The sequence below is a fragment of the Pelodiscus sinensis genome, chromosome 15 (genome assembly GCF_052426305.1).
Source record: "Pelodiscus sinensis isolate ZL-2025 chromosome 15, ASM5242630v1, whole genome shotgun sequence".
Taxonomy (NCBI): domain Eukaryota; kingdom Metazoa; phylum Chordata; order Testudines; family Trionychidae; genus Pelodiscus; species Pelodiscus sinensis.
Genome location: NC_143066.1, coordinates 3,062,663 through 3,132,300, shown reverse-complemented (window position 1 = coordinate 3,132,300; position 69,638 = coordinate 3,062,663). Strand labels below are relative to the sequence as shown.

The 69,638-nt window shown below is 64.1% G+C and overlaps 1 long non-coding RNA gene across 2 annotated transcripts; it reads left to right on the top strand.

The window, feature by feature from the left end:
* The first annotated feature begins 31,258 nt into the window (after window positions 1-31,258).
* LOC142818559 (uncharacterized) lies at window positions 31,259-37,491 on the top strand. 2 transcript variants are annotated; one of them, XR_012896076.2, is made up of 3 exons: window positions 31,263-31,628; window positions 33,077-33,625; window positions 36,459-37,491. It is a non-coding gene; the product is annotated as an uncharacterized LOC142818559 (long non-coding RNA). The 2 variants fall into 2 exon arrangements; XR_012896077.2 differs by lacking the exon at window positions 36,459-37,491 and having other exon boundaries at window positions 31,259-31,628; window positions 33,077-33,593.
* The last annotated feature ends 32,147 nt before the right edge of the window (window positions 37,492-69,638 follow it).

The following is a 69,638-nucleotide window of genomic DNA, read 5'->3' as shown; positions in this document are numbered from 1 at the left end:
GATGCAGGCTCTAGCAGAGATGTTACAGCTGCTGGTTTAAAAGTCCTTGTTGCACATCCTAGGATCAGGATGGGTTCACAGGTCTTCCGGGCTCTTCGATCCCTGCAGTGCTGCCTCTGGGATGAAGTGCTGAGCTGAGAACAAGATGGAGTCCACCACATGGCCTCTTTATACCTCCTTCCTGGCCTCTTCTTGGCTACAGCAGATCACCTGGTCCCCGGCTTATTCCTGTGTCCCCTGCTGGTAGCCCTTAGGTGTGAGTCATCCTCATTCCTAAGGTGTGTCCTTGGCCCATCGAGTGCCATTGTCCCACAGGGCCTCGCTAATCAGCCTGTCCATAGGCCGGGCCCTGCCCAATGCTCAACCACATGCAGAGAAATATTCAGTATCTACACAGATTCCAGATTCCTACCCACACACAGACATTATACACTCACATGACTAGCGTACACAGGATCAGCAGACAGTGAGCTCCTACTCAATACCTCACATGGCCCCTTCTATACCATTTTTGGGGCCAACACCCCCACCTATGGGTGCAGCAGTGATCTGGCTGCTCCCCTCAAATCCAGTAACGTGACAGTGGGTCTGTCCGGAAAGCTCAGGGCTCCATGTCTTCTGAGTAGTCTCGAAGGGGCTGCAGGCAGCGCCTTGTTTTCTCCCTGCGGTCGGCGACAGTCACGCCACGGGAGGGGAGAAGAACAAGCCGATTTCTAGGTGTCCCCGGGAGCCCCTGGCCTGGGGCAGCGCTCCGGAGCTAGCGATCACATGGGGGTGCCCCACGGCCAGAAACAGCCACTAGTGACCCAACATGGGGAAACCCCACGCTCCCTACGCCTGAGAGGAGGCCTTCAGAGCACAGGCGCTGTCACCGGGGGTTGTCTCTTGGCAGGAGCTAATGCTGGGTGAGGTGTCAAGCACACACACACAATGCACACAAACACACATGCACGACACACGCACGCACATATGCACACACACGAGGCGCATGCATGATGCACACACGCACAATGTACGGAATCACTCACGTGCTCAACGCACACACGCACTGCACAGAATCACACATGCACAATGCGCACCCTCACCATACACTCTCACGCACACACATGCGTGACGTACACATGCACAATGCGCGTGCGCGCACGCACACGCACACACACACACACATGCACACACACACACACACGCACGCACACGCACACGCACACACAGCCTTTGGCACTAAACAGGCCTCAAAGCACAAGGGGACCCGCACAAAGAGGTTTTCAACCTGTCCTCCCAAACCACACTTGTTTTCGCCTTGAGGAGCCTCTGCGCGGGGCCGGCTCCCCTCTCCCTAGCAATGCGGCGGCTCCGCTGGCAGGGCTGCGGCTGGGAGTCGGCAGAGGGACTGTCCCCCCCGCGCCCCTCGCAGCCTGACTTCCCAGGGGAGCAGGGCCAGGGCGGGAGGGACGCGCCCCCAAGGAGCCGGCCAGAGGCTGGGCCTGGAAATCCAGGGGAGGCCAGGGGCTGCGCCTCGGTGCCCTGCCGTTGAGCAGCCCCAGCCTGGGGCCAGAGAGGAGCTGAGCTGGGACCCCCATGCAGCCGGCAGGATGGAGGGGCAGAGCGGGGGGGGGGGGAGTCCCTGACTCAGGCCTGTCCTGGCTCAGGGCGGGGGCTGCAGGGAAAGAGGGAACCTGCCTCTGCCAGGGTCTGCAGGGCACCAGAAACAGGCCCCCCCGCCCTGCCGGAGCATCTCCAGCCCATGCGAGCGGGGCCGCCCCCGCCTGTGGGAATGTCTCTCCCGCTGGTCAGTCTGGGAGGCAGCCCCCCCGCGCCACCCACCATGTGCACCTGCAGCGCACGGGGCGGGGCAGGAACAAAGGGAGCCCATCGCCCCGCCGGGCGCAGGGACGAGCCCTCCTTCCCGGCCCCCTCCCCCTCCTCCGTCCCCGCCCGCCCATCACTCACCAGGCTTTGATTAGGCTACAAAGAGGCCTTGGATGAGCCACGGTCAAGCTGCAGGGAGGGGGGCCGATGATGAAAGAGCTGTCAAATGGGATTAAACAGCAGCCGTCTCCCTTACCCAGGCAGGGTGGGGGGGCGGGATTGTCCGGCGGGAGCCATCCCGGGCCCAAACACCGCCAGGCACCCGCGCACGGCAGCCCCCCGCCCCGAACTTCCCAAGGGGCAAGCGAGAGAGAGAGCCCAGCACGGGCACAGCCCAGCCTGCACGGGGACAGCCCAGCCTGCACGGGGACAGCCCAGCCTGCACGGGGACAGCCAGGCCCAGCCTGCACGGGGACAGCCCAGCCTGCACGGGGACAGCCCAGCCTGCACGGGGACAGCCAGGCCCAGCCTGCACGGGGACAGCCCAGCCTGCACGGGGACAGCCAGGCCCAGCCTGCACGGGGACAGCCAGGCCCAGCCTGCACGGGGACAGCCCAGCCTGCACGGGGACAGCCCAGCATGCACGGGGACAGCCAGGCCCAGCCTGCACGGGGACAGCCCAGCCTGCACGGGGACAGCCAGGCCCAGCCTGCACGGGGACAGCCCAGCCCTGCACGGGCACAGCCCAGCCTGCACGGGGACAGCCAGGCCCAGCCTGCACGGGGACAGCCCAGCCTGCACGGGGACAGCCCAGCCTGCACGGGGACAGCCCAGCCTGCACGGGGACAGCCAGGCCCAGCCTGCACGGGGACAGCCCAGCCTGCACGGGGACAGCCCAGCCTGCACGGGGACAGCCAGGCCCAGCCTGCACGGGGACAGCCCAGCCTGCACGGGGACAGCCCAGCCCTGCACGGGGACAGCCCAGCCTGCACGGGGACAGCCCAGCCCTGCACGGGGACAGCCCAGCCTGCACGGGGACAGCCCAGCCTGCACGGGGACAGCCAGGCCCAGCCTGCACGGGGACAGCCCAGCCTGCACGGGGACAGCCAGGCCCAGCCTGCACGGGGACAGCCAGGCCCAGCCTGCACGGGCACAGCCCAGCCTGCATGGGGACAGCCAGGCCCAGCCTGCACGGGGACAGCCAGGCCCAGCCTGCACGGGGACAGCCAGGCCCAGCCTGCACGGGGACAGCCCAGCCCTGCACGGGCACAGCCCAGCCTGCACGGGGACAGCCAGGCCCAGCCTGCACAGGGACAGCCCAGCCCTGCACGGGCACAGCCCAGCCTGCACGGGGACAGCCAGGCCCAGCCTGCACGGAGACAGCCCAGCCTGCACGGGGACAGCCAGGCCCAGCCTACACGGGGACAGCCCAGCCTGCACGGGGACAGCCAGGCCCAGCCTGCACGGGGACAGCCCAGCCTGCACGGGGACAGCCCAGCCTGCACGGGGACAGCCCAGCCCTGCACGGGGACAGCCCAGCCTGCACGGGGACAGCCCAGCCTGCATGGGGACAGCCCAGCCCTGCACGGGCACAGCCCAGCCTGCACGGGGACAGCCAGGCCCAGCCTGCACGGGGACAGCCCAGCCTGCACGGGGACAGCCAGGCCCAGCCTGCACGGGGACAGCCAGGCCCAGCCTGCACGGGGACAGCCCAGCCTGCACGGGGACAGCCCAGCCCAGCCTGCACGGGGACAGCCCAGCCCAGCTTGCACGGGGACAGCCCAGCCCAGCCCTGCACGGGGACAGCCCAGCTTGCACGGGGACAGCCCAGCTTGCACGGGGAGAGCCCAGCTTGCACGGGGACAGCCCAGCCCAGCCCTGCACGGGGACAGCCCAGCTTGCACGGGGACAGCCCAGCCCTGCACGGGGACAGCCCAGCCCTGCACGGGGACAGCCCAGCCCAGCCTGCACGGGGACAGCCCAGCCCAGCTTGCACGGGGACAGCCCAGCCCAGCCCTGCACGGGGACAGCCCAGCTTGCACGGGGACAGCCCAGCCCAGCCTGCACGGGGACAGCCCAGCTTGCACGGGGACAGCCCAGCCTGCACGGGGACAGCCCAGCCCTGCACGGGGACAGCCCAGCCTGCACGGGGACAGCCCAGCCCTGCACGGGGACAGCCCAGCCTGCACGGGGACAGCCAGGCCCAGCCTGCACGGGGACAGCCCAGCCTGCACGGGGACAGCCAGGCCCAGCCTGCACGGGGACAGCCAGGCCCAGCCTGCACGGGGACAGCCCAGCCTGCACGGGGACAGCCCAGCCCAGCCTGCACGGGGACAGCCCAGCCCAGCTTGCACGGGGACAGCCCAGCCCAGCCCTGCACGGGGACAGCCCAGCTTGCACGGGGACAGCCCAGCTTGCACGGGGAGAGCCCAGCTTGCACGGGGACAGCCCAGCCCAGCCCTGCACGGGGACAGCCCAGCTTGCACGGGGACAGCCCAGCCCTGCACGGGGACAGCCCAGCCCTGCACGGGGACAGCCCAGCCCAGCCTGCACGGGGACAGCCCAGCCCAGCTTGCACGGGGACAGCCCAGCCCTGCACGGGGACAGCCCAGCTTGCACGGGGACAGCCCAGCCCAGCTTGCACGGGGACAGCCCAGCCCAGCCCTGCACGGGGACAGCCCAGCCCAGCTTGCACGGGGACAGCCCAGCCCAGCCCTGCACAGGGACAGCCCAGCTTGCACGGGGACAGCCCAGCCCAGCTTGCACGGGGACAGCCCAGCCCAGCCTGCACGGGGACAGCCCAGCCCAGCCTGCACGGGGACAGCCCAGCCCAGCCCTGCACGGGGACAGCCCAGCTTGCACGGGGACAGCCCAGCTTGCACGGGGACAGCCCAGCCCAGCCTGCACGGGGACAGCCCAGCCCAGCTTGCACGGGGACAGCCCAGCTTGCATGGGGACAACCCAGCCTGCACGGGGACAGCCCTTGCTTTTGTAGTCCCCCCCAAACATCCCCTAGCTCTGCGTGGGACGGGGAGGGAGAAGAACTCTGCAAGTTGAGCTGAGCTGCACAGGCCCAGCACAACAAACCCTCGTGCCTGACCCAGAGACCCACGGGGCTGGAGAGCTCTGCCGCTGGGGGCGCAGGGGAGGAAACGCAGAGCTCAGCCCGTTCCCGTTACTCCCCCGGAAGCACTCCCACCCAGGCCAGCCTTCCCGCGGCCGGCCCAGAGCCAGGAGGCAGGCAAGTAGCTCTCTCCTATTGGCAGGTAGGGATCTAAGGCCCCTGGAGGGTCTGGGCCGTACAGACTGTGACCGAGTCACTCGATCCCTGCTGAACGGCAGCCACCTCCGGAATGAAACAGGGCAGCTGGGTAACAGCCAATCTACACAGCAGCCGAGGCCACTCAGGGTACGTCTACACTAGCTCGTTAGTGCAAGGTAGGTAGGGTAATGAGGGCAAGTGGAGTTGCAAATGAAGCCTGGGATTTAAATATCCCGGGCTTCATTTGCATGTTCCCGGGCGCCGCCATTTTTAAGTCCCCCTTAGTCCGAACTCCATGCCCGCGGCTCCACGCGGCTCCACGCGGCTCCACGCGGCACGGAGTAGGTAGTTCGAATTAAAGATCCTAATTCGAACTACTGGTACTCCTCGTGGAATGGGGCGAGAGGAGAGACTCCTCTTGCCTCATTCCACAAGGAGTAATGGCAGTTACTCGTCTCTCCTCTCGTCTCTCCTCTCACCTCGCCTCCTCTTGCCTCTCGCCTCTCTCCTCTCGCCTTGTCTCTCCTCTCGCCTCTCCTCTTGCATCTCCTCTTCTCTCCTCTCGCCTCGCCTTGTCTCTCCTCTTCTCTCCTCTCGCGTCGTCTCTCCTCTCGCCTCGCCTCGTCTCCTCATCTCTCCTCTCGCCTCATCTCCCCTCTCCTCTCCTCTCCTCTCCTCTCCTCTCCTCCCGCCTTGTCTCTCCTCTCGTCATGTATCTCCTCTAGTCTTCTCTCTCCTCTCCTCTCGCCTCGCCTCATCTCTGCTTTTGTCTCTCCTCTCCTCATGCATCTCCTCATCTCTCCTCTCGCCTCGTCTCCCCTCTTCTCTCCTCTCCTCTCTCCTCATCTCTCCTCTCGCCTCATCTCCCCTCTCCTCTCCTCGTCTCTCCTCATGCATCTCCTCTCCTCTCCTCCCGCCTCCTCTCCTCTCGTCATGTATCTCCTCTAGTCTCCTCTCTCCTCTCCTCTCGCCTCGCCTCATCTCTGCTTTTGTCTCTCCTCTCCTCATGCATCTCCTCTCCCCTCCTCTCTTCTCTCCTCTCCTCACCTCTCCTCTCGCCTCGTCTCTCCTCTCACCTCGCCTCTCCTCTCTTCTCTCCTCATGCATCTCCTATCCTCTCCTCCTCTCGCCTCTCGTCTCTCCTCTCCTCACACATCTCCTCTCCTCTCCTCTCCCTTCTTGCCTCTCCTCTCCTCACATCTCACCTTTCCTCTCACCTCCTCTCCTCGCATCTCGCTTCCTCGCATCTCCTCTCCTCTTGCCTCACATCTCTCCTTGCCTCTCCTCCCTGGGAGTGGGGCGCCTCCAGGCCCTGGCAAGATGCACTGTTGTGTGGTTAAACCATCCAGCATTATTCTCTTTTCTCACACCTGGGCCCCTCAGGCTTCACTGAATCCCCTGCAGAGAACGGCTCCTTGGCGGCAGGGCCCTGCTCCGTGGAGCACATGCAGGCGAGTGCACATTTAATCCGTGCCCGCTCTGGGTCGAGGCGTTCGCAGTTAGCGGGGCCAATGGCCAGTGATTAGGGCATTTGCCCTACACCTAGGGGTGCTGTGATACAGACTGGCGGGCACCCAGCTACTTCAGAGAGGCACAAAATCCTCACCAAAGACAATTGAGAAATGCTGCCAAGGCTCGGCTGCTTCCTCGGTGTTCCTCAGGGGCCGCGAGCCGGCTAGGAGCTGTACTCCCGCCCCCCGCCCGCCAGCAGCCAGGGGACACTGACTTGGTGTCCTGGAGTGTGGTTATCTGCCCCTCCGCCCTGCGGTGCCCACAGTGCCTGGGGAAGGGCAGGACGGCGCTCGGCCGCAACGCTGTAAATCAGAGCGGCCTCGGGACTGCTCCAGCTTGGACACGGATCCCCCGGGACGCCCCGCGGGGCCTGCGGACAGCTGAGAGCAGCCAGAGCACGGCAGGGCCTAGCCGAGCTGTCTCCCCAGGCCTGAGCTCGGGGGCCCAGTGCGGCGCCATGGGATTCCCCCGGGGCTGGGCCCACCGGCTGTCTGGCCACTTGCCCCCACCGGTCGGTGTGAGTGGGCCGCAGCCCGGCAGAAACGAGGCCTGCTCTGGACCCGGACTCCAGCTTCATGCTCCCTGCCCAGCATGGCCAGGCCAGGCCCACGGACCAAGGAGGCGCTGCCAGCAGAGCTGCAGCCTTGGCTCACTGGGGAAGCCTGGTGGGGGGGTGGGATGGACCCTGGGACCTGCCCAGCTGGGCGGGTGGGTCGCAGTGCAAGAGGCACCTCTGCCCCGCTCCCAACCTGTCACAGCTGGGCAGGCTCTTGGCGAGATGCGGCTGCAGACAGCTCCAAATTCCCTGGCTTTGGGCGGCTTCCCTGCCCGCGGCCCCAGTGCCGACAGCAGGACCGGAGCTGGGGGGCAGGGCTGGCAGCTCCAGGTTTGCAGACGGGAGGGAGGAGGGGGGCTCTGAGGAACCCCAGCAAGGGAGCCATAGCTTTCCTGGCATGGGCTCCTCCCCGGCCCAGCCCATGGCCTCTGCGCCGAAATCGGGGGGTAAAACGTTGTCTGTGGGCCCCAGCGTCCTTCCCCAATGCCCCCCCCATGAAGAGAAAGTCACTTCCCCGGCCCAGCTCCCCGCCTCTGCCCCCCAGCGAGGCAGAAAGCCTGCGCACCCCACGCTCGCTGGCCGCGCCAGGTTCTCACAGCACCCGCCTTTCTGCCCCATTCGTCACGGCCCCGCTCACAAAGGCAGGGGAGAAAGGAACACGGCAGAGGAAAAGGAAGGAAGATAAAAAGCAGAGAGAAAAGAAAGAAAGAGGAGGGCCCCGGAGTGAAAGGGAGCAGGGCTGGCTCGGTGGTGGGGGATAATTAAATAAATAAACCACTCCGAGGTTGGGGGGGGAGACAGGCCAACCAAGGCTGAATTTTAAACACTTGCTGCACAATTGGCTCCTTTTTCTGAGGGAGGAAGCTGATGTCCCCACAAGCTCATGCATATTCATGAGCAATGCCCTGTCCCCGCCCACTCCATTGTCTTCGATTATCGATCATGGCCCCTTTTTTGCGGGGCATCTGTCAAGGCTGCTGAATGCCCGGGGTAATAAATGAGGCTGTGGAGGAAGGGGACAAAGCAGGAGGAGCTGGCCCCACAGTGGAGCACAGTGTGGGGGGGGGAGTATGTGACCCCCCCCCACCGGACACCTTTCAATCACCCCCCGCTGACAGGGCCGGCCCAGCTCTGAGCCAGCCGAGGCTGCGGCCTTGTGCGGCACCACAGGCCGGGCCCCGGGGGGCCAGTGGCCCAGGAGCTCTGGGGTCTCTGCAGCTTTGTGGCGCCCCAGTGGGACCTCTGTGCCGGGGCTGGGGCCCTCCAGCCACAGGGTCACACCCCAGCGTGCCTGAGGCGCTCAGCCCCGCAAAGCCGCCCCGGGAGCTGCCAAGCGCGGGACCAGCCCTGCCGCCGGGAAACCAGGCCCCCCTCAGGCCACCTCCCCAGCCTGGGCTGCTGGGCCACACCTCACCAGACTCCTCTGGAGCCCTGCGGAGGGCGGCCAGGGTCCCGTTCAGAACCGGACAGTCCAGTAGCGGAGCTCTCTGCCCGGAAACACACCGAGACAATGGAACCGAGACAGAGACAATGGACCCAAGACAATAGAACCGAGACAATGGACCCGAGACAGAGACAATGGACCCGAGACAATAGAACCGAGACAATGGAACCGAGACAGAGACAATGGACCCAAGACAATAGAACCGAGACAATGGAACCGAGACAGAGACAATGGAACCGAGACAATGGAACCGAGACAATGGAACCGAGACAGAGACAATGGACCCGAGACAATGGAACCGAGACAATGGAACCGAGACAGGGACAATGGACCCGAGACAATGGAACCGAGACAATGGAACCAAGACAATAGAACGGTCCGGTCTGTTCTAACTCAGATGGGATGTCAATTGTGATGTCATGGCAAGTGTGTCCAGTATGTTTGTTGAAACCATCTGGCAGCCCTAGCCCTGCGGAGGGTAGAGGGCCCGAGACGCAGCTCCCGGGGGCAGAAGGACAGAGCAGGAGACAGCCCCAGAGCCCAGCCCCTGACTCCAGGCCAGGCCTGCCCTGCGAGCTGCCTTGGGCCATTCCGAGCCGAGAGCTGGTGGCGCTCAGAGCCCCCAGGACAGCGGAGCCGGCCCCCAGGGACCCGACGGCTCTCTCCTCATGCAGAGGGAAGGGGCGCGGCTGGGCCAAGCAGACATCTCCCTAGTCAGTCGTTCCAGGTGAGCGCCGGCTGCCAGACGCCCTCCTGCAGGGCTGGGGCTGGTTTCTGGCCTTGTCGCAAGGGCAGGCAGCCCCACTCCCTAGTCCAAGCGGGGAGCTGGGCTCCCGTCTGCCACTGGCTCTGGGTGAGTCCCTGCCATGCTGCCGGCCCTCATCTGTACCGATGCCTCTCTTCGAGGCAGGACTCTCCGCTGCGGGGAGCTCAGACGGGCACTGATCCTGGCTGGGGCCTCCAGACGCTGCTGCCGTAGCTCCAGGAGGGGGCACCTGCCCTCCCCGCCGGGCACCAGCTGGCAGAGGCCGCAGGTGAGATGGAGCCAGGGCACAAACTATCAGGGACCCTTGTTTTCACCTGCGTGGTCGCCAGCTGTGCTTAAAATGCCACCGAGCCTGCCCCCGCCCTCTGGGGCGCCCCACCCCCACCCTGTGAGCCAGACCCTCTGGTCTCCCCCAGCCCAGGCCCAGAGCGGGGGTCACAGCCACTGAGCTCTGGGAAGGCCCAGTGCACAGCCCGGTGGGCCCAGAGCCCCCGCTTAATCCGTCTCACGTCGCAGCACAGAGCGAGCTCATCAAGGGTCCCCCCGTTTCCAGGGAAAGAGAGAGATGCGCAGCTGTTGCCCCCCTCCACGGAGCAATTATTCACACTGGGATCCTTCATAAACAAAAGGGATTTCCAAGCAGAAGGGTCGAATGGTCGCAAGTACTAGCAGACAGACCAAAGTAAGTTACTAAGCAAAATAAAAGAAACCCGCCAGCTCAGCCTAATGCACTAAGAGAAGTTGTTACAAATCGCAATTTCTCACCCTGGTTCTTATTGCAGGGAAAGTCCTTCTCGGGCCGGGTCCAGCAGCTCCCCGCCACCCCTGCGCTCCAGTCCTTCGGTTTCCAGGTGTTTCCATGTATCCTCCCAGGGCGGGGAGGCCGTCTGGAAAGCCCGCTGAAGACAATCGCTGTTTACTTCCCGCATATGGAATTTCCCTGGGGCAGGAAGCCTTTGTCCAATTCCCCACCCCATGGAAAAGTACCAAATTCAAGATGGATTCCTGCATCAGGTGACGGATCCCACGTCTCCGTAGCAAGTCGGCAGGAAGACGGCTCTCCCCACACTCGACAGTCTCTTGCTAATGAGCTTTGTCTGGCCTCTCCACTGTTGTTCCTGATGGGCTGGAAATAGGCTTGAACCTCGTGCTAATCCAGCCCCAGCCAGCGTGCGGATGCAGGCGCAGGAATGCTACATGCACACAAACAGACTGTACACGTGCAGGGCATGGCACACTGATCGGTGATGGATCTGCTTTATGCAGTGTTGCGTGCAACCCGCGTTCTGACTATGAACATGCCGAGGCACATTCCCCTGAAGAACGTAGGATGCAACGTCCCAAGGAGTGAGGGGGGAGGGACAGCCCAGAAGATGACAATTATCTCTGCCTCGTTTCTGAGCAAATGGTGCAGGAGCATGCCCAGTGCTCGGAGTGGGGCCCAGGGATTGTGTGTGGCAATTCTGAAGCTCCCTAGAGTACACAAGTCTGCCGGGCCCGCCAGAGGAGAAACGTGGCAGCAAGCGCCTCGCCCGCTAGCTCTGTGGCCAGCCCTGATCGCGGTGCCGCTGGGGAGAGATCCGTCCACAGCTCAGTTCCCCAGGGACCTCGCTTCCCCCGGGAGACGCTTCCAGGTTGGTGGGTGGGACAAGTCGGAATCGAGCAAGAGAAGGTGTGATGTAGTGGGGGGTAACTTGCTGGCTGCAGCACGGCCCAGCAGGGCAGGGGATGAGTCATTATGCAAAGGGGTCTCTCAACCTGTCTGACCAGCTACCCCCCAGGGAGAGGAACAAAGGAAGGTGGATGCCGCCCCTGGCTGGGGAGCAGGGCTGGAGGAGAGTTGGTTAGTCGCTGTCTGGGATCATGGAGGAAGCAGCCTAGGCAACAGGCTGGGATTTAGGAGCCAAGACTCCCGCATCTCAAGGGGGGCTGAGGCATCCTAGGCCTGCCCTGGAACCAGATTACATTTGTGCTGTGCTGTATCCTGGAGAAGCAATAAACTCCCCCTGTTCTACTGGCTGGGGGAGTCTGTTCGTGCCATTACGGGGTGCAGGAGGCGGAGAACCCCAACGCGCCTGCACAGAAGGACAGCAGGAAATCCCTCCAGTTCTCCTGCCCTCTAGAAGTGAATGGAAACCTCTTGGCAAGCACCGTGGGCAAAGCCTGTGGCTGTGGCGGCGTGGGGCTGGGGCCCGGAGCTGGCGATCCGCAGGGAGGGCTGGTGTCCCAAAGGGATGTTCCAGGCGCAGCCCTTGCTTCGTGTGTGGAGAGAGGGCGAGAGGCCAGGCCAGCTCCTCGGCTTGCACCTGGCCTTCCGCAAGGCTGGGCCACCTGTCAGCAGCGAAGGCCAGTTCCACGCCCAGCGAGGCGCCTTCCCCTTCCCCGGGGGATTCCTGCCAGGTCCTCTGAGCAAAGGCCCGTCTGGCGCATGCAGCTTTTCCCCCCGGGACGCTTGCTCCTCCGATCCGCCCCGCCCCCTCTCGGTAGCAGCCCTGGAGCCGGGCTCCGGAGGAGGCCAGGAGGAGTGGTGCAGTGCCCTGGGGCAGGGCACACTGGGCTGCGCTCGGAAAGGCAGCCCTGCTCCAGGGATAGGCTGCGGGAAACGGCTTTGCAGGTCAGCACTGACTCACCGGGCAGCTTCCACACTGACTACGGGTGGCTCCGGCCACCCCGCATGCAGCCAGGGGCCTCCCAGGGCCCTGCCAGCTGGAGTCACGGCTGCTCCCAGACCTGCGCGGCGTGAGGCCTTGCTCTGGCTGGGACGGAGGACTTCGCGGAGCCCTCCCAGCAGCCCCAGACTGTGGCCTGGGGGACCGGCCTGGGGGCTCGCAGGCTCTGCCCGGTGGGACCGTTCTTCAGCCCTGCGAGCCGCTGGCTCCCTCTCCCGCTTCACTCTGGGCACCTCCCCAGTGGCGCGAGCCCTCGGCGCCCAGCCCGGATCCCTGCGGGCTCCACAGCCGTCCCGTGGAGGGACCCCCCGCCCCTCAGCACCAGCCTGTCTGCCTCCAGCCCAGCTCCCTGCACCAGGCACCCGCGTTCCCAGGCAGCCCTCCCTTGACACCTCCTGCTCCCCGGTCAGCACATCGTCAGCTGCAGCCTTTGCGCTGGAACGTCCCCGTGGCCGGGCTGATGCCCATCATGTCAGGCCCAGGCGCCTGGCGAGGGCTGTCGGGCTGCTGGCTCGTCTGCCTGAAGCCCAGAGCCCACGCTGGACGGCAGAGCAGCCATCCCTGTGCCCCGTGGCTCCTTCCCTGAGCTGCATGGGTGTGCCCACCCCAGGGGCCTGGCGCCCATCCGCCCCGGGCTCGGCTCAGTGGGTGCAATGACGCCTCCCCCTTCAGGCGCGTCGGTTCTTCTCCAGAGGCTGCAGTCCAGAAGCCCACAAGCGGCACAGGGGGCCCGCTGCTGACCCCGGCTCCTGGCAGCACATCCTGGTGCTCTGTGACCCGGCTGGGCTCCTCCCAGGGTGCTGGGGGTGGAGCATGGCGATCGGTGCCCTGGCCTGCCCGCGGTGATGGGAAGCGGGCGCGGCCTGGAGTCAGTGGGGAGCCATTGAACGAGCTGGCAGGGACCTGGGCTGCAAGAGGACCGCACCTGCAAGACAGGTGATGCTGCTGGCCAGGAGCGGGTGGTGCCCCCCACGTGCCAGCTCCCGGGATCTCCAGGGGGCCATGTCCCCTGTGTCCTGGGTTTCTCGTTGACTAGCCACTGGCCCGCAGGTGTTGCCGCTTCTCCGTGGCAGCTGCCTCTGCGCCAGCCGGACACTGATCTGACAGGACAGCCGAGGGCTGGCAGGGGTGTGTGACGAGCCTCTGGAGCTGCTAACGCCACACACCAGGCCCATCTCCTTCGCTCTCTGGCAGCGGCCCGGCCCTCGCTCCCTGCACGTGCTGCTGCTTTTCAATCCTGGGTCGCCTGGGTCTCTGTCTCCCAGCCCTTTGCACTGACGTCCAGAGCCGGCAATTCCTGCAGGCCGTCCATGGAGCATCGCAACACGTAAGCTGGGCCCAGGTGCCGGCTTTCGGGGGAGCCCATCTCTGCTCTGCTCCCTTCCCAGCGTCACTCTGCTCCCTTCCCGGAGTCGCTCTGCTCCGGCGGCCCTGCTGGGTCCTTTCCCGGAGTCGCTCTGCTCCGGCGGCCCTGCTGGGTCCTTTCCCGGAGTCGCTCTGCTCCGGCGGCCCTGCTGGGTCCCGTCGGCCCAGCTCCGCCTGGCAGCCACACACGCTTTCAGGGCTGGGGCTGGATCTCTGCACCACTGAGCCACGTCCCACAAGTGATTCTGGCTCTGATTCGTGGCTTTGTGTCTCCTAAGTCACCTGTGCTCTCAGCCCCGCAGTGAAACCAGCCACTGCCGCTCCCTGGAGGGGAAATGGTCTCTGTGCAGCCCCACCCTGTCTGGGCTCCCAGGACTCAGCGGCTGCTCCCTGCTCTGGCGTTAGCCTGGCACCAGACTCGCTGCTCATGCTTCCCCCAGGGAGACAGTACAAGGGTGAGTGGCCATTTGCCATTTGCAGGGGACTGGCCCTTGTCCTGCAACGGGCTAATCCTACGCCCCAGCTAGAGCCCCAGGATCCGCACGCCGAGGGCCCGAGGTGACTCCTGGAACCCCGGGGAGCAGGGTCCCTCTCGCATGCTCTCAGCCCCGCGCAGGCGCGCACAAGGCCGCACCGGGACGCGAGGCGGGTGGGGCCCAGCCCAAACCCCCTAGAGTGGCGGCGTGCTATGAGGCAGATGTCAGACATGGCCCATGCAGAAGGCAGGGTCAGGCATCGCCTGGATCTGGATTCTGGCCCCACTCTGGATCTGGAGCTCCGCAAGCCTTGGGGCATCTGGGCTGAGGAGCCGGTCTAGCCCAGCTGTAGGGAAGGCCATTTCTGTAAGTGCAGAACCCAGCCCCACCCCGTCTGCAATCGGTTCACCGCTGCGCTGCCTCTGCATCCCGCTGCCCCACTGCAGGGCCCAGACCAGCCTCCCAGAGGAGCCGGGCCGAAGCAGGGCTCACCCTGCAAAGCCCCTGTCTCGTGCCATTTCAACAGGTCCGGCTGCAGGAGCGGAACCCCTGGGGATGAGGGCCGGGCTCTAGCTGCACAGAGCGCAGTGGTTGTCAGGTGCTCGCTGGACAGGCACTGCTGATGAGCCTGGATAGGACTGGTGACCTAGAGGCAAAAGGAGCCAGGGCCTGTTGTCCAGGCCAGAAATAGTGTCATGTAAGATGCAGATGGCAAGAGGGTGAAAACGCACCTCCTGAAGCTCCCGCTCCAGGAATCTAGGGGTCAGAGCGGACCACAAGCTAAACAGGAGTCAGCCGTGCGATGCTGTTGCAAAAAAAGCAACATGATTCCGGGCTGCATTAGCAGGAGTGTTGTGAGCAAGACACGAGGAGTCATTCTTCCGCTCTGCTCTGCACTGATTAGGCCTCAGCTGGAGTGTTGTGTCCAGTTCTGGGCACCGCATTTCAAGAAAGATGTGGAGAAATTGGAAAGGGTCCAGAGAAGAGCAACAAGAATGATGCAAGGTCTAGAGAACATGAGCTGTGAGGGAAGGCTGAAGGAACTGGGCTTGTTTCGTTTGGAAAGGAGAAGACTGAGAGGGGACACGAGAGCAGTTTTCAGGTGTCACAAGAAGGAGGGAGAAAACTTGTTCCCCTTGGCCTCTGAGGACAGGACAAGAAGCAATGGGCTTAAACTGCAGCCAGGGAGGTTTAGGTTGGACATTAGGGAAAAGTTCCTACCTGTCAGGGGGTTAAACACTGGAATAAATCGCCCAGGGAGGTTGTGGAATCTACATCTCTGGAGATATTGAAGAGCAGGTTAGATAGCTGTCTATCAGGGATGGTCCAGACAGGACTGGGTCCTGCCATGAGGGCAGGGGACTGGACTCGATGACTCTCGAGGTCCCTTCCAGTCCTAGGATTCTACGATTCTATGAAGCGGCGTCCAGAGCTCAGGGAGGAAGCTTTAGGGAATTGATCAGCACCGTGGACTGGCATGCGTGTGCTGGTGTGTGAGAGAGCATGTGTGTGTTGCTGCCCGGGAGAGTGCATGCGTGTGCTGCTGCCTGAGAGAGCACATGCGTGTGCTGGTGCATGAGAGCGCCTATATGTACTGCTGCCCGAGAGCACATGCGTGTGGGGCACGTGCCTGCATATCTGGCATGCTTGCACAGGCTGTGGAGTGGCTGCACAGATGTGCACGCTGGCTGCGCACATGGCACACTGGGTCCTGTGTGTGTCTGTGCATACCCTGGGCCTGCCGGGGAGTGAACACACACCCTCACAGAGCACCTGTGGGGCTGGATTCCAGCAGCGCGGCTCCTGGACAGGGGCTGTCAGTGAGCTGTCAGCCTCACTGCCGGCCTGCGCAGCTGGGGCCTATCGCCCCATCCCATCGCCCCGCTCAGCGTGGAAAGAAACGCCGGAGCCGCCCGGCGTGGCCCCGTGGCAGCCGTGAGGGGAAAGGGCTGGAGCTTCCTTCGCAGCCGAACACGGACGGGGCAGCGCCACAGACCCACTGGTGGGGCTGGTAGAGCTTCAGCTGCAACTCCGCAGTCCAGGGGTGGGGAGCTGCCCTGGCCCTCGGGAGAGGGGACCTGCACCAGGCCGCCAGCTCCAGCTTCCCCTGAAGGACAGCGACGGGCTCGGCCTGGACCGCACAGAGGATTGTGGGTCCCTTCTCCACGGGGCTAATCTCGCTGACCCAGCGGTCGAAACGCCAGCAGCTGCCGCTGGCCTCCGTGGCTAGCCTAGGGAGCGGGCTGCGCTAGGGCCCTGGCAGGGGACCCTGCCGGTCCTGTGAGACGCCTGGCTCCGGAGACACACCCAAGAGCAGCAGTGCCGAGAGCCCCCAACTGACCCACAACGGTGGCCAGCGATGTGCAGCTGCTGACAGACTCGCACAATCGCCACGAGCGGCACAAGCGCAAACCCACCCCAGAGCATCTCCCCAGCCGTGCGCAGGGCATGGGCCAGGGGGGCGTGGGGCCAGGGGGGCGTGGGGCCAGGGGGGCGTGGGGCCAGGGGGGCGTGGGGCCGGGGGGGGACCAGGGGAAGTGGGGCCCAGGTGGGGGGCAGGACTCACATACAGACCCGAGGACACTGAAGTGGCATGAACGACGCCGACGTCTCACCAGGCCACGTCTCCACAGGAGGGCAAAGGGACCTGCCTTCTCCCGCCCACGGCCAGGCAGTCAAATGCCTCGCCCGGGCTCAGCTGCAGGGCCCAACACAGAAGCACCCTCCCAGACTGACAGGCATGTGGTGCAGGCAAAGCTCGGCCAGAGGCCGGCCCGGGCCGGGGGATTTGCTCCGTGGCTGGCTGGGCCAGCAGAGCAAAGACCACGGAAGACGTGTTTGGGGCTCGGCCGACATTAGGGACGCAGGGCTGGGTCAGCAGCCCTTTGACACAGGACCTGCCCCCACCGCCAACTGCCTGACGGGAACGCGAGCACCGCTGAAACGAATGCACAGAGTGGGACCCGCCCAGCCCTTCACCTCCCACCAGCCCCCCGGCCGGGGCGCGGGTTCGAACCCAGGCCCGGGAGAGGACGAACGCTGGCGTGGCGTTGCCAGCCCGCCTCTAGGCAGGCCCAGGAAGCACGACCTGAGGTCCCGCTTCTATAGGGACAGTCTCAGGACACCAGGCGCTTGCTACCCCCACCCCAGTCCCCCTCTGTCAGCCTCGCTCTCAGGCAGCCGAGGCCCGGGGGTGCGCTGGAGCTGATCCCCTGGAATGGTCATCCCTGGGTCTGCCTAAGGAAGCAACGGACCCGCCACATGGTCCTTTGCAGGGATTTACTGCCACCTCTCAGTGCACTGGGGAAACACACCCGGCGAGGAGCGACAGAGACAGCTGGGCATGTCGCACGTGTGTGCACGTTCCCCGTGCAAGTCTTCAGGTCTGTGCACACCCAGCAGAGGAACAGCTCGGCATCCCTGTGCACGAGCATCTTCCTGGGTGCCAGCAGGCAAAGTCTCCAGCCGACAGGGGCCTGGCAGGCCAAGGAACAGGCAGCGTCAGAGGAGCCCGGCACGGAACGAGGAGCAGGCGGGTCACTCGGTGGCAGTTAGGCTGAAATACCTCGGAGGCTCTGAGTCTTCACTTCCTTGAGCATCCGGCACCCAGACGCCTGCTGGGGAGGCAGCAACAGCTCCTGTGCACAGTAACCCCCCCCAGCTCCATCTCGCCCTAGACACCCTAGAGCACAAGGCCATGAAACTTCCCTCCCTTGCCAAGGTGGGTTCCCCTCTCTCCCCTCCACGGCGCACACAGCGCCCGGCCGGGCCAGCCATTCCAGCCAAGATTTCCGGCCCCCACGTCTCGGCTGGAGAGGGGTCCGCAGGCCAATCCCGCCGAGACCCACACTCGGCCTGCGGGAGTCAGAGTCCACGGTGGCGACTCCGAGCAGGGCCGCGGGCATCCGAGCGGTCAGGGATTTCCCACCCGGCAGAGTGTTTGGGGGCAGAACGTGCCCATTCAGACTGTTGGCAGGGAAGGGCCATTTTCCACAAATCTCCCGTTTCCATGCTGCCAAGCTGCCCCTTGCCAACACTCGCCAAGCAAACCCTGGCACTCGAATCGGCGTCTCGCCCTTCGCCTCTCGCTCGTGTGGACTGACACGGCGACTTTGGCCTGACAGGGGCCACTCGCCGCCACGGCGCCTCCTGCTGGTCACGCAGGGAATCGGCTCCGTTCGCCCCAGAGCGCCCCCTTGTGGTCAGAGTCTCGCTCACTGCTACCTGAGTATGTTAATGGTTCCGCCACCTTCCATGGGGACCCACGTCCCTCCTAGGCCAGGGCGCCCTCCCCTCTGGGCACTGCCCTGCCGCACCGCCCCCACCCCCTGGGCCCACCTTGCCTCAGCAACCCACTGCCGGTCACCATCTAGCCCCTGCCTCGGGGCAACCTACCTCCTGAAATGGCCTGGCCTGCTGCTGCCCCCCTGCAGCCCTAGTACCCTCACCTTGCTTCAGGCCCTGACGCCTGGGAGCTCACCTGGCCAGAGCTGCCCCAGCCCTGCTCTAAGCCAGGAAGCCGCCAGCTTCCCGCAGTCAGATACCTCCTGCTCCACCTCTGGAGCAAGTGTGTCTAAGTCTCCCCTCCAGGAGCCTTATTTATACAGCCCCAGCTGGGCCCTAATTGGCTGTCCCTGCCCCAGCTGGGCCCTAATTGGCTGTCCCTGCCCCAGCTGCTCACTCCCCCAGGGCTGGCCTTGACCCTGCTTAGGCAGATGCCCTGCAATGTGACACTTCGAAATGACTGACCAGGAACGGTCCAGCTGGGCTGAGCTGCCTTGGTTTGGATTATTGATTCCTGTCCAGTCTGGAGATTGTCGCTTCTTTTGGTCCTAATTTGGGACAGGAAAGCCAATCCCTCCCCCCACCCCAGGCATTCCCCTGGCTCGTCCAGGTCTCAGCTCCTGGCTGGATGGTCGGTGGGGGGCCTCTAGCGAAGATGGGCTGCGTGACAGCAGCTGTTATTTCTCTGAACGCGTGGCCGAGGGCCCCCCGCGCACTCCGTAGCCACGGCAGCTCTTGGGCGGCGGGCTCTCCAGGGGATGGGGCAGAAGGGTGCGAACCGGAGCCCCGCTCTGGCCTTGTCCTGCACAGGCCCGACTGTGCTACAAAGGGACGGGTCTCCGCTCCTCCACAGGCTCTGAACTAGTCCGTATCAGCAGCCCCGCCGGCGGCCAAACGCCGCAGCCCTGGGGCTGTTCGACATTTCTTATCGTGTGTTACTGGGCGGTGGCTGCTGACCGGCCGCTCCCCGCTGCCAGGGTGGGCATGCGACTCAGGGAGCAGTTTCTACAGAACATCCCCTCTGGCAACCGGAAGCACGACGCACCCTCTGCCTTCCCGGCCGTGGTCAGAGGGGCCCGCTGCTTGTGGGGCGCACGCCTGGCTCTGCCCGCCAGCGGGGAAGGGGTGAGCAGCACGGCCCTTTGGCTGCTGAACTGTCCTTCGCCGGCGCCTGCTCCGCGCGCTCTGGTGCGCTCCAGGACTGTCCACGCCGCTGTCAGCCAAGGGGGAAGCACAGAGGCCTGAAGCTCTGTCCACGAGGGAGCAGTTCCTCCCCCATTGCCATGGCCACGTGGCAGAGGTTGGCTCCTCCCTACCTGCCTGTGGGAGGAGACAGCCATTCGGCGAGGGCCAGCGACTCCCAAGCTCCCGCTCTGCGCTTGCCCCGCAGCCCGCCCTGCCGAGGCCCGTGCCGTAAATAACATGGCGCTCCCTGTGCCGGGCACACCCTTGAGCGGCGCTGCCTGCGAGGCCGGGCACCATCGCCCTACCCCCCTCAGGCCAGCGCTCGGTTGCGATCGCAGCCCTTCTGGGAACACGGCCCCTCCGCCCACCTGCACACGCCGCTTGTCCTGCGATCGCCTGTGCCAAAGGGCCCGGCCGAGCTCGCCTCCTTCCCAGGCCCCGCCGGGCAGGCACTCGGGGCCTGGCGCCCTGTGCCCGACGGCAGCCCGGGCAGAAGGAGGTGACTGTGTTTATCGTCGCCAGCGATGCACTCATGGAGCGGAGGCCCTGCGCTCCTAGCACGGTGAACTCAGAACCCGACGCGACAGGCCTGGGGTTGGCAAACGGCTTCGTCACCCCGACTGGCTCTTCCCAGGCGCCGTCTCTGCTCACAGCTCTGGCGGGCGCATCCCTTTCCGGTGCCTACATCCTGTCTGGGGGGAGCAGGGAGCGGAGGTGGGTGGGCATTAGGACCCGGGGTGCCCCAAAAGTTCAGATGCCCTAGCTCAGGGCTACTCAACACGCGGCCGGTTTGTTGGTGGCGCGGGGCGGTTTGGGTTTACGCGCGGCCCGCAGGTCGGAGCCAAAACCAAAAAGTCGTCAATAGAACCGTCTTGTGTGGATCTGCGCGTCAGTAGTGACGTCCCTGGGCGGTCTTGCTCAGTACAAGGGCTGCCAGGTGTTGGGGATCGGGGGATGTTGCATCTCACTAATATCCGCAGAACTGAGGGTCTGTCTACACTAGCCCCCTAGTTCGAACTAGAGGGCTAGTGTAGACAGACCCTGACTTACACGGGGCCTGCGTGTTGTGCAGTCTCGCCTCAATCTCTGTATTCATGCCCGTCAGTGTGAAAGAAGCTATTTGCATAGATTTGCATATATATTTGCATGTACATGCAACCACACTTAAGTTGTGGCCCGTGGCATGTGCTGTGAGTACCATTGGGGCCCCTGGGGCTTCTAAAGTTGAGTAGCCCTGGCCTAGCAGCTGCATATGGCCAGCCCTGGTCCTGCTCCTCCGGGCAGTCTCTCTGCTCTCCTCCCCAGCCCCGGACAGGTCCAGCAGGCTGGGCCAACTCACAGGCTGACTGGTCCCCAGCAGCTAGCCCTTACAGCGGCAGGCTTCCCTCCTACACCACTCTGCCCCCCCAGACAATAGTCTCACACACACACACCAGCCAACTCCCCTCCGCGCAGTCCACACGCGGGTGTTAACACAGGCTCACTAGCCCACTTTACACGGGTACCTTTATTTCGAGTGGCGACAAGCCCAGCCCGCACACGTGGTCACGCCCCACCTCCCATGTGCACACGTACTCATCCCTGGCACCCACCCCAAACACGCACTTACCCACCCGCCCAGCTGCTGTGCATCACACACCTATGCACGTGCACACACGGATTCACTCTCCCCACCACATGGGGTCAGCCATTTTCCCTCCCTCCTCTACAGATCACACCGAGACCCCTCCACACACATCACTTCCCCCCACGCCCTGCCCTCCTGGCTTTGCACATGCACACGTGCCCCCTGGCATCCGCATGCACATGCACACATGGCCACCCAGGAATCTCGCATGCACACAGCCACCTGGTAATCTCGCACGCACGCACGCACGCACACATGCACACAGCCACCTAGGAATCTTGTACACATGCACACACGACCACCTAGTAATCTCGCTCACACGCATGCTCGGCCACCTAGTAATCTCATGCACATGCACATACAACCACCTAGTAATACCATATGCTTGTGCACACGGCCACCTACCAATTTCACGCACACACAGCCACCTAGTAATCTCGCACACATGGCCACCTGGTAATCTCATGTACATGTACACACAGCCACCTACTAATCTCTCACAGACGTGTACACACACACACCTAGTAATCTCATGCACACGTGCACACGGCCACCTAGTAATCTTGTGCACATGAACACACAACTACCTACTAATCTCGCGTGGGTGCACACGCACAAAGACACCTAGTAATCTCGCACGCACGTGCACACGGCCGTCTAGTAATATCTCCCGTGGAGCACGGTCAGCACTCGAGCACCATAGAGATGGGGCTACAGCTGACCCAGAGAGGCCCTGTCACCCAGAAACATGTGGCAACCGCTCCAGTGGCCTTGGACTTCTCGGAAGCAAGGGCCTGTCTGGCCGCACCGGCAGCTCTGCGTGTGGCCCTCCCCAGGAGCACATGAGCAAAGCCAGGAGGTGGAGAATTCAGTCCACCTGCTCCTGTGGAAAGCGCAGGCGCGGAGGTCTGCTCCGAAAGGCATGCTTCTAGCCCAGCGGGACAGAGCTGCTCCTGGGGCAAGGCAGCAGCTGAGAGCTGCGTGTGTCCTGCTGCCTCGGCGCAGGCCGCGCGGGGAGCGGGAAAAGCGAAGTGGGCGTTCGTCGTTCCAGGCTCAGCGCAGGGAAAGCAGGACTCCTGGGGCGGGCAGTTCAGCGGGGTCAGGGCTAACCCAAGCCCAGCGGATGGGAGCGGTGAGGGAAGCTGGAGGAAAATCAGAGTCAAGCACGGAGAGGTAAAAGCTGTGTCAGGGGCTCCTGGGAGAGAGGAAACGAATGTACAATCCAAACAGAACGGGCAGGGTTCACGTGGCTGATGCTGCCTCTCTGGGGGGGTCTAATTTTACATTCAGCTGTTGGGGAGCTGGGAGGGCAGGACTCAGGGGAGCCGGGCCACAGCTGGGGGGAAGCAGGGGAGCTGGATTCCCCTTATCTGTGGATGGACACACACGGCCTGGGTTATGGTTTGGCACAGTGAGCGTGGGAAGGAGCGAGTGGCCGGCCAGAGTCCTGTCCTGGCTTTGATCCGGTTCCCGGTGGCTAGACAGGTGTGTCTGCCTCAGACGAGAGCCCGTTCCACTCTCCAGCCCAGTGGAGGAAGGGTTAAAGCGGGGGGGCCGCGTTCAGAGAGACAGCGCGGATCTGAGAGGAGACCTTTGCGTCCAGTACGCCATCGACTCGCCCAACTCTTGGCACAGACTCAAACCCCGCGGTGGCGTTCGGCTGCCTCTGGCAGTAACGGCAGTGACGGTAACTGGATGCCGGCATTGGGACGAGCCGAGAAAAGAGCAGAAAGAGCGACAAGGAATAATGGGGTCGGACTGCGTGAGCCAAATCTGCCCTCGGTGTCACTCAGCTGCCGGCACTGGGGCAGTTACACCGGCGGTCGAGGCGAGTTCAAAAACGTCCGAGCGAACTTTTGGGGGGAAACGTTTGGCTTTTTCCATCCCCTCTGATGTTCTGACCAAAGGCTTTTCAGTCTCGCGGAAACCACGGCTGGAGATTTCTAAAGAAAAGTATTTTTTCGAATAAACGTCTCGTGAAAGCCAGTCGGCTTTGCTGCAGAGCCCCCGTATGGGAGGACTGCCATTGGCTCCTGCTGCCAAGACAGGTCGAGGAGGCCTCCGGGCCCCGCGCTGGCCTGCCGACGGGCCAGAATGTTGGAGCGCCTGGTCCCGGCACAGAGCTTCAAGCCTCCGGACCTGGCCTCGGCTCCAGGCCGACACTGCCCACCTCAGCCAGGCTGCTGGAAACGGCCACCACTGGTTGACAGATGATTGAATGTAAAAGACTTGGGGGTTATTTTTCTTTGCTTTCTGGTTCTGAGCCTGCAGGCCACAGGTCCCATTTTCACACCATTCTCCTCAACGAGGCTAGAAACGTGGATTTGTGATGGACGCCGAGAGTCTCGTGAAATGACATGACTCCGGGGCGGGCCAGCGCCCTGACCCAAACAGCCGAACATCTCTCTCTCCCAGGGTTGCCAGATGGTTGAACAAAAAATACTGAACAGCCCTCTCCCCCCGAACAGAAAAATTCTGTTGAGAAAAAAAAAGGGGGAGACCAAAGATGTTGAGGAAAAAAAAGGGTGCTGCGCCTTTAAATGGCCCCGCACTCCTCACCCCCCCACCCTGCCAGACGTGGCAGGGAAAATTGTTCCCCCCGGGCTTCCGTCCAAGGGAAACGGGAAATTCCCGACATTTCACACGTCCGGTATTTCTGGGGGTTTTAACGGACGGGGGGGCCCGAATAACGGACAGTGCTCGTAAGCTCAGCGAGCGGGGGGGTTCGCTGCTAGAGGGGGGCAGCGATTGGGGGGGTCACAGCTAGAGAGTGGGGGGCTCGTAAGCGCAGCGAGCGGGGGGGTTCGCTGCTAGAGGGGGGCAGCGATCGGGGGGGTCACAGCCAGAGAGCGGGGGGCTCGTAAGCTCAGCGAGCGGGGGGGTTTGCTGCTAGAGGGGGGCAGCGATCGGGGGGGTCACAGCCAGAGAGTGGGGGGCTCGTAAGCTCAGCGAGCGGGGGGGTTCGCTGCTAGAGGGGGGCAGCGATCGGGGGGGTCACAGCTAGAGAGCGGGGGGCTCGTAAGCTCAGCGAGCGGGGGGGTTCGCTGCTAGAGGGGGGCAGCGATCGGGGGGGTCACAGCCAGAGAGCGGGGGGCTCGTAAGCGCAGCGAGCGGGGGGGTTCGCTGCTAGAGGGGGGCAGCGATCGGGGGGGTCACAGCTAGCGAGCGGGGGGCTCGTAAGTGCAGCGAGCGGGGAGGTTTCACTGCTAGAGGGGGGCAGCGATCGGGGGGGTCACAGCTAGAGAGCGGGGGGCTCGTAAGCTCAGCGAGCGGGGGGTTCGCTGCTAGAGGGGTTCCTCTCAGTGGAGGGTCAGAGAACCCAGAGGCCGCCAGAGCCCTCTGCGGGGTGCAGCCGGTCCCTCGGGCAGGCTGAGTCTGCGGCCTTGGTCAATTCATTTCCCCATCTGCCTTGCTACCGCCCTGGGGCCAGGCGCTCACAAGAGCCATTGAGGCACCAGCAGAGGAGCCAGACTGAGGTGTGTTCTGCACTCAGCGACCCCCTGCAGTTGGGGGCTCAGCCGAGCTCTGCACCCAAATCTTTACTGGACTTTTTGGGAAGCCAGGCCCTCTCTGGCAGCCTCCTTCCCCTTCCACGTAGCTCCCTGCAGGCCACGGTGCGAGGCAGACAGCTCGCCTTGAAGGGAGATGCCTGGCCCAAGGAGTTCCCTCGTTAGTGGTGAACGAGCTGAGTGGGCGGGGGAGGCTAGTGGCCTGCCATGAGCAGGAGGTCAGACTCGATTATCAGGATGGCTCTTCTGGCCTCAGAGTTTGAGCCTATGAACCCACAGAAGAGAGTTCTGCCATCCACAGTGAAGGAGTGGTGCTCTTGGATGAAACCAGTAGCAGTAGTAGGACGTTATCCTCCAATCGTCAGTCAATACAGGAGGAGCAATACACAGTGTTGTGCCCCAGGGAAATGGCTCAGGACAGGCCGTGAGGGGCAATACTTCCCCCAGCAGGGGAGCTTAGGGCCTAGTCCTGTAGCTGGACTCTGGCCAGGGTACCAGTGCTCACATGAGTGATGGAGGCTCTCCGGGAAAGGCAGGGACTGAGCGCTTGTGACCGTGTGTTTGTACGGCACACGGGCGCCAGCCAGAGCATGCACGAGGCTCCGTACACGCAGGACAAGAGGGTCCCCGTTCCCCAGACCAGCACATGGAGGGACAGAAGGCTGCTAGTGCAAACCACAAAGGAGAACCAGGGGCCGGTGAAACCACGATGGCTAACAGGATGACCAGCCATCGCTGCAAACCGAGCTGCCAAACCGCTGTTCCGAGCCTCCCGCTCATTGCAAGCAGTGACCTCGGGAGGGAAGTTTGGCCCTTGGTGCTGTAGAAAAAAGGCCTCTCGCCAGCAGTAAGTCAGAGAGCGAAACCCTCGCAGAGCGCCCCTCAGCTCGAGCGCATGCGAGCGGCAGAGAGCGAGCAGGCCCCAGGCTGCTCAGCCAAGCTCTGATGTTATCTTCCAATGGCCACGCCAAGCTGCGCGGCGACGCTCCCAGAGCAAACGCCCTGTGAGCGCTCGCGATCTCCGCTCGCTGTGTTTAGACTTGGGATGCCAATGTTTATCCGCTCTTTAAAAAGCCATTCAGTGCACGTCCCAAATTAACTTCAGCTGTGAGCGCAATGGGAACATTCCGACATCAGATTTCAGACACTTTGGTGTTATTTAATTCTTGGAAACGCTTTTTCTTTTTAAATATAAAAATATTTTTTAAAAAATCTCCAAGGTTTCGGAGAGTGGAACCGCTCCCTGTGTGGTCTGCGGAGCCTGGCTGCAGAGCCCGTCCCGAAGGTTCACCAGCGCTGCTGTAAATTGTCTCCTTATCTTGCTCCTTCGCTTTCTGTTTTCACGGAGACCCATCTTGGGCAGGGGAAGGCTACGGAAGCCTCCGCAGTCGAGGCTCAGGCCCAGTTGCTACAGCATCCGGGGCTGGGCAGGCTCTCGGGGGTAACTCAAAGTTGCTCCACACAAGTACCCAGCCCCCGAGCGCCTCCTGCTGGTGCAGTCGAGGGCTGGGGTAGCTAGGAGTTCCCCTGCTTTCCATTTAGGGTTGCCAGATGATTTAACCAAAAATACCGAACAACCACCGCCCCCAAAAAATCACTGGGGACAATATTCTGTTGAGAAAAAAAGAAGGGGGAGACCAAAGTTGTAGAGCAAAAAAAATTTTAAAATGAAAAAATTAAAACCCCAGCGTGGCCCCTTTAAGAAATGCCTTTGAGGCTTTTTGGCCGTAACAGGCTGCTGGCGGCCGTCTGCCATCTTGTCTCCCTGCTCCGGGCCGGACAGCTCCCCTGTAGAACCAGGTGAGCACCCAGGATATTCGCCTCCTGGCCGGGAAAACAATCAGAAAGTCCCGGACGTTGTAGGACATCCCAGGGGTCCGGTATTCTCTGAATCCTTTTACCGGACAGGAGGCCTGTGCGGGTCCACGCCGGACACCGGGCAGCCCAATTCCCTTCCTGCTGCCCCGGGCGGGCAGGGAGCTCTCCATTGGGTGGCCCACCCTGCCCCGGAAGGCTCAGCCCCTGCCCTGTGCTTTGGGCCGCAGTAGGTCTCATGCGCTCTGGGCTTTCCAGGGCTCTGCGCCGGCCAGGGGCACCCGCATGCGAGCGGCCGTAGGGACCCGCCACGTCCCAGGGGCTGCCAATGGGCCCGGGAGCAGAGCGTGCTGCAGGCTGGGAGCAGCAGCTATTGGGGCAGCTCTGTGCCGGCCAGGGGCGCCCTGCACGGGGGCTGCTCTCCGGAGGCCATTTCACCCCCACTTAAGGCTCCTTCGGCTGCCGGAGCAGCAAGCGGGAGCCGGGCTGTAAACAAGTCGGGCCCGGGGCCAGTGGTCCCTTCCAACCGAGTGAGCTGTGGTCCGGGCCCACAGCCACAAACCGCCCCGTGGTGTCAGCTTCCAGCGAGGGCGTGACCCATGAGAGTGGCGGCCGTGTCGTCAGCAGCCCTGGGGCTCGGGTGCGGCTGCTCACTCGACTCCCGCGCCGGCAACCCCATGGCAGCCTCGCGCCCTGCTCCGCAGCTCAGCCGTGGGCAGCCGGCCCCACTCCCCAGATCACTGCCCCGGAGAGGCCGCCTTGCCTGCGCTACTCAGAGACGCGTCAGCGCTGGGGCCAGAAGGGCCCATCGTGACAATCTCCTGCCCATCACAGGCCCAGGACCTCCCCCGCCCACTCCCGCCACGGACCCCCAGCCTCTGGCTGAGTCACTGACGCCTTCAAATCACAGTTTAAGGCAGGGCCACTTAACTCTGGAAGCCCCAGGGGCCACGATGGTACTCACAGCACATGCCACGGGCTGCAACTGAAGTGTGGTTGCATAGACATGCAAATCTATGCAAATCTATGCAAATAGCTTCTTTCACACTGACAGAGATTGAGGCGAGACTGCACAACACGCAGGCCCCGTGTAAGTCAGTTCTGCTGATAATAATAAGATGCAACATTTCCCCGATCCCCACCACCTGGCAGCCCTTGTACTGAGCAAGACCGTCCAGGGACGTCACTACTGACGCGCAGATCCACACAAGACCGTTCTATTGATGCCTTTTTTGTTTCAGCTCCCAGCCGCGTGATGAGCCCCAAGGAAACCCACTGCACCACGGGCCGCACACAAACGGGCCACGGGCCACATGTGGCCCACGGACCGCGCGTTGAACAGCCCTGGGTTAGAGGCTTCAGGTTACAGAGAATCCCTCACTGACATGAGCTTAAACCGGCAAGTGGCCCAGGCCCCACGCTGCGGAGGCAGACAAAAACCCCTCCGGCATCTCTGCCAGTCTGAGTGGGGGACATTCCTTTCCACCCCCCACACAACCCCAGCCAGGCCCTGAGCCTGCGGCCGGGCCCACCAGCCACATCTCCGAGCCCTGCCCATCCCACATCGCATCACCGGCCGTTGGGTATGTTGATTGACGTCAGGTATGCAAAGGCCCAAACGCGCTCAGTCTAGCTAGAGACCTAAAGGGGAACAAGACGACATTCTACAAATACAGGAAAAGCCAGAGAAGACCAGGGCCAGGGTAGGCCCGTTGCTCTGAAGAGGGGAAAACAAACAATAACAGAAAATGTGGGAATGGCAGTGGTGCTGACCGACTTCCTTGTTTCGGTTTTCACCACGAACGTTGCTGGTGATTGGATGCCGAACGTAGTGAATGCCAGTGACAAGGGGGTAGGTTCGGAAGCTAAAACAGGAAAAGAACAAGTCAAAGATGACTTAGACAAGCCACCAGGGCCTGATAAATGCATCCCAGAATCCTCAAGGAGCTGATCCAGGAGGTAGCTGAGCCTTTCGCTGTCATCTGTGACAAGCCATGGCAGTCAGGAGAGATTCCAGAAGCCTGGAAAAGGGCAAATCTAGTGCCCGTCTTCCCCTTCCTTTCTCTGGGTGAGCGCAGGCGTGGGCTGGAGCTGCTGGCACCTGCCGTCCCACAGCAGGGCCGTATCTGTGGGGCCCGTTGAGAGGCGCGGCAGGCAGGCGCCACAGAAGCTCAGTGGTATGATTTAGGGCCAGGAAGTGGCGGGGGCTACACAAAACAAGCCGCCTCCGCAGAGCAGCGCAGCGTTACGAGTGGTCCTGGCCCTGCCGCACGCCTCTTCTTCCTTTTAGAGGCAGCACTGATTGCTCGGCCTCGTGGCTGCAGAGGGCTGCTGGTGCCAGCTGAGCGGCAGCCAAGTGAAATGTCAGGGGAAAGAAAAACACACTCCCAGGAGGTGGAATCAGTGAGCATCTCCCAGGGCGTCTGCCCCCCGCGGAGCCCTGCCTGGGCACCAGCAGCGGTGGGTAGCCGCTCACATCATCTGCTCCCCCACTGGCACCGAGTCAAGAAGAGGGCGAGGAATCCACCGCCCACGGTGCCCATGCATCTCGCCCCCAACCTTCATTCGCGATCCCTGCTGTAACCAGGCATCTAATGGCAGACTCCATCTTTCGCCCACCCATGTTTCTGTCAGCGCATCATGCTGCTGGTCTCACCGCGCCTTGCTTCATATGCCCCCGCCCCCCGCACCCCCCGCGCCCCAAATACATTGCTCAATTCCAGCTCATATAGCTCTGACGTATGAGAGCTTGTAAGGCCCGGCCTGAGTCAGGGTTGGTCCTACCTTGGCAGGGGGCTGGACTCTATGGCTCCTGAGGGCTCTGATGACACCCAGGTTGCTGTGCCGAGTGGTGGCCAAGCTCTGAGCTCAGCGTGAAAAGCCTGGCCGCGGTGCCTGAGTGCAGGTGTGTGCTGAGATCTTCTCCGCAGGGCGATCTGGACCCGAAGCCAGCGATGGGTCTGGCCCTGCAGAGACGCCCGTGGACGTCTGGGAGCTGGGGGGAGCTGCACGTGTGCAGAAAGTGGGACCCAGGGAACCTGAGAGTGACAGCGACTGCAAGGGATGGAGACGGCAAGCCCCAAAGACCATGGCTAGGACCCTTATGTACCCTGCTCCCTGGGAACCAGTGAGAAGCAAGAAGGGACTTCCAGGCGGGTGGTGACACCTGCTTCTGATGCGGCACCTGTGCAGGCTGAGGGGACCTGTGGGAGTGGGCTTTCCAAAGGGACGCAGGCACGAACTCCCATTGACGTGCTGTGGGAGCTGGGCCCCCAGTCTGGAAACATCAGCAGAAGTTACGTCCGGCTCTTTCCGGCTCCCTCGCTTGCTCTCCACGGATTCAGTGCAGCTTCTACTGACCTCAGTGGGAAGGAGACCAGACTCGCAATTAACAGATCACAAGTTAGCAGAGTGCTGCTCTGACTGTGGAGTTGCAACTGTGGCTCCTCTATGTGGAGAAAGGGGAGCGGGAAGTCCCCGGGACAACGGGCCTCGTAACAGCAGAACCTCAACGATTCGGGGCTCCTGCAGCTTTCGAGGTGCATCCAAATGTCTGGCAGGTCAGCTGCTGATGCGAGGCTTCTCTAGCTCTCTCGGGGCTGCAGAACTCTTGAAAATCTCTGGAGGAGTAGCTTTTCTCCCACGATTTCCGGCATTTCCCACGGCAAGACAGTCTGGGAAACACTGCAGGAATAGCCTTTCTTGAGGTATTTTGGCAACTTTACTTCCAGCAGGACTCCAGCAAGTACAAAGGCTGCAAAACCTAAAGATAATAAGAAAGAAAGTTAACGGAACTTTTTCAAACACTAAAAAGTTTGACTTGGGTGCAGTTCAAGTGTGAGGCGAGAGTTCAGGCAGGGCTCTTCTTCCCTCTGAATGAGGCACCCTCCTGCCTGGGGCTAACAATAACACCACAGCGCTGAAGAAGATACAGTACGTGGATCAGTGGATGCAAATAAACATACAGGCTGTGTCTACACTGGCACCCTTTTCCGGAAATGCTTAAAACGGAACAGTTTTCCCTTATAAGTATTTCCGGAAAAAGCGCGTCTACATTGGCAGGATGCTTTTCCGGAAAAGCACTTTTTCCGGAAAAGCATCCGTGTCAATGTAGACGCGCTTTTCCGGAAAAAAGCCCCGATCGTCATTTTCGCGATCGGGGCTTTTCTGCGGAAAAGAAATCTGGGCTGTCTACACTGGCCCTTTTCCAGAATAGTTTTTCCGGAAAAGGACTTTTGCCTGAACGGGAGCAGCATAGTTTTTCCAGAAAAACACTGACAATTTTACAGTAGATCGTCATTGCTTTTCCGGAAAAGCAAGTGGCCAGTGTAGACAGCTTGCAAGCTTTTCTGGAAAAGCGGCTGCTTTTCCGGAATAAGTGGCCCAGTGTAGACACAGCCACAGAAACTAACAACCCTTAGAGACAGGCCCACAGCACAATGGAAAGATCCAGATTCAGAGCTTTGCAAAGGTTAAGGGCATGTGGATCTGAGGCATCAGTCTGACCCAGGACAAGAGATGACGCGCAAACTTTGGATCCAGATTCCAATCCAAATGACCAAATGTTCTGGGCGAGAGTATTTCTATTCGTTAACTAATCCTATTCGGCACTAGAACTGTGTGGAGAATGGCAATTCTAGTTCATGAAGGATTTTGAGATTTCAAAACTTGCCTTTGTATTAAAATTTCAAAACTCCGAAGGAAATTTTTTTTAAAGTTAATTTGTTTTGGGATGATCAAAATATTTTGTTTCCATTTTGACTTTTTTTATTTTGTCTGATGATGTCATTCATAATGTGATGATTCCTCCCACCCAGGCTTTCTGAAAATTGGCTTATAAGTATAAATAGGCATCACTCAGACATGCTTGGGACAAAATCCCTCACGTAACCTATCAACGTTAATGCTACAATCTGCTGGATCTGTGTCTCCCATTTTGGTGCACGCATCGTTCCTGCAGATAGAGTTAGAAAGATGACGTGAAACTGTTTATAGTTTGAAGTGTGCTAATGAGACATCACTGGTGCTCCGGGAGTCTTAACCATTTGGTGATCAGCTTAACAACTTGTAAGCAGCCTTGTTTGCTCTATAAATCCAAAGGTGATTGGACTTGTCAGTCATGTGACAGTACCACCTGGTACTGGGATTATTTTTTAACCCAGGCAGTTTCCATGGAAGGGGGAATGTAGCACGAGAGTCCCATTCTGGGGGGAAGACTACTTACGCAAGGGGAAGTTAGCAGGACTTGTCTTGGGCTGGCTTGGAAACAAAGAGAACTAAAGCCCCAAGTCAGAGTAAATGATCATCTTTGGCTTGAAGGCTTGCCTGAAACAAGATCAGCACTTTAGGGTAAGAATTTGCTTGCGATCAGTTTTTGAGTAAATTGGAACGAGCGCTGCGTTTTCTTTTCATTTTAACTTAGTATCTTACTTTGATCTGTTTTCACTTGCAAGCACTTCAGTCCTACTCTTTGTACTTAATAAAAACCCTTTCCTTTCCTCTCAGGCCCAGTGTGAATACTTGTTACCGGGGGGGGGGTGCGCATGTTCTCTCTTTCATTGATAAAGAGGGCGAACCTCCTCGTGAGCTTTCCTTGTATAAAACGTTTACTCAGAGAAAGACGGATTTCTCTGGGGGTTGGATCCTTTTGGGGGTTGGTTTCCTGGGTGCTGTGCCCTACAATGGCACCTTCCCAGAGCGAAGTGTTTCAGTGTCTGCATTGCTCCTCAGGGGGGCAGCAACCCCATCTCTGTGCCTTGGCTGGGGAGACCAGAGAATGTGTCCCAGCAGGACAGGGTGGGGTGGAGCCCCAGAGAGCAAGAAGGTGGGTGTCAGTGGCTTGTCGAGCACACTGGAGACCAATCCTGGGGGAGGGGGGTGTCACACATAGCATGACAGAACATGTTCTAAAAAATTGAAGTGAAAAGTCGTTTCAAAAGAAAACAAAGTGGTTTGTTCCACAAATGTTGACATGGGGCATTTTGACATTGCCAGAATATTTTTTCTAGTGTTTCTCTGAAGCAAAATACTAGCAAAACTGACCCAGTTTTGCTAGGTGTTGTGCTCGGAAAGGAAAGGTTTTTATCCGAGTCCTACTTTGCTCTATTTCTGCTGTCCCCAAGCACTACACGACCACTAACCAATTAACTCTTTCTAGCCCTTCACATTCAGACACCCTCGTCACTGTTGTTATTCTTATTGATGGGCTTGGATTACGGCAGAACGTCCAGGCCCCTAGTGTGCTCAGGGCTTCCTGGCATTCGGGGTGGCACGTTCATGTCATCAGCGATAGTCCACCCCCCCAGGGCTCACAGCTTCTGTAGGCAGGGCCAGGGCTGGGTTGGTATTCGCATGGGGGAACAGGGAGATTAAGTGACTTCCCCAAGGCCACGGTGAGCCTGTGTCTGAGCAGGGGCTGAGCGCAGGCCGTGTCAGTTGAGGAAATTCTGTTCCACAAGAGTAGCTGCATTTTCCAAAGCGCTCGAACAATAAGCACAATCCAAATGGCAAAGACAACAGAGCATGAGCAAAGGAAATCAAATATAATAATTAACACACTCTTGGTCACATATTAACGGCTAGTAGCTCGTGGTAACCACTTCTGGATGGACTCTACCCAACATGCATTTAATTAGCGTTTGAAAAAGCCACAGCATGTTTTTAAAGGCCAATTAGAAACATATTCACTGAGGTTAGGCGCTATGTAGCAGAGGCCTGTGAGAACTAGCTATGTGCTGATTACAGCTCTGTTAATCGTCAATAAAGGCGCTAATCATCGGTGTGTGCTTCTCTCCCAGGCGGCAGCTTTATTCAGCCCTAATGAGACGCATACTTGGGAGCTGCCCTTCACAGCCAGCCGGAGCCAGGGAAATGGCCTTAGAAGCAGCGAGTTGCTGGGTAAAGAGATTCCCTCCCTCGCAGGCGCTTTCCGGCGCGACCCTTACACCGGGGGGACGTACCCACCCAGCGGGCCAGGCAGCAGGTGTGTCCCTGCCAGCGACGTGATGCGCAGGGCTGGGCAGGTCAGTGCGGCTTGTGCTGGGCACTGCACATACACAGGCTGCGTGTGAACCCCTGTGATGAGCCGGGAGGCAGCAGGACTCGTGGGGGCCCCATGAATGCCCCCCAGTTTGAGTGGGGGTTGTACGGCAGGATGGCTAAGCCAAACCCCATTCCCAGGGACGCATGCCTGGAGGGCCCACTCGCTTGCAGCCTGCTGCCAGGCTCCCTGGGCTGCACTGGTGTCTGCCCATGCGCCAGCCCCCGCTGCCGGACTCCGCTAATCCGGGACGTGTGCAGGCTGCGCCCAGGCAGGTGAGCTGGTGGGGGCCCAGCAGCCAGGAGGGGTAAGTGTGACAGCGCGTCGGGGTCCCCGACCCTGCACCCCCGTAGCAGCAAGAGGACACCCCGCCGGCCAGTACAACGGGGGTTATTGCTTCTCCGGGACACAGCCCGGCACAGACGTGACGTGGCCACAGGAGTCAGGGCCAGGACGCCTCAGACCCACAGGCCCCTGACCCCCCAGTACTCAGCTTAGTCTCTTCTCTCCATGTTTTCCCAGACCAGACTGCCCAGCTCCCAGGCCCTGCCCCCAGCCAGGTGGCGTCTCCCCCTCCCTCCCTTTGTCTCTCCCCCGGAAAGAGCCTTGTTCTCTGCCCAGGCTGGGCCGAGGTGTCTGGGCCAGGCCACACGTGGTGAGTCCGTGGGAATCTCACAGCCCAGCGCAGGGGGACCTGGGTCACAGAGCAGACCCCCCCCCCACGTCACGGTAGGGAAGAGACGGGTGCAGGGAAGACGCCAAGCGTTGGCTCGTGCTGGGGAGAGCCCCACCCACGTTCCCGTCAGGCCTCCCCGAATGGCGCTTTGGCTGGTTGGGCTTTGCTGAGCGCTTCTGGGGCACAGTCGGGGCAAATGCACAAGCGGAGCCTCTGCACCAGAGGCCAGAGGGGCTGGAACAAGGCAGCTGTTCCCATCCTGTGCGGTCTGGCCTGGGACACCCGGCAGGCTGGGGGGGCTGTCCATTACTGGCCCCCGCACCCTGCCCCTTCCTGCCATCGCCCTGCCCTCTCCCCCATGGCACCCATCCCCCGAGCACACAGCTTTGGGGATCGCGGGGGGGGGGCTCGGTGTCAGGTCAGATCGCGGGGGGGGAGGCTCGGTGTCAGGTCAGATCGCGGGGGGGGAGGCTCGGTGTCAGGTCAGATCGCGGGGGGGGCCCGGTGTCAGGTCGGGGGGGGCTCGGTGTCAGGTCAGATCGCGGGGGGGGGAGGCTCGGTGTCAGGTCAGATCGCGGGGGGGGCCCGGTGTCAGGTCGGGGGGGGCTCGGTGTCAGGTCAGATCGCGGGGGGGGAGGCTCGGTGTCAGGTCAGATCGGGGGGGCTCGGTGTCAGGTCAGACCGCAGGGGGGGGGGGCTCGGTGTCAGGTCAGACCGCGGGGGGAGGCTCGGAGTCAGGTCAGATCACGGGGGGGGCTCGGTGTCAGGTCAGACCGCGGGGGGAGGCTCGGAGTCAGGTCAGATCACGGGGGAGGCTCAGTGTCAGGTCAGATCGCGGGGGGGGAGGCTCGGAGTCAGGTCAGATCACGGGGGGAGGCTCGGAGTCAGGTCAGATCGCGGGGGGAGGCTCAGTGTCAGGTCAGATCGCGGGGGGGAGGCTCGGTGTCAGGTCAGACCGCGGGGGGGCTCGGTGTCAGGTCAGATCGCGGGGGGGAGGCTCGGTGTCAGGTCAGACCGCGGGGGGGGGGGCTCGGTGTCAGGTCAGATCACGGGGGGAGGCTCAGTGTCAGGTCAGATCGCGGGGGGGGCTCGGTGTCAGGTCGGGGGGGCTCAGTGTCAGGTCAGATCACGGGGGGCTCGGAGTCAGGTCAGATCGCGGGGGGAGGCTCGGAGTCAGGTCAGATCGCGGGGGGGCTCGGAGTCAGGTCAGATTACGGGGGGGCTCGATGTCAGGTCAGATCGCGGGGGGGCTCGGAGTCAGGTCAGATTACGGGGGGGGCTCGGTGTCAGGTCAGATCGCGGGGGAGGCTCGGTGTCAGGTCGGGGGGCTCAGTGTCAGGTCAGATCGCGGGGGGGCTCGGTGTCAGGTCAGATCGCGGGGGGGCTCGGTGTCAGGTAGGGGGGCTCAGTGTCAGGTCAGATCGCGGGGGGGCTCGGTGTCAGGTAGGGGGGCTCAGTGTCAGGTCAGATCGCGGGGGGGAGGCTCAGTTTCAGGTCAGATCGCGGGGGGGGCTCGGTGTCAGGTCAGATCGTGGGGGGGGCTCGGTGTCAGGTCAGATCGCGGGGGGGAGGCTCGGTGTCAGGTCAGATCGCGGGGGGGGCTCGGTGTCAGGTCAGATCGCGGGGGGGGGGCTCGGAGTCAGGTCAGATCACGGGGGGGCTCGGTGTCAGGTCAGATCGCGGGGGGGGGCTCGGTGTCAGGTCAGATCGCGTGGGAGCTCGGTGTCAGGTCAGATCGCGGGGGGGGCTCGGTGTCAGGTCAGATCGCGGGGGGGGCTCGGTGTCAGGTCGGGGGGGCTTGGTGTCAGGTCATATCGTGGGGGGGGGCTCGTAGTCAGGTCAGATCGCGGGGGGGAGGTTCGGAGTCAGGTCAGATCGCGGGGGGGAGGTTCGGAGTCAGGTCAGATCGCGGGGGGGGGGGCTCCCCACGTCGGCAGGTGTCTCAGGGGAAGTGGGGGGCAGTAGCGTGAGTGCACCCACCAAGTGCGCTCTCCATCCCCCACTCCTGCTCCAGCCCTGCCCCGTTCCAGTGCCAGTCCCAGGCAGGAGCCCCCGGGGGTCAGAGAGCCCCACGGGCAAGGGCCCGGTACAGCTCGACTGCTCCCCCAATGCCTTGTCCGTCCAGGGGCTCCAGTGGCAGGAGCAGCCCCCGGGCCATCCCTGGGCCTTCGCTTCATTCCCTCCTCCCTGGGCCCAGGGAGGCCGCCTCTTCCCAGAGCCCTCAGTCCCTCTGCCCACAGCCACTGGCCCATTCCCGCGCCCGGAGCGAGCAGCCCCCGCGCCGTGCTGCACCCCGCCCCCACGGCCAACAGCTGGAGCTGGAGGGGATGCGGGGGGGCGGGGCGGCCAGAGCAGGAGACACGGGCGAGCAGCTGGTTCCCGTTAGCTGCTGTCAGCCGTCACGTTCCTGCAGCTGGACAAAATCGCAACATCTCTCGTGTTATTAATTAACGTGTTTTCACAGAAAATAGAAACGTCTTTCAAGCCCAGGGACGAGTTAATCTGCTGCACAAATTGGCCCTAACAGCAGCCCCAGGCCCGCCGGGGAGCGGGAAGGGGCGAATGAGCTTCCCCAGACTGAGAGGTACAAGGCTGTTTGAAACCAGAGCAGGCCAGGTGCAGCACAGTCCCCCTCCGGCCATCTGCCCCTCTGCTTTCTGTCACCCGCAGCCAGCCGCCTTCCCCGCTCAGGCCTGGCAGAGCCCCGAGAGGACAGGAACCGAGCCACAGCCCGTGAGGAGTGCCCCCTCGGCGCAGGCTCAGCTTTGCCCCCGTGTGGCGGGCACATTTCCACCGAGCGCCGCTGGCCGAGTGTCGCCAGGGCACTGCTGCGAGGAAGCTCATGCAGCTGGGACAGTAGTGTGATGGCACGTCGGGGTCCCCCGACTCCTGCACCCCGGAGCGGCACCAACAGACTCCCCCAGCCAGTAGAACAGAGGGAGTTTATTGCTTCTCCAGGATACAGCCCAGCACAGATGGAATCTGGTCACAGGACAGGCCTAGGATGCCTCAGCCCCCCTTGAGATGGGGGAGACTGGGCCCCTAAATCCCAGCCCCTTGCTTAGGCTGCTTCCTCCATGATACCAGTCAGAAACTGCCTCCATTCCAGCCCTGCCCCCCAGCCAGGGATTGGTCTCAGCCTTCCTCCCTTTGTCTCTCTCCCTGGGAGGCACCTGTCGGACAGGTTGGGAGACCCTGGCCTAGTGACTCATCCGCTGTCCTGTTGGGCCGTGCTACAAACAGCCGCCAGTGGAGTCACCCACTGCCCAAGCTGTGACGGACCGGGCCGTGTCCGGGCACAGCTGAGGGCGTCCGCTCAGGGCGAATTGCTCGAATCCGGGCTCCTTACAGCCCCCAGACTGGTGACCTCTCCGAACAGGCCACAAACCAGTCCCACAGAGCGCTTCAGCTGCCTGCCTGAAGCCTCACAAGCAAAACCCCTCCGACACCCCAGAAATATCCGTGCCCCAGATGGGCCCGGGCCTATACACAGGTGGGGGGTCTGTGACGGCGCGTTGGGGGTTCCCCGTCTCCTGCACCCCGAAATGGCACAAACAGACTGCACCAGCCAGTGGAATTGAGGGTGGTTTATTGCTCCTCCAGCACAGCGCAGCACAGATGTAATCTGGTTACAGGAACTGGGCTAGGATGCCTCAGGCCCCCTTGAGATGGGGGAGACTGGGCCCCTAAACTCCAGCCCCTTCCCCTAGGCTCTCCTCCATGCCCTCCGACAGCCAGCAACCAACTCACTCACTTCCAGCCCTGCCCCCCAGCCAAGGCAGCATTCCACCTTCCTTTGTTCCTCTCCATGGGGGGTGTCTGGCCACTGGTTTGCATAGTGACTCATCCTGTTTTGCTGGGTCGTGGTACCCACAGCAGCCAGTGGGGGTTCCCCCAGAGCCAGCAGCATAGAAACCAGCCAGGTACCCCCACTACGTCACAGTTCTCCCCCCTCCGAGAGCGAACTGAGCAGGGTCACTCCGCTCGTGACCTAGGGAAGTTCGGGTCCTCTGCGTGGGAACCCGCCCTGAGGACATGGGTGCTCCCCTTGACTCGGGCCGGCCGTGGCGAGGCCCCACATGAATTGGCTTCCCTCTGTCCACTCGCCGCCCCGCTCCAGGGCGACTGGCACAGGCCTGTCCTCGGGGGTCACACCCACCCTTCCACTGGCCTTGATCTCTGGCCAGGGTCTCTCGGGCCGGGGCCATGAGCCCAGCGAGCCTTCTCTGGACAGCCAGGGCGGCTTCCACCCCTGATGCTCCATCCAGGGAGGACTTCCCCTCCCATAACTCTCTCAGCAAGCCCAGAGGGTCTATCTGGGGTAGAGACCCCCAAGCCGCTTTCCTCCTGTCTTGGGCCTTCCCGCCCCTCTGGCAGGAGTCACAGGACCGGCAGTACCGCTGCACGGCTGTAAAGATTCCCGGCCAATAGAAGTGCTGGAGCAGCCTCAGCCGGGTGCTCCGGATCCCCCGGTGGCCCCCAACGGGGACATCGTGGGCCAAATACAGCAGCTTGAGGCGATACTTTCGGGGGACGACCAGCTGCCGCTCTACCCTCCATGCCCTCGCCTTCCTGGGGAGGAGCCACTCACGGAACAGGAGCCCACGCTCCCGCAGGAATCTCTCCTGGCCACCTCTCCCCCGGGGCTGAGCTGCACGGAGGCCAGCCTGGTCCCTCAGCCTCTGCAAGGAGGGGTCTGCCTGCACCTCAGCCTGGAATTCAGCTGCTGAGGCAGGGATCGGGACCTGTCCCCCACCTCTGCCTAGGTCCGGAGTCCCAGCCTGGCTGGACCCCGTGTCCACTGGGATGGGACCCTGAGGACGCTGCCAGGAGTCCTTCCCTGGACCCACGTTGTCAGCCCCCCGCTGGCTCTGGCTCCGGGTAGTGACTAGAGCCCGCTGGGATTCATGGGGCCACTCCTCTAGGTCGTTCCCCATCAGCACCTCGGTGGGCAAGTGCGGGTGCACCCCCACTTCCTTGAGGCCTTCCTTCGCCCCCCATTTCAGATGCACCCTGGCTACAGGCACCTTAAACGGGGACCCGTCTATGCCCTTCAGGGTCAGCTGCGCGTGGGGTAGTATCCGCTCCTGGGCCACTATGTCAGATCGGGCCAGAGTCACCTCCGCCCCCGTGTCCCAGAAGCCCGTCACCTTCCTACCATCCACCTCCAGGGGTATGAGGCACTCGCTCCGCAGGGGCCGTCCTGCCCCCACCCGGTACACGGAGGAATCCGCCTCCTGAGAATCAGACCTCCCAGGGGAGGTGCACTGAGCATCCTTCCCCTCTCTCTGAGCTGAGGTTTGCCTGCCAGCCCCTGCCTCTGGGGCAGCCTGCCCTTCCTCCCGCCCCAGCCAGTTAACCCTGGACAGTCCCCGGTCCTGGGACCTGGTGCACTGAGCCCTCTTGTGGCCTTTTTGCCCACAGCGATGGCAAGTTAGGCTTTGGGCTGTCTCTGTCCAGGCCCTGGCTGGTTCTCTGGGGCGCAGACGACCTGTTCCTTGGTCTCGCCCCGTAGTTGACTCCCTCCGTCGCTCAGCCGAGATCCGGTCTCTGCGCGGTTCCCTTTCTCTCCGGGACTCCCGTTCACACCCGGACCGGCTCTCCGTGAACTCATCCGCCAGTCTCCCGGCCTCCTGGGGGTTCTCTGGTCTCCGGTCCTTGAGCCACAGCCTCAGTTTGGGTGGGCACGCTTCATAGAACTGCTCCATCATGACCAGCTTGAGCAGCTCCTCTGCGGTCTGGGCTCCAACTCCAGACACCCACTTGCGGCAGTATTGCGCCAGGCGGGAGGCCAGGTCCACATAGGTCTCCCGTGGCCCTTTCTGTACCCCCCGGAACTTCTTCCTGTACATCTCGGGGGTCAGCCCGAACTTGTGCAGCAGGGCCTCCTTGACTCGGTTGTAATCCCCTGGCTGTAGGTCCTCCAGCTGACTGAGCACTCCGGCCGCCTCCTGGCTCAGTGCGGGGATGAGCTCCTGCAGCCAGTCAGCTGGGGGGACCCGTTGCAGTCCACAGGCCCTCTCAAAGGCACTGAGGAACCCGTCTATGTCACCCATGTCCTTCAATTGGGCCACCACGAGCCTCTCCAAGTGGCTGGCAGCCCTGGGACCTTGGGGCCCATCCGCACTTGGCGCAGCCGGTGCCCCGCCGGTTCTCCGCTCTGCCATGGCCAGCTCATGCTGTCGCTGCCTCTCTCGATCTTGGCGCTCCTTCTCTCGGTCCTCTACTTCCAATTCCCTGATCCGCAGCTGGATCTCCAGCCGCCGCAGCTCCGCTGGGCTGGCCCCTGCCCTAGATGGGCTACGGCTTGCAGGCCTCCCGGGAGACGCTGTCTCATCTCTCCGTTGGGTTCCAGCGCTCCTCCCCCTCTCTGAGCCTGACACACTCTCAGGGGGGGTCTGGCTGCTTCCCCTGGGGACAAGATCCTGGCCCTGTGGCTGGTCATTCTCTTCCAGCTGGGTAATCAGCTGGGCCTTGGCTGCTTTCCGCACAGGCAAGCCCCTCTCTCTGCACAGCCCCACCAGCTCTGCCTTCAAGAGTCGGGCGTAGGCCATCTGCCCGCTGGGCCCCTCGGTGCAGACTCACCAGTCTAGTGCTGCAGCGCCCCACGATTCCCAGGAACCGCTTCGCTCTGTCTCCAGCATGCCTGGCTCCAGGGCTCTTGCTTCTACTGCGCCTTGTCGCTTGCCGCTGGAAGCTCCATCCACGGGGTGCAGTGCATCCCACTTCTGACACCAGTGTGACGGCGCGTTGGGGGTTCCCCGTCTCCTGCACCCCGAAATGGCACAAACAGACTGCACCAGCCAGTGGAATTGAGGGTGGTTTATTGCTCCTCCAGCACAGCGCAGCACAGATGTAATCTGGTTACAGGAACTGGGCTAGGATGCCTCAGGCCCCCTTGAGATGGGGGAGACTGGGCCCCTAAACTCCAGCCCCTTCCCCTAGGCTCTCCTCCATGCCCTCCGACAGCCAGCAACCAACTCACTCACTTCCAGCCCTGCCCCCCAGCCAAGGCAGCATTCCACCTTCCTTTGTTCCTCTCCATGGGGGGTGTCTGGCCACTGGTTTGCATAGTGACTCATCCTGTTTTGCTGGGTCATGGTACCCACAGCAGCCAGTGGGGGTTCCCCCAGAGCCAGCAGCATAGAAACCAGCCAGGTACCCCCACTACGTCACAGGGTCCTAGCACCCAATCCCACCTACCCCGAACAAGTTCTGTCCGGTTCCAAGAAACCAGCCACAGATCCCTGGTCAATTTACCCTCTGGACCTTACCACAAATCATGTTGGGCCAATCCTTTAGAATCTAACAACTAAAGGTTTATTATCACAAGAAAGAAAAGCCTGAGAATAAGGTTGTTAAAGGTTAGTACGTTACATGCACCGAATCTCCCAGTCCTCGATGCAGGCTCTAGCAGAGATGTTACAGCTGCTGGTTTAAAAGTCCTTGTTGCACATCCTAGCATCAGGATGGGTCCACAGGTCTTCTGGGCTCTTCGATCCCTGCAGTGCTGCCTCTGGGATGAAGTGCTGAGCTGAGAACAAAAATGGAGACCACCACATGGCCTCTTTATCCCTCCTTCCTGGCCTCTTCTTGGCTATCGCAGGTCACCTGGTCCCCGGCTTATTCCTGTGTTCACTGCTGGTAGCCTTTAGGTTTGAGTCACCCTCATTCTTTAGGTGTGTCCTTGGCCAATTGAGAGCCATTGTCCCACAGGGCCTTGCTGATTAGCATGTCCATAGGCCGGGCTCTGCCCAATGCTCAACCACATGCAGGGAAATCTTCAGTGTCCATACAAGTACATGCTAATAATTGCACACACAGACATTATACACACACAGGAACAGCGTACATAGGACTATCAGACAGTGAGCTTCTATTCAACACCCCACATGGCCCCCCTTTATACCATTTTCTGGGGCCAACACCCCCACCTATGGGTGCAGCAGTGATCTGGTTGCTCCCCTCAAAATCCAGAAACATGACACCCCCAACGCAAAATTGATGCAGGAAGTGATGCTGGTAACATCACTGAGGGTATCACAGGCCTCCCCATGCTTTGGCTCTGTGTCATCTCATGTTCTAACCCAATGGCAGAAACAACAGTACAGAGCTGGGTGAGTGTATGAGAGCCCAGTGTGCCTAAAAGAGGCTTCATTATTGCAAGGTCTGCCCTATTGACACCCATGACCTTGCACTGTCTCACCAACCCAAGGTAGAACTTAGTAAAAACCACAGCTACTTGGATCTGCTTCTACGGCATGATCCCCATGTGTGTCAGGTGATTTTGCCCGGAGCTGAAGGAAATAGTGAATTTATCCAGGCCAGCTCTGGCAACTCTCTGAACAACAATTAACACTGTGTGAATGCAGGTATTCCACCCCAAATCGTGTAGGCATTTTTGCATTTAGCCATGAAAACAAAATGGTGGCGTGCCTCAGTTTCCCTTCTCACACAGGACCTTCTGGCTGGAACCTTCTTTGTCCTGTAAGAAGTTCCAAGACCAGTTACAAGTGTTAACCACGAAATAGCAAGATCACAATGTCCCCTTACATACCGTCTGTCGTTTGCTACATCTCCAGACAGATTACATGGTATTTTCATAAGATCATGCCCATTGTAAACCTTTACAATTCTCTGCCACAATAATACATTGGTTACAAGAATTAACATCAGTAACAAGAACAATCCTATCTCAGGTGTATACTGACATTCTCCATCAGGCCCCTTCTCTGGCCCCACCCCATTGCAGTTTTGGCCCTTCAGGTTTAAACTGCAAATCTTCTTGGCCAAATCAAGTCCTGCCCCTCCCCCTTGTCCTCTGGGCTCCAGGCCTGAAACCTCTGGCCTGCCCAAGACAAAGGGCTGGCTGGGCGTGACTCCCTGGCTCACAATGGCCCTGGAATTCTCCCCCTTCCCCCACTCAGTGGGGTAACAGCAGTGAGCTGTAGACTCCCAAGTCTCTCCTCTGTCCCTCTCTAACCTCTGTTTCCACATGGAACCAGATATCAACCTCCCTGATTGAGTATGAGTGTCCACCGTGTCCAGAGATGGGAGCTTAATCGCCATCTCCTGCATCCTAGGGAGAGTGACCACACAGCTGTTCTGCTCTGCATACTTAGCTACCCAGCCCTTCCCCTGAATCTGAGACACTAAGTTCCCACTCTCCTCATCCACCTGGGAACAATCCTGTCCCACACACACTGACTTCCCAGCAAGCTGGTCACACACGGTCACTGGATTAGCAGCCTGCTCCAATTCTCTGGCTGTTCCTGCCTCATCTGGAACAACCCTCAGTCCCTCCGAGACCTCTCCACCACCATCCACCCTGGGTTTCCCTAAACCCAAGTCAGTGGAGTCACTGCTAACAGACAAGTTCTGTCTGTCAGGCACTGCAACAAGTGCCTCACACACCAAGCTGCTGCCCTTTACAGGCAGAGCTTTCTCCTGAATGCCTTCTCCCAGCAAGGCCCTGTCACCTCCCTCAGTCACAGCAAACTGCTTGCTACAAGCACTGCCAGGACTCTACTCCCTATGAGCTTCCTTAAGCCACAGTTCACCCTTCTCTGGCTCTGCAGCAGCCTTGCCCTGCTGAGCCACAACCAACTCCTCCTGCAATTCCCTTACTCCCTGAGTCATCTCTGGCCCCTCTGGTGGATTCACAGACAATCCCCTCTCAGGCACACAGACAGACTCACAAGAGACAGGGTCAGGGGCACCTTCTCCCCCTTTGCAGCTCTCTAGATGGCTGTAAACTTCCACACTATCATTAGGCTCCAGAGTTAACACGACCTCATTCTTTCCTTGTGCCCGGTCTAAGGGGTCACCCTGGTCCCACAGAGTCACTCCCCCCTTTTCCAGCCACACAGCAGCATCAGGCACAATATCAGTGTCCCCACCGTCTGGTCTCTGGGGTTCTGGCAAGACACTGCCTGGATCCACCCAAGTCACAGCATCCTCCTCCCCGGCAGATACAACCTTAGAGCCACCTCCTTTCTGGGCCTTCTCTGTATCCAGACCCAACTCTGGGACAACAGCCCTGCTCTCAGCCATCACAGGCCATGGGGCACCTTCATCAGAAAAAGGAAGAAACTCCTCCCCAGACTCAGACAGACAACCAGAGACAGTTTCTCCCTTGTCCCAACACCCCTGGCTAATTTCAGGCAAACAGCTAGACACTGAGACAGCTTCCTTTACTGATCTACTGCTACTTCCACCAGCCAAATTGCCAGCTTGCACACACTGTGCTTCACACAACTCACTTTCAGCTTGTGCAGGTTCAATTCCACAAACCTCACCAGCCACCAACTCCTCAACTAAAACTTCACTCTGGCCAGCCACTCCAGACTGCCCCAGAGAAACATTTCCCTGATTTCTGGGCTCTTCCTGCCCTGGTTCTGATTCCAGCCTCACCTCTGAGGCATCAGACGGGCCCTCACCCCCAGGCTCACTGCCCCCCTGCACAGACACACAGCCGTCTGCCACAGGCACACATGTAGAGACACTTTCCCCTTGGTTACAGTAAAACAGACTAGCCTCAGAAAACTTCCCAGAGTCACCTGTACCCCCCTCACAGCCCCCATACCTGTTTTGGGGCTGGGTCACAACATTTGCCATGTCATAGTCACACCACATACCCACACGTTTATACATCAAACTTTCAGGAGGATCCAGTCCCTTTTGATCTTTTGTTCTCTTAAGCTGAAGTTCAAGGCTTGCCATTCTCTCTGCGTGTTCTGCCTCTTGCCCCCACCGTCTCTCAGCATATTCTGCCTTTTTCTCCTCAAGTTCCCGATCCATCTCCTTCTGTCTCTCAGCAATTTCTTCATCTGCCTTCTGCCTTCTTTCAGCAGCTTCCTTGGCTTGCTTCTGCTCCTTTCATCCACATCTCTGGCTAGTAACAACACTACCAGATCTAGTTTAGAGGCCCTTTTCCTACAGGCAATGCCTCTCCCCAAGCACAAATCCTTCAGAGCACTTTTGCCCAGATTCTCATATAGTCCTGGGCTCATCGCAGCGGCTCTTTAACCAACCAAACTCTCAACACCAAAAATCAAATTTAGACAGCGTGGGGTCCTGATCCCAAAGCTCAATTGACCAAGATCTGTGGATCCTGCCGACTACGCCACTGTGACGGACCGGGCCGTGTCTGGGCACAGCTGAGGGCGTCCGCTCAGGGCGAATTGCTCAAATCCGGGGCTCCTTACAGCCCCCAGACTGGTGACCTCTCCAAACAGGCCACAAACCAGTCCCACAGAGCGCTTCAGCAGCCTGCCTGAAGCCTCCCGAGCAAAACCCCTCCGACACCCAAGCAATATCCGTGCCCCAGATGGCCCCGGGCCTATACACAGGTGGGGGGTCCTAGCACCCAATCCCACCTACCCCGAACAAGTTCTGTCCGGTCCCAAGAAACCAGCCACAGATCCCTGGTCAATTTACCCTCTGGACCTTGCCCACAAATCACGCTGGGCCAATCCTTTAGAATCTATATCTAAAGGTTTATTATCACAAGAAAGAAAAGCCTGAGAGTAAGGTTATTAAAGTACAGTACATTACATGCACCGAATCTCCCAGTCCTCGATGCAGGCTCTAGCAGAGATGTTACAGCTGCTGGTTTAAAAGTTCTTGTTGCACATCCTAGAATCAGGATGGGTTCACAGGTCTTCTGGGCTCTTCGATCCCTGCACTGCTGCCTCTGGGATGAAGTGCTGAGCTGAGAACAAAAATAGAGACCACCTGTGACGGCGCGTTGGGGGTTCCCCGTCTCCTGCACCCCGAAATGGCACAAACAGACTGCACCAGCCAGTGGAATTGAGGGTGGTTTATTGCTCCTCCAGCACAGCGCAGCACAGATGTAATCTGGTTACAGGAACTGGGCTAGGATGCCTCAGGCCCCCTTGAGATGGGGGAGACTGGGCCCCTAAACTCCAGCCCCTTCCCCTAGGCTCTCCTCCATGCCCTCCGACAGCCAGCAACCAACTCACTCACTTCCAGCCCTTCCCCCCAGCCAGGGCAGCATCCACCTTCCTTTGTTCCTCTCCATGGGGGGTGTCTGGCCACTGGTTCAACAAGTTTGGCATCACCTCTGCCTAGTGAGGTTTTCCCTGCTGGGTCTTGCTCCAGACAGCAGGGGTCACCACATCCCAGCAAGTACCCCCACTACGTCACACCACCACATGGCCTCTTTATCCCTCCTTCCTGGCCTCTTCTTGGCTATCGCAGGTCACCTGGTCCCCGGCTTATTCCTGTGTCCCCTGCTGGTAGCCCTTAGGTTTGAGTCATCCTCATTCCTAAGGTGTGTCCTTGGCCCATTGAGAGCCATTGTCCCACAGGGCCTTGCTGATTAGCATGTCCATAGGCCGGGCCCTGCCCAATGCTCAACCACACGCAGGGAAATCTTCAGTATCCATACAAGTACATGCTAATAATTGCACACACAGACATTATACACACACATGACCAGTGTACATAGGATTAGCAGACAGGGGGCTTCTATTCAACACCCCACATGGCCCCCTTCTATACCATTTTCTGGGGCCAACACCCCCCACCTAGCAGCAGCAATCTGGCTGCTCCCCTCAAAATCCAGTAACGTGACACAAGCCCAGCAACCAGCAAGGCCCCCCCACACCACTCTGGGTTACAGAGCAGACGGCACCCCCACTACGTCACAGGTAACCCTCTTGGTGCCCCGCCCGTGGGAAGCTGGCGCTAGGCAAACGCTGACGGGAGGAGCCTGGCAACAGGTCGGGTGCTGCCTGACTTCTGGCTGGCACCGCGGGGCGCCCACCTGGCGGGCGCCAGGCCCACGCCAGTGACATCCCGCGGCACCGGCAACGGAAGATGGATTTGTTAGGGGCCTGCAGTGAGTCGCTCCCGACACAGGGACCCAAGGTCTGGCAGCTCAACACCTCGCCCCAGACACCTGCCGGGGGGGGTGCTACCCCCGACCAGCTCTTCAACCCTGGACACAGCCCTGGCCAGCAACGGCCGCTTCCTCCCCCGCTGCACAAGACTCCGCAACGTGAGGCGAAAGGGGGACCGAGCAGAGCCCCACCCTGCCGCGTGGCTTTCCCAGCAGCCTCCGTCCGGCGCCTCCAGCTCACCCCGGCCGGATGGTGCAGGAAGGGCCAGACAGCAGCAAAGCAAACAAGGAGCGAGGCGCAACGGGCTCAGGTTGCGGTGGGGGGGTCCAGGTTGGTTATCAGGAAAAACGATCTCCCTAGGCGGGCGGGGAAGCGCTGGGCTGGGTTCCCTGGGAGGGGTGGACTCTCCGTCCCTAGGGGTGTCTAAGTCTCGGCTGGACAAAGCCCTGGCCGGTTGATGGAGTTGGGTTGGTCCTGCCTAGCGCAGGGGGCGGGACTCGATGGCTCCTGAGTCTCTCCCAGCTCTACGATTCTAGGATTCAAGCTGGCCGCTGGCTCGAGCCCAAATGCAGAGCCCACCTGGAAGAAGCGGGACCATTTCTGTGGGGTGAAGCGCCCTGCCCCTGCCGGCGACTGGATGGGGCTCGGGGGAGGCCCCTGCAGCAGCCCCCGCCATCGGCCTTACAGACGCCTCCCCTCTTCCCACCAGCAAGACTCCTCACTCCAAACCTCGGCAGCCCCCCGAGAGGAGGCGAAGCCTCGGTGCCCGCGCCCCGCCGTCGCTCTGTGGCAGGGCCCGGGGCCGTGTCAAACACGAAGGCCTGCCTGCGCGCCGCACTGGCGTGTCCCTGGCCGGATTTCCCTGGGACTGCTCATGGAGCCGAGCTGTGTTCTCAGCCGCACCCGTGCAAGCCTAGAGGAGCCCTGCACCCCCCAGGGGACGGCTTAGGCCCGAGGCCCATGGACTGGGCCCCCAACGACACCGACCCGCAGAAGCGGCGGCAGCAGCCCCGGCCCCCAGCCGCCCCCTGTAGCCCCGCTTGGCCCCCAGGCGGGGAGGAGGGGAAAGAGCTTGCTGCGAGGATGCTCTGCACCTGCCCCGCCTGGCTCCCGGCATCAGCCCTTGGTCTGCTCGACAGCTGCGTGCCCGGAGAAGGGGGAGAGGAGGCGCAGGGCTGTGCGTTTGGTGGAGCTCCGGCACCTCCGTGGAGACGGGACGAGCCACAAAATCCAGGTCCAGAGGTAGGACGAGAATGCCCCGAGTTGGAGAACACCTGAGCCCAGCAGTCTCCTGTGGCCGGCTGTGGCATCTGGGTCTGGCTGCTGGGTCACATTCCAACCGCCCTGCAACCCTGGAAGGAAACCAGGCGGCACGGCCACGGGCCCTGGCCCCACGGTGCGAGTCACATCCCTGCAGCCCGTGCCCACCGCGCCGGGAGGCCGCCAGCAGCCCGCAGCAGGGACGAGGCCTCAAAGCGTTCCCAGCCACTGACGCTCTCGTCCCAGCGCAGGCGCCACGGCCCATGGCCAGAGAGCGCGTGCTGCGCTGGGCCGGACCCCAGGGCCGGGGGCCCCCAAGAGGCTCGTTATTCTGCGCATTTCAACGGGGCGGATGGGCTGGGGCGTCTCCGGAGCGGCGGGACGGCGCGTCACAGGGCCAGTTACAGACCTGCCCAGAAATCCTCTCCCACCACCGCAGTCGCCCAGACGAGGCCTCGGGACAGGTCGGGGCAGGTTTCACCACCGTCTGGGGACAGGCAGGCCTGGGCTGGGATCAGGCCGCTCCCCAGCTGGAACCAAGCGTCCCAGGAGAGGAGGAGGAGGAGGAGGAGGAGGACGCAGCCGCCATGGAGGGGACAGCGTCTCTGAAGTCTCCCCGGCACAGCAGGCGGGCGTGCTGGGTCCTCGTCCCGGCAGCTCCAGCAGGGAGCTCTGGTTCCCTTCCTGTGGGCTGCCCCGCAGGGCAGGGCTTGTGCTGGACGTCCGGGCTCCTTCTCCGGCCTGTGGGCAGTGGGGGAGGGGCGGGAAGTCCCTTTCCTCCATCAAGATCCCTCGCACGGGCGAGCCCGCCAGACCCCTGCGCTGGGCGGGTTTGGGTGGGAGCCACTGAACTGCCCCGTAGTCAGCTCCAGCCTCGGCCAAAACCCTCCAAATGCCTGTGGGGGAGCAGGCCCCCAGCAAACCCTGCGCCCCCATTGGGGCAGCAGCCAAGGTCTCGTGGGGCCTTGGCTCCGGCTAACCCGGAGTGCGAGATCCCGAGGGGCCAGGACCCAGACAGCTCCTTGGGCCCGGCCCTGCAGGCGCCCCGCCCCCTCCCCCAGCGAAAAGCAGGAGTGGGGAGCAGAGGTGGGATTTCCTGCCAAGGGCCCAGCCAGCCGGGGACCCGGGGCCAGAGCCGGCGCTGCCACACGGCGGGTGGGTGCGGGGCCCTGCTTGCAGCGAGGCGGCCTGGCTCCATCGACTTGCTTCCTTAGGGCTGCGGCTGCCCCGGGCAATGCTCCTGGGGATCCGTGCCAAGCGAGCGCCATGCCGGGTTTGCCCCTCCCGGCAGCACTGAGCAGGCCCGGGACTCCTCGGCGGCCCTGCGGCAGGGAGGGGGAGGCTGGCTGCCGCTCGGCGCGGCGGGAGGGCCCCCGGGAGGGAGCCCTTTGGGGAGCTTGTGATGAACACGCAGAGGCCAGAGCCCGAGACACGCCTCGTACACCCACCCAACCCCCGCCTGAACCTCGGGCCAGCTGGGCCTGTTCCCAGCCCCGGCCTCTTAACTCTCCTCGCCCCTGGGCCCGAGGTGGGCGCCAAGCGTGGACTCAGGCGCCACCCAGTCGCTCCTGCTTGTGGCCACCCCTCGGGCGCTCGCCCCCGCGCCTGTCAGGAGAGCTGCCGGGGGTGCCCTGCAGGCAGGAAAGGGGGCGCAGGGCAGGTGTTGCCTGGCAGCGCTGCACGGTTGGCGTCACGAAAGCAACAGGCCGAGGAGGGCCGCCTGCCATGGCCAAGGCCGGCCCCACTTCCCAGCCGAGCCCCTGGCACCGCGCTGAAAGGAGGGGACCCAGACGTGCTGTCACTGAGCCCTGGCTGTGCGCTGCTCCAGCCGCAGCATCGCGCCTCCCTCCCTCCGGAGCGCTGGGAGGCACCCAATGCTGCCTTGCAGAGGTGGGCCAGGGCCCCCGAGCCAGCAGGCTCACGAGGCTTCCCAGCACAGGAACCACGCAGACCAGAGACCCCCTTTGATCTGTGTCTGGTGCACGCAGCCAAGGCGCTGGGCATGAGGTAGCGCTGCCCTCCTGGGGTTTCTTGGCTGGCTAGTTTCTTTCCACAGCCGGCAGAAAGCGCCTCTCCCCGCTGCCACACTGAGCTGAGCCTCTGCTGGCACAGGCGCATGGTGACAGCGCGGGGCAGTGGTTAGCATAGGGCGTGAGGCGTCAGCAGGGCTGGACCCCGGGCCCTGCTCCCTGCTGTGACCCCTCAGGCCACGGATTCCCCGCCTTGTTTGCGTGCACTGATTTGGGGCTCTGGAGGAAGAGCAATAGGTAAGACTTGGGGGCTGCCTGCCCCACAGCCCGGCAGGGAGTGGCAGGCCAGCCCAGGCTGCCTGGGAGACACTCCCTGCACATCCGGATTCAGCCCATTCTACAATACCCAGCGCCCTTGGAGAGCCCCAGCAGCTCTCTGGTCCCCCACCACCATGGCCCCAAGTCTGGCCCCCAGGCACACGCTGCACGGTGCAGTGCAAGGGAGAAGGGGACCCGGCCAGCACGCCCCCAGGCACACTCTGCAGGGTGCAGTGCAAGGGAGAAGGGGACCCGGCCAGCACGCCCCCAGGCACACTCTGCAGGGTGCAGTGCAAGGGAGAAGGGGACCCGGCCAGCACGCCCCCAGGCACACTCTGCACGGTGCAGTGCAAGGGAGAAGGGGACCCGGCCAGCACGCCCCCAGGCACACTCTGCAGGGTGCAGTGCAAGGGAGAAGGGGACCCGGCCAGCACGCCCCCAGGCACACTCTGCAGGGTGCAGTGCAAGGGAGAAGGGGACCCGGCCAGCACGCCCCCAGGCACACTCTGCACGGTGCAGTGCAAGGGAGAAGGGGACCCGGCCAGCACGCCCCCAGGCACACTCTGCAGGGTGCAGCGCAAGGGAGAAGGGGACCCGGCCAGCACGCCCCCAGGCACACTCTGCACGGTGCAGTGCAAGGGAGAAGGGGACCCGGCCAGCACGCCCCCAGGCACACTCTGCAGGGTGCAGCGCAAGGGAGAAGGGGACCCGGCCAGCACGCCCCCAGGCACACTCTGCAGGGTGCAGCGCAAGGGAGAAGGGGACCCGGCCAGCACGCCCCCAGGCACACTCTGCAGGGTGCAGCGCAAGGGAGAAGGGGACCCGGCCAGCACGCCCCCAGGCACACGCTGCACGGTGCAGTGCAAGGGAGAAGGGGACCCGGCCAGCACGCCCCCAGGCACACTCTGCAGGGTGCAGCGCAAGGGAGAAGGGGACCCGGCCAGCACGCCCCCAGGCACACTCTGCACGGTGCAGTGCAAGGGAGAAGGGGACCCGGCCAGCACGCCCCCAGGCACACTCTGCACGGTGCAGTGCAAGGGAGAAGGGGACCCGGCCAGCACGCCCCCAGGCACACTCTGCAGGGTGCAGTGCAAGGGAGAAGGGGACCCGGCCAGCACGCCCCCAGGCACACTCTGCACGGTGCAGTGCAAGGGAGAAGGGGACCCGGCCAGCACGCCCCCAGGCACACTCTGCAGGGTGCAGTGCAAGGGAGAAGGGGACCCGGCCAGCACGCCCCCAGGCACACTCTGCACAGTGCAGTGCAAGGGAGAAGGGGACCCGGCCAGCACGCCCCCAGGCACACTCTGCAGGGTGCAGTGCAAGGGAGAAGGGGACCCGGCCAGCACGCCCCCAGGCACACTCTGCAGGGTGCAGTGCAAGGGAGAAGGGGACCCGGCCAGCACGCCCCCAGGCACACTCTGCAGGGTGCAGCGCAAGGGAGAAGGGGACCCGGCCAGCACGCCCCCAGGCACACTCTGCAGGGTGCAGTGCAAGGGAGAAGGGGACCCGGCCAGCACGCCCCGAGGCACACTCTGCACGGTGCAGTGCAAGGGAGAAGGGGACCCGGCCAGCACGCCCCCAGGCACACTCTGCACGGTGCAGTGCAAGGGAGAAGGGGACCCGGCCAGCACGCCCCCAGGCACACTCTGCAGGGTGCAGTGCAAGGGAGAAGGGGACCCGGCCAGCACGCCCCCAGGCACACGCTGCACGGTGCAGCGCAAGGGAGAAGGGGACCCGGCCAGCACGCCCCCAGGCACACTCTGCAGGGTGCAGCGCAAGGGAGAAGGGGACCCGGCCAGCACGCCCCCAGGCACACTCTGCAGGGTGCAGCGCAAGGGAGAAGGGGACCCGGCCAGCACGCCCCCAGGCACACTCTGCAGGGTGCAGTGCAAGGGAGAAGGGGACCCGGCCAGCACGCCCCCAGGCACACGCTGCACGGTGCAGTGCAAGGGAGAAGGGGACCCGGCCAGCACGCCCCCAGGCACACTCTGCAGGGTGCAGCGCAAGGGAGAAGGGGACCCGGCCAGCACGCCCCCAGGCACACTCTGCACGGTGCAGTGCAAGGGAGAAGGGGACCCGGCCAGCACGCCCCCAGGCACACTCTGCACGGTGCAGTGCAAGGGAGAAGGGGACCCGGCCAGCACGCCCCCAGGCACACTCTGCACGGTGCAGTGCAAGGGAGAAGGGGACCCGGCCAGCACGCCCCCAGGCACACTCTGCAGGGTGCAGTGCAAGGGAGAAGGGGACCCGGCCAGCACGCCCCCAGGCACACTCTGCAGGGTGCAGTGCAAGGGAGAAGGGGACCCGGCCAGCACGCCCCCAGGCACACTCTGCAGGGTGCAGTGCAAGGGAGAAGGGGACCCGGCCAGCACGCCCCCAGGCACACTCTGCAGGGTGCAGCGCAAGGGAGAAGGGGACCCGGCCAGCACGCCCCCAGGCACACTCTGCAGGGTGCAGTGCAAGGGAGAAGGGGACCCGGCCAGCACGCCCCGAGGCACACTCTGCACGGTGCAGTGCAAGGGAGAAGGGGACCCGGCCAGCACGCCCCCAGGCACACTCTGCACGGTGCAGTGCAAGGGAGAAGGGGACCCGGCCAGCACGCCCCCAGGCACACTCTGCAGGGTGCAGTGCAAGGGAGAAGGGGACCCGGCCAGCACGCCCCCAGGCACACGCTGCACGGTGCAGCGCAAGGGAGAAGGGGACCCGGCCAGCACGCCCCCAGGCACACTCTGCACGGTGCAGTGCAAAGGAGAAGGGGACCCGGCCAGCACGCCCCCAGGCACACTCTGCAGGGTGCAGCGCAAGGGAGAAGGGGACCCGGCCAGCACGCCCCCAGGCACACTCTGCAGGGTGCAGCGCAAGGGAGAAGGGGACCCGGCCAGCACGCCCCCAGGCACACTCTGCAGGGTGCAGCGCAAGGGAGAAGGGGACCCGGCCAGCACGCCCCCAGGCACACTCTGCAGGGTGCAGCGCAAGGGAGAAGGGGACCCGGCCAGCACGCCCCCAGGCACACTCTGTACGGTGCAGCGCAAGGGAGAAGGGGACCCGGCCAGCACGCCCCCAGGCACACTCTGCAGGGTGCAGCGCAAGGGAGAAGGGGACCCGGCCAGCACGCCCCCAGGCACACTCTGTACGGTGCAGCGCAAGGGAGAAGGGGACCCGGCCAGCACGCCCCCAGGCACACGCTGCACGGTGCAGCGCAAGGGAGAAGGGGACCTGGCCAGCACGCCCCCAGGCACACGCTGCACGGTGCAGTGCAAGGGAGAAGGGGACCCGGCCAGCACGCCCCCAGGCACACTCTGCAGGGTGCAGCGCAAGGGAGAAGGGGACCCGGCCAGCACGCCCCCAGGCACACTCTGCAGGGTGCAGTGCAAGGGAGAAGGGGACCCGGCCAGCACGCCCCCAGGCACACTCTGCAGGGTGCAGTGCAAGGGAGAAGGGGACCCGGCCAGCACGCCCCCAGGCACACTCTGCAGGGTGCAGCGCAAGGGAGAAGGGGACCCGGCCAGCACGCCCCCAGGCACACTCTGCACGGTGCAGTGCAAGGGAGAAGGGGACCCGGCCAGCACGCCCCCAGGCACACTCTGCACGGTGCAGTGCAAGGGAGAAGGGGACCCGGCCAGCACGCCCCCAGGCACACTCTGCAGGGTGCAGTGCAAGGGAGAAGGGGACCCGGCCAGCACGCCCCCAGGCACACTCTGCAGGGTGCAGCGCAAGGGAGAAGGGGACCCGGCCAGCACGCCCCCAGGCACACTCTGCACGGTGCAGTGCAAGGGAGAAGGGGACCCGGCCAGCACGCCCCCAGGCACACTCTGCAGGGTGCAGCGCAAGGGAGAAGGGGACCCGGCCAGCACGCCCCCAGGCACACGCTGCACGGTGCAGTGCAAGGGAGAAGGGGACCCGGCCAGCACGCCCCCAGGCACACTCTGCAGGGTGCAGCGCAAGGGAGAAGGGGACCCGGCCAGCACGCCCCCAGACACACTCTGCAGGGTGCAGTGCAAGGGAGAAGGGGACCCGGCCAGCACGCCCCCAGGCACACTCTGCAGGGTGCAGCGCAAGGGAGAAGGGGACCCGGCCAGCACGCCCCCAGGCACACTCTGCAGGGTGCAGCGCAAGGGAGAAGGGGACCCGGCCAGCACGCCCCCAGGCACACTCTGCAGGGTGCAGCGCAAGGGAGAAGGGGACCCAGCCAGCACGCCCCCAGGCACACTCTGCAGGGTGCAGTGCAAGGGAGAAGGGGACCCGGCCAGCACGCCCCCAGGCACACTCTGCACGGTGCAGTGCAAGGGAGAAGGGGACCCGGCCAGCACGCCCCCAGGCACACTCTGCAGGGTGCAGTGCAAGGGAGAAGGGGACCCGGCCAGCACGCCCCCAGGCACACGCTGCAGGGTGCAGCGCAAGGGAGAAGGGGACCCGGCCAGCACGCCCCCAGGCACACGCTGCACGGTGCAGCGCAAGGGAGAAGGGGACCCGGCCAGCACGCCCCCAGGCACACTCTGCAGGGTGCAGTGCAAGGGAGAAGGGGACCCGGCCAGCACGCCCCCAGGCACACTCTGCAGGGTGCAGTGCAAGGGAGAAGGGGACCCGGCCAGCACGCCCCCAGGCACACTCTGCAGGGTGCAGCGCAAGGGAGAAGGGGACCCGGCCAGCACGCCCCCAGGCACACTCTGCAGGGTGCAGTGCAAGGGAGAAGGGGACCCGGCCAGCACGCCCCCAGGCACACTCTGCACGGTGCAGCGCAAGGGAGAAGGGGACCCGGCCAGCACGCCCCGAGGCACACTCTGCACGGTGCAGTGCAAGGGAGAAGGGGACCCGGCCAGCACGCCCCCAGGCACACTCTGCACGGTGCAGTGCAAGGGAGAAGGGGACCCGGCCAGCACGCCCCCAGGCACACTCTGCACGGTGCAGTGCAAGGGAGAAGGGGACCCGGCCAGCACGCCCCCAGGCACACTCTGCAGGGTGCAGCGCAAGGGAGAAGGGGACCCGGCCAGCACGCCCCCAGGCACACTCTGCACGGTGCAGCGCAAGGGAGAAGGGGACCCGGCCAGCACGCCCCCAGGCACACTCTGCAGGGTGCAGTGCAAGGGAGAAGGGGACCCGGCCAGCACGCCCCCAGGCACACGCTGCACGGTGCAGCGCAAGGGAGAAGGGGACCCGGCCAGCACGCCCCCAGGCACACTCTGCACGGTGCAGTGCAAGGGAGAAGGGGACCCGGCCAGCACGCCCCCAGGCACACGCTGCACGGTGCAGCGCAAGGGAGAAGGGGACCCGGCCAGCACGCCCCCAGGCACACTCTGCACGGTGCAGTGCAAGGGAGAAGGGGACCCGGCCAGCACGCCCCCAGGCACACTCTGCAGGGTGCAGTGCAAGGGAGAAGGGGACCCGGCCAGCACGCCCCCAGGCACACTCTGCAGGGTGCAGTGCAAGGGAGAAGGGGACCCGGCCAGCACGCCCCCAGGCACACTCTGCAGGGTGCAGCGCAAGGGAGAAGGGGACCCGGCCAGCACGCCCCCAGGCACACGCTGCACGGTGCAGCGCAAGGGAGAAGGGGACCCGGCCAGCACGCCCCCAGGCACACTCTGCAGGGTGCAGTGCAAGGGAGAAGGGGACCCGGCCAGCACGCCCCCAGGCACACTCTGCAGGGTGCAGCGCAAGGGAGAAGGGGACCCAGCCAGCACGCCCCCAGGCACACTCTGCACAGTGCAGTGCAAGGGAGAAGGGGACCCGGCCAGCACGCCCCCAGGCACACGGTGCAGGGTGCAGTGCAAGGGAGAAGGAGACCCGGCCAGCACGCCCCCAGGCACACGCTGCACGGTGCAGCGCAAGGGAGAAGGGGACCCGGCCAGCACGCCCCCAGGCACACTCTGCAGGGTGCAGCGCAAGGGAGAAGGGGACCCGGCCAGCACGCCCCCAGGCACACTCTGCAGGGTGCAGTGCAAGGGAGAAGGGGACCCGGCCAGCACGCCCCCAGGCACACTCTGCACGGTGCAGCGCAAGGGAGAAGGGGACCCGGCCAGCACGCCCCCAGACACACTCTGCAGGGTGCAGTGCAAGGGAGAAGGGGACCCGGCCAGCACGCCCCCAGGCACACTCTGCACGGTGCAGCGCAAGGGAGAAGGGGACCCGGCCAGCACGCCCCCAGGCACACTCTGCAGGGTGCAGTGCAAGGGAGAAGGGGACCCGGCCAGCACGCCCCCAGGCACACTCTGCAGGGTGCAGTGCAAGGGAGAAGGGGACCCGGCCAGCACGCCCCCAGGCACACTCTGCAGGGTGCAGCGCAAGGGAGAAGGGGACCCGGCCAGCACGCCCCCAGGCACACTCTGCAGGGTGCAGCGCAAGGGAGAAGGGGACCCGGCCAGCACGCCCCCAGGCACACTCTGCAGGGTGCAGCGCAAGGGAGAAGGGGACCCGGCCAGCACGCCCCCAGGCACACTCTGCAGGGTGCAGCGCAAGGGAGAAGGGGACCCGGCCAGCACGCCCCCAGGCACACTCTGCAGGGTGCAGCGCAAGGGAGAAGGGGACCCGGCCAGCACGCCCCCAGGCACACTCTGCACGGTGCAGTGCAAGGGAGAAGGGGACCCGGCCAGCACGCCCCCAGGCACACTCTGCACGGTGCAGTGCAAGGGAGAAGGGGACCCGGCCAGCACGCCCCCAGGCACACTCTGCACGGTGCAGTGCAAGGGAGAAGGGGACCCGGCCAGCACGCCCCCAGGCACACTCTGCAGGGTGCAGCGCAAGGGAGAAGGGGACCCGGCCAGCACGCCCCCAGGCACACTCTGCAGGGTGCAGTGCAAGGGAGAAGGGGACCCGGCCAGCACGCCCCCAGGCACACTCTGCAGGGTGCAGCGCAAGGGAGAAGGGGACCCGGCCAGCACGCCCCCAGGCACACTCTGCAGGGTGCAGCGCAAGGGAGAAGGGGACCCGGCCAGCACGCCCCCAGGCACACTCTGCAGGGTGCAGTGCAAGGGAGAAGGGGACCCGGCCAGCACGCCCCGAGGCACACGCTGCACGGTGCAGCGCAAGGGAGAAGGGGACCCGGCCAGCACGCCCCCAGGCACACTCTGTACGGTGCAGCGCAAGGGAGAAGGGGACCCGGCCAGCACGCCCCCAGGCACACGCTGCACGGTGCAGCGCAAGGGAGAAGGGGACCTGGCCAGCACGCCCCCAGGCACACGCTGCACGGTGCAGTGCAAGGGAGAAGGGGACCCGGCCAGCACGCCCCCAGGCACACTCTGCAGGGTGCAGCGCAAGGGAGAAGGGGACCCGGCCAGCACGCCCCCAGGCACACTCTGCAGGGTGCAGTGCAAGGGAGAAGGGGACCCGGCCAGCACGCCCCCAGGCACACTCTGCAGGGTGCAGTGCAAGGGAGAAGGGGACCCGGCCAGCACGCCCCCAGGCACACTCTGCAGGGTGCAGTGCAAGGGAGAAGGGGACCCGGCCAGCACGCCCCCAGGCACACTCTGCAGGGTGCAGCGCAAGGGAGAAGGGGACCCGGCCAGCACGCCCCCAGGCACACTCTGCACGGTGCAGTGCAAGGGAGAAGGGGACCCGGCCAGCACGCCCCCAGGCACACTCTGCAGGGTGCAGCGCAAGGGAGAAGGGGACCCGGCCAGCACGCCCCCAGGCACACGCTGCACGGTGCAGTGCAAGGGAGAAGGGGACCCGGCCAGCACGCCCCCAGGCACACTCTGCACGGTGCAGTGCAAGGGAGAAGGGGACCCGGCCAGCACGCCCCCAGGCACACTCTGCACGGTGCAGTGCAAGGGAGAAGGGGACCCGGCCAGCACGCCCCCAGGCACACTCTGCACGGTGCAGTGCAAGGGAGAAGGGGACCCGGCCAGCACGCCCCCAGGCACACTCTGCAGGGTGCAGCGCAAGGGAGAAGGGGACCCGGCCAGCACGCCCCCAGGCACACTCTGCAGGGTGCAGCACAAGGGAGAATGGGACCCGGCCAGCACGCCCCCAGGCACACTCTGCACGGTGCAGTGCAAGGGAGAAGGGGACCCGGCCAGCACGCCCCCAGGCACACTCTGCAGGGTGCAGTGCAAGGGAGAAGGGGACCCGGCCAGCACGCCCCCAGGCACACTCTGCACGGTGCAGTGCAAGGGAGAAGGGGACCCGGCCAGCACGCCCCCAGGCACACTCTGCACGGTGCAGTGCAAGGGAGAAGGGGACCCGGCCAGCACGCCCCCAGGCACACTCTGCAGGGTGCAGTGCAAGGGAGAAGGGGACCCGGCCAGCACGCCCCCAGGCACACTCTGCACGGTGCAGTGCAAGGGAGAAGGGGACCCGGCCAGCACGCCCCCAGGCACACTCTGCAGGGTGCAGTGCAAGGGAGAAGGGGACCCGGCCAGCACGCCCCCAGGCACACTCTGCAGGGTGCAGCGCAAGGGAGAAGGGGACCCGGCCAGCACGCCCCCAGGCACACGCTGCACGGTGCAGTGCAAGGGAGAAGGGGACCCGGCCAGCACGCCCCCAGGCACACTCTGCAGGGTGCAGCGCAAGGGAGAAGGGGACCCGGCCAGCACGCCCCCAGGCACACTCTGCACGGTGCAGTGCAAGGGAGAAGGGGACCCGGCCAGCACGCCCCCAGGCACACGCTGCACGGTGCAGTGCAAGGGAGAAGGGGACCCGGCCAGCACGCCCCCAGGCACACTCTGCACGGTGCAGTGCAAGGGAGAAGGGGACCCGGCCAGCACGCCCCCAGGCACACTCTGCACGGTGCAGTGCAAGGGAGAAGGGGACCCGGCCAGCACGCCTCCAGGCACACGCTGCACGGTGCAGCGCAAGGGAGAAGGGGACCCGACCAGCACGCCCCCAGGCACACTCTGCACGGTGCAGTGCAAGGGAGAAGGGGACCCGGCCAGCACGCCCCCAGGCACACTCTGCACGGTGCAGTGCAAGGGAGAAGGGGACCCGGCCAGCACGCCCCCAGGCACACTCTGCAGGGTGCAGTGCAAGGGAGAAGGGGACCCGGCCAGCACGCCCCCAGGCACACTCTGCAGGGTGCAGTGCAAGGGAGAAGGGGACCCGGCCAGCACGCCCCCAGACACACTCTGCAGGGTGCAGTGCAAGGGAGAAGGGGACCCGGCCAGCACGCCCCCAGACACACTCTGCAGGGTGCAGTGCAAGGGAGAAGGGGACCCGGCCAGCACGCCCCCAGGCACACTCTGCAGGGTGCAGTGCAAGGGAGAAGGGGACCCGGCCAGCACGCCCCCAGGCACACTCTGCACGGTGCAGTGCAAGGGAGAAGGGGACCCGGCCAGCACGCCCCCAGGCACACTCTGCAGGGTGCAGTGCAAGGGAGAAGGGGACCCGGCCAGCACGCCCCCAGGCACACTCTGCACGGTGCAGTGCAAGGGAGAAGGGGACCCGGCCAGCACGCCCCCAGGCACACTCTGCAGGGTGCAGTGCAAGGGAGAAGGGGACCCGGCCAGCACGCCCCCAGGCACACTCTGCAGGGTGCAGCGCAAGGGAGAAGGGGACCCGGCCAGCACGCCCCCAGGCACACGCTGCACGGTGCAGTGCAAGGGAGAAGGGGACCCGGCCAGCACGCCCCCAGGCACACTCTGCAGGGTGCAGCGCAAGGGAGAAGGGGACCCGGCCAGCACGCCCCCAGGCACACTCTGCACGGTGCAGTGCAAGGGAGAAGGGGACCCAGCCAGCACGCCCCCAGGCACACGCTGCACGGTGCAGTGCAAGGGAGAAGGGGACCCGGCCAGCACGCCCCCAGGCACACTCTGCACGGTGCAGTGCAAGGGAGAAGGGGACCCGGCCAGCACGCCCCCAGGCACACTCTGCAGGGTGCAGCGCAAGGGAGAAGGGGACCCGGCCAGCACGCCTCCAGGCACACGCTGCACGGTGCAGCGCAAGGGAGAAGGGGACCCGGCCAGCACGCCCCCAGGCACACTCTGCACGGTGCAGTGCAAGGGAGAAGGGGACCCGGCCAGCACGCCCCCAGGCACACTCTGCACGGTGCAGTGCAAGGGAGAAGGGGACCCGGCCAGCACGCCCCCAGGCACACTCTGCAGGGTGCAGTGCAAGGGAGAAGGGGACCCGGCCAGCACGCCCCCAGGCACACTCTGCAGGGTGCAGTGCAAGGGAGAAGGGGACCCGGCCAGCACGCCCCCAGACACACTCTGCAGGGTGCAGTGCAAGGGAGAAGGGGACCCGGCCAGCACGCCCCCAGACACACTCTGCAGGGTGCAGTGCAAGGGAGAAGGGGACCCGGCCAGCACGCCCCCAGGCACACTCTGCAGGGTGCAGTGCAAGGGAGAAGGGGACCCGGCCAGCACGCCCCCAGGCACACTCTGCACGGTGCAGTGCAAGGGAGAAGGGGACCCGGCCAGCACGCCCCCAGGCACACTCTGCAGGGTGCAGTGCAAGGGAGAAGGGGACCCGGCCAGCACGCCCCCAGGCACACTCTGCACGGTGCAGTGCAAGGGAGAAGGGGACCCGGCCAGCACGCCCCCAGGCACACTCTGCAGGGTGCAGTGCAAGGGAGAAGGGGACCCGGCCAGCACGCCCCCAGGCACACTCTGCAGGGTGCAGCGCAAGGGAGAAGGGGACCCGGCCAGCACGCCCCCAGGCACACGCTGCACGGTGCAGTGCAAGGGAGAAGGGGACCCGGCCAGCACGCCCCCAGGCACACTCTGCAGGGTGCAGCGCAAGGGAGAAGGGGACCCGGCCAGCACGCCCCCAGGCACACTCTGCACGGTGCAGTGCAAGGGAGAAGGGGACCCAGCCAGCACGCCCCCAGGCACACGCTGCACGGTGCAGTGCAAGGGAGAAGGGGACCCGGCCAGCACGCCCCCAGGCACACTCTGCACGGTGCAGTGCAAGGGAGAAGGGGACCCGGCCAGCACGCCCCCAGGCACACTCTGCACGGTGCAGCGCAAGGGAGAAGGGGACCCGGCCAGCACGCCCCCAGGCACACTCTGCAGGGTGCAGCGCAAGGGAGAAGGGGACCCGGCCAGCACGCCCCCAGGCACACTCTGCAGGGTGCAGCGCAAGGGAGAAGGGGACCCGGCCAGCACGCCCCCAGGCACACTCTGCAGGGTGCAGTGCAAGGGAGAAGGGGACCCGGCCAGCACGCCCCCAGGCACACTCTGCAGGGTGCAGCGCAAGGGAGAAGGGGACCCGGCCAGCACGCCCCCAGGCACACTCTGCACGGTGCAGCGCAAGGGAGAAGGGGACCCGGCCAGCACGCCCCCAGGCACACTCTGCAGGGTGCAGTGCAAGGGAGAAGGGGACCCGGCCAGCACGCCCCCAGGCACACTCTGCACGGTGCAGTGCAAGGGAGAAGGGGACCTGGCCAGCACGCCCCCAGGCACACTCTGCAGGGTGCAGTGCAAGGGAGAAGGGGACTCGGCCAGCACGCCCCCAGGCACACTCTGCAGGGTGCAGTGCAAGGGAGAAGGGGACCCGGCCAGCACGCCCCCAGGCACACTCTGCAGGGTGCAGTGCAAGGGAGAAGGGGACCCGGCCAGCACGCCCCCAGGCACACTCTGCAGGGTGCAGTGCAAGGGAGAAGGGGACCCGGCCAGCACGCCCCCAGGCACACTCTGCAGGGTGCAGTGCAAGGGAGAAGGGGACCCGGCCAGCACGCCCCCAGGCACACGCTGCAGGGTGCAGCGCAAGGGAGAAGGGGACCCGGCCAGCACGCCCCCAGGCACACTCTGCACGGTGCAGTGCAAGGGAGAAGGGGACCCGGCCAGCACGCCCCCAGGCACACTCTGCAGGGTGCAGCGCAAGGGAGAAGGGGACCCGGCCAGCACGCCCCCAGGCACACTCTGTACGGTGCAGCGCAAGGGAGAAGGGGACCCGGCCAGCACGCCCCCAGGCACACTCTGCAGGGTGCAGCGCAAGGGAGAAGGGGACCCGGCCAGCACGCCCCCAGGCACACTCTGCACGGTGCAGCGCAAGGGAGAAGGGGACCCGGCCAGCACGCCCCCAGGCACACTCTGCAGGGTGCAGTGCAAGGGAGAAGGGGACCCGGCCAGCACGCCCCCAGGCACACTCTGCAGGGTGCAGCGCAAGGGAGAAGGGGACCCGGCCAGCACGCCCCCAGGCACACTCTGCACGGTGCAGTGCAAGGGAGAAGGGGACCCGGCCAGCACGCCCCCAGGCACACTCTGCACGGTGCAGTGCAAGGGAGAAGGGGACCCGGCCAGCACGCCCCCAGGCACACTCTGCAGGGTGCAGCGCAAGGGAGAAGGGGACCCGGCCAGCACGCCCCCAGGCACACGCTGCAGGGTGCAGTGCAAGGGAGAAGGGGACCCGGCCAGCACGCCCCCAGGCACACTCTGCAGGGTGCAGCGCAAGGGAGAAGGGGACCCGGCCAGCACGCCCCCAGGCACACTCTGCACGGTGCAGCGCAAGGGAGAAGGGGACCCGGCCAGCACGCCCCCAGGCACACTCTGCACGGTGCAGTGCAAGGGAGAAGGGGACCCGGCCAGCACGCCCCCAGGCACACTCTGCAGGGTGCAGTGTAAGGGAGAAGGGGACCCGGCCAGCACGCCCCCAGGCACACTCTGCAGGGTGCAGTGCAAGGGAGAAGGGGACCCGGCCAGCACGCCCCCAGGCACACTCTGCAGGGTGCAGCGCAAGGGAGAAGGGGACCCGGCCAGCACGCCCCCAGGCACACTCTGCAGGGTGCAGCGCAAGGGAGAAGGGGACCCGGCCAGCACGCCCCCAGGCACACTCTGCAGGGTGCAGCGCAAGGGAGAAGGGGACCCGGCCAGCACGCCCCCAGGCACACTCTGCAGGGTGCAGTGCAAGGGAGAAGGGGACCCGGCCAGCACGCCCCCCGGCACACTCTGCAGGGTGCAGCGCAAGGGAGAAGGGGACCCGGCCAGCACGCCCCCAGGCACACTCTGCACGGTGCAGTGCAAGGGAGAAGGGGACCCGGCCAGCACGCCCCCAGGCACACTCTGCACGGTGCAGCGCAAGGGAGAAGGGGACCCGGCCAGCACGCCCCCAGGCACACGCTGCACGGTGCAGCACAAGGGAGAAGGGGACCCGGCCAGCACGCCCCCAGGCACACACTGCACGGTGCAGTGCAAGGGAGAAGGGGACCCGGCCAGCACGCCCCCAGGCACACTCTGCAGGGTGCAGTGCAAGGGAGAAGGGGACCCGGCCAGCACGCCCCCAGGCACACTCTGCAGGGTGCAGCGCAAGGGAGAAGGGGACCCGGCCAGCACGCCCCCAGGCACACTCTGCAGGGTGCAGCGCAAGGGAGAAGGGGACCCGGCCAGCACGCCCCCAGGCACACTCTGCACGGTGCAGCGCAAGGGAGAAGGGGACCCGGCCAGCACGCCCCCAGGCACACTCTGCAGGGTGCAGCGCAAGGGAGAAGGGGACCCGGCCAGCACGCCCCCAGGCACACTCTGCAGGGTGCAGCGCAAGGGAGAAGGGGACCCGGCCAGCACGCCCCCAGGCACACTCTGCAGGGTGCAGTGCAAGGGAGAAGGGGACCCGGCCAGCACGCCCCCAGGCACACTCTGCAGGGTGCAGTGCAAGGGAGAAGGGGACCCGGCCAGCACGCCCCCAGGCACACTCTGCAGGGTGCAGCACAAGGGAGAAGGAGACCCGGCCAGCACGCCCCCAGGCACACTCTGCAGGGTGCAGCGCAAGGGAGAAGGGGACCCGGCCAGCACGCCCCCAGGCACACTCTGCAGGGTGCAGTGCAAGGGAGAAGGGGACCCGGCCAGCACGCCCCCAGGCACACTCTGCAGGGTGCAGTGCAAGGGAGAAGGGGACCCGGCCAGCACGCCCCCAGGCACACTCTGCAGGGTGCAGTGCAAGGGAGAAGGGGACCCGGCCAGCACGCCCCCAGGCACACTCTGCAGGGTGCAGTGCAAGGGAGAAGGGGACCTGGCCAGCACGCCCCCAGGCACACTCTGCAGGGTGCAGCGCAAGGGAGAAGGGGACCCGGCCAGCACGCCCCCAGGCACACTCTGCACGGTGCAGTGCAAGGGAGAAGGGGACCCGGCCAGCACGCCCCCAGGCACACTCTGCACGGTGCAGTGCAAGGGAGAAGGGGACCCGGCCAGCACGCCCCCAGGCACACTCTGCACGGTGCAGTGCAAGGGAGAAGGGGACCCGGCCAGCACGCCCCCAGGCACACTCTGCAGGGTGCAGCGCAAGGGAGAAGGGGACCCGGCCAGCACGCCCCCAGGCACACTCTGCAGGGTGCAGCGCAAGGGAGAAGGGGACCCGGCCAGCACGCCCCCAGGCACACTCTGCACGGTGCAGTGCAAGGGAGAAGGGGACCCGGCCAGCACGCCCCCAGGCACACTCTGCAGGGTGCAGCGCAAGGGAGAAGGGGACCCGGCCAGCACGCCCCCAGGCACACTCTGCACGGTGCAGTGCAAGGGAGAAGGGGACCCGGCCAGCACGCCCCCAGGCACACTCTGCAGGGTGCAGCGCAAGGGAGAAGGGGACCCGGCCAGCACGCCCCCAGGCACACTCTGCACGGTGCAGTGCAAGGGAGAAGGGGACCCGGCCAGCACGCCCCCAGGCACACTCTGCACGGTGCAGTGCAAGGGAGAAGGGGACCCGGCCAGCACGCCCCCAGGCACACTCTGCACGGTGCAGTGCAAGGGAGAAGGGGACCCGGCCAGCACGCCCCCAGGCACACTCTGCAGGGTGCAGCGCAAGGGAGAAGGGGACCCGGCCAGCACGCCCCCAGGCACACTCTGCACGGTGCAGTGCAAGGGAGAAGGGGACCCGGCCAGCACGCCCCCAGGCACACTCTGCAGGGTGCAGCGCAAGGGAGAAGGGGACCCGGCCAGCACGCCCCCAGGCACACTCTGCAGGGTGCAGTGCAAGGGAGAAGGGGACCCGGCCAGCACGCCCCCAGGCACACTCTGCAGGGTGCAGTGCAAGGGAGAAGGGGACCCGGCCAGCACGCCCCCAGGCACACTCTGCACGGTGCAGTGCAAGGGAGAAGGGGACCCGGCCAGCACGCCCCCAGGCACACTCTGCACGGTGCAGTGCAAGGGAGAAGGGGACCCGGCCAGCACGCCCCCAGGCACACTCTGCACGGTGCAGTGCAAGGGAGAAGGGGACCCGGCCAGCACGCCCCCAGGCACACTCTGCAGGGTGCAGCGCAAGGGAGAAGGGGACCCGGCCAGCACGCCCCCAGGCACACTCTGCACGGTGCAGTGCAAGGGAGAAGGGGACCCGGCCAGCACGCCCCCAGGCACACTCTGCACGGTGCAGTGCAAGGGAGAAGGGGACCCGGCCAGCACGCCCCCAGGCACACTCTGCACGGTGCAGTGCAAGGGAGAAGGGGACCCGGCCAGCACGCCCCCAGGCACACTCTGCACGGTGCAGTGCAAGGGAGAAGGGGACCCGGCCAGCACGCCCCCAGGCACACTCTGCAGGGTGCAGTGCAAGGGAGAAGGGGACCCGGCCAGCACGCCCCCAGGCACACTCTGCAGGGTGCAGTGCAAGGGAGAAGGGGACCCGGCCAGCACGCCCCCAGGCACACTCTGCAGGGTGCAGCGCAAGGGAGAAGGGGACCCGGCCAGCACGCCCCCAGGCACACTCTGCAGGGTGCAGCGCAAGGGAGAAGGGGACCCGGCCAGCACGCCCCCAGGCACACTCTGCACGGTGCAGTGCAAGGGAGAAGGGGACCCGGCCAGCACGCCCCCAGGCACACTCTGCACGGTGCAGTGCAAGGGAGAAGGGGACCCGGCCAGCACGCCCCCAGGCACACTCTGCAGGGTGCAGCGCAAGGGAGAAGGGGACCCGGCCAGCACGCCCCCAGGCACACTCTGCAGGGTGCAGTGCAAGGGAGAAGGGGACCCGGCCAGCACGCCCCCAGGCACACTCTGCACGGTGCAGTGCAAGGGAGAAGGGGACCCGGCCAGCACGCCCCCAGGCACACTCTGCACGGTGCAGTGCAAGGGAGAAGGGGACCCGGCCAGCACGCCCCCAGGCACACTCTGCACGGTGCAGTGCAAGGGAGAAGGGGACCCGGCCAGCACGCCCCCAGGCACACTCTGCAGGGTGCAGTGCAAGGGAGAAGGGGACCCGGCCAGCACGCCCCCAGGCACACTCTGCAGGGTGCAGTGCAAGGGAGAAGGGGACCCGGCCAGCACGCCCCCAGGCACACTCTGCAGGGTGCAGCGCAAGGGAGAAGGGGACCCGGCCAGCACGCCCCCAGGCACACTCTGCACGGTGCAGCGCAAGGGAGAAGGGGACCCGGCCAGCACGCCCCCAGGCACACTCTGCAGGGTGCAGCGCAAGGGAGAAGGGGACCCGGCCAGCACGCCCCCAGGCACACTCTGCAGGGTGCAGTGCAAGGGAGAAGGGGACCCGGCCAGCACGCCCCCAGGCACACTCTGCACGGTGCAGTGCAAGGGAGAAGGGGACCCGGCCAGCACGCCCCCAGGCACACTCTGCACGGTGCAGCGCAAGGGAGAAGGGGACCCGGCCAGCACGCCCCCAGGCACACTCTGCACGGTGCAGTGCAAGGGAGAAGGGGACCCGGCCAGCACGCCCCCAGGCACACTCTGCAGGGTGCAGCGCAAGGGAGAAGGGGACCCGGCCAGCACGCCCCCAGGCACACGCTGCACGGTGCAGCGCAAGGGAGAAGGGGACCCGGCCAGCACGCCCCCAGGCACACTCTGCACGGTGCAGTGCAAGGGAGAAGGGGACCCGGCCAGCACGCCCCCAGGCACACTCTGCACGGTGCAGTGCAAGGGAGAAGGGGACCCGGCCAGCACGCCCCCAGGCACACTCTGCAGGGTGCAGCGCAAGGGAGAAGGGGACCCGGCCAGCACGCCCCCAGGCACACTCTGCAGGGTGCAGCGCAAGGGAGAAGGGGACCCGGCCAGCACGCCCCCAGGCACACTCTGCACGGTGCAGCGCAAGGGAGAAGGGGACCCGGCCAGCACGCCCCCAGGCACACTCTGCAGGGTGCAGTGCAAGGGAGAAGGGGACCCGGCCAGCACGCCCCCTGGCACACTCTGCAGGGTGCAGTGCAAGGGAGAAGGGGACCCGGCCAGCACGCCCCCAGGCACACTCTGCACGGTGCAGTGCAAGGGAGAAGGGGACCCGGCCAGCACGCCCCCAGGCACACTCTGCACGGTGCAGTGCAAGGGAGAAGGGGACCCGGCCAGCACGCCCCCAGGCACACTCTGCAGGGTGCAGTGCAAGGGAGAAGGGGACCCGGCCAGCACGCCCCCAGGCACACTCTGCAGGGTGCAGTGCAAGGGAGAAGGGGACCCGGCCAGCACGCCCCCAGGCACACTCTGCACGGTGCAGTGCAAGGGAGAAGGGGACCCGGCCAGCACGCCCCCAGGCACACTCTGCACGGTGCAGTGCAAGGGAGAAGGGGACCCGGCCAGCACGCCCCCAGGCACACTCTGCACGGTGCAGTGCAAGGGAGAAGGGGACCCGGCCAGCACGCCCCCAGGCACACTCTGCACGGTGCAGTGCAAGGGAGAAGGGGACCCGGCCAGCACGCCCCCAGGCACACTCTGCAGGGTGCAGTGCAAGGGAGAAGGGGACCCGGCCAGCACGCCCCCAGGCACACTCTGCAGGGTGCAGTGCAAGGGAGAAGGGGACCCGGCCAGCACGCCCCCAGGCACACTCTGCAGGGTGCAGCGCAAGGGAGAAGGGGACCCGGCCAGCACGCCCCCAGGCACACTCTGCACGGTGCAGCGCAAGGGAGAAGGGGACCCGGCCAGCACGCCCCCAGGCACACTCTGCACGGTGCAGTGCAAGGGAGAAGGGGACCCGGCCAGCACGCCCCCAGGCACACTCTGCACGGTGCAGTGCAAGGGAGAAGGGGACCCGGCCAGCACGCCCCCAGGCACACTCTGCAGGGTGCAGCGCAAGGGAGAAGGGGACCCGGCCAGCACGCCCCCAGGCACACTCTGCAGGGTGCAGTGCAAGGGAGAAGGGGACCCGGCCAGCACGCCCCCAGGCACACTCTGCACGGTGCAGTGCAAGGGAGAAGGGGACCCGGCCAGCACGCCCCCAGGCACACTCTGCACGGTGCAGTGCAAGGGAGAAGGGGACCCGGCCAGCACGCCCCCAGGCACACTCTGCACGGTGCAGTGCAAGGGAGAAGGGGACCCGGCCAGCACGCCCCCAGGCACACTCTGCAGGGTGCAGTGCAAGGGAGAAGGGGACCCGGCCAGCACGCCCCCAGGCACACTCTGCAGGGTGCAGTGCAAGGGAGAAGGGGACCCGGCCAGCACGCCCCCAGGCACACTCTGCAGGGTGCAGCGCAAGGGAGAAGGGGACCCGGCCAGCACGCCCCCAGGCACACTCTGCACGGTGCAGCGCAAGGGAGAAGGGGACCCGGCCAGCACGCCCCCAGGCACACTCTGCAGGGTGCAGCGCAAGGGAGAAGGGGACCCGGCCAGCACTACTCTGCATGTGACCAGGGACCCTCTGGCAGCAGCCTTGTCCTGCCCCAGACCCGCCTGGCCCTTGAGGCAAGGCCATGCAGCCTGGCCGGAGCCCCCCTCGCCTGCCCAGCCCAAGTGCTTCTCTGAGAACCAGGCCTGGTGCCCAGCCAGGGCCAAACTGGCCCTTAGCTGCTGGGCAGCTCTTTATATACAGGGCTGCCCCAGCAAGCTGCACCCCGATTGGCTCCTTAAAAGCCTCTCCCTGATTGGCCAGCGCCCTGTGCCCGCTCCCGCCTGCCTTAACCCCTTCCGGCCAGCGTGGGCCAGTCGCCTCACCACAGGGGTCACATGTTCCTGATGGGTAGGAACAAGTCGCCCTGTGGCCCCGAGAGACTAACAAATGGAGAGAGAATCAGGAGCTCTCGGGGGCAAAGCCACTTCCTCAGGGGGCGGGGGCTGAACCCGACCAGAAACTTCACACACCAGCGATTTATTCCATCCCCGCTACAAATCCGCTCCGAGAACTCGGCCAGGAGTGTGTGCGTTTGTTCTCCCTCGCCGCTCACCTCTCCCTTCCCTTCCCCCGGCCGTAACCCGCCAGGTGCCGGGTCGAAAGGGCTGGCGGCTGTGGGATTATGGCCTGGGCGAAGAAGAGCCCTTGGTTGGGTTACATTGATGAATAAACAGCTCTCAAGTGTGATGTCCGGGAGCGGAGCACAAGGAGGGTCACAGGCGTCGGAGTGAGACGTCCTCCAGCTTGACGTATTTGACACCGTTTCGAAATAACTGCCGCCTGTGTAGACGCAGACTAAGCTATTTCAGAGTGGTGTTGCCATGTGGACGTACCCCTAGCGACATC